The sequence below is a fragment of the Idiotropiscis lumnitzeri genome, unplaced genomic scaffold (genome assembly GCF_059441095.1).
Source record: "Idiotropiscis lumnitzeri isolate Australia: NSW breed Sydney's pygmy pipehorse unplaced genomic scaffold, RoL_Ilum_1.0 HiC_scaffold_48, whole genome shotgun sequence".
In the NCBI taxonomy this organism is placed as follows: domain Eukaryota; kingdom Metazoa; phylum Chordata; class Actinopteri; order Syngnathiformes; family Syngnathidae; genus Idiotropiscis; species Idiotropiscis lumnitzeri.
In genome coordinates, this window is record NW_028283586.1 from 1,487,605 (window position 1) to 1,559,693 (window position 72,089).

A 72,089-nucleotide genomic window follows, 5' to 3' on the forward strand; every position below is an offset into this window, starting at 1 on the left:
GCAAGCTAGCGTGTCCATTTTATTGGGGAGGGATCTAACATTCCCCATAATAACGAACAGGAGGACGGGGTGGTATCGTCTCCTCCTTGCCTGCCGTTTAGCCCCCGCACGACATCCCTGTCTCTTCCTCCTCAGAATGTCCTTTTGTGTATACACTTCCTTCAGTTTGACAAACTCCTTGCCATCCAAGCTGCTGATTTCTAGACCAGTCACAAGGTGGGTGTTCACAATTGAGTCATTCCCCATTGTTCGTAATGCAATACTTACATTCCGTCCACTCATGTTCAGTTGGTTGATCAATGACTCTCGCAAAAGTAGCTGAGCTTCTTGGATTAAAAAATGCATAAAAGTGTAAGATGGGCTGAGGATAGGTAATCAGTTCGTGTATTCATAATCATGTTTGTATACACTCATTAATGTTTAACACACACATAGACACTTACTTGTTATTTTAACACACACACACACACACACACGCACACACACACAGACACCGTATCCAGAAGATGTGTTTAGTTAAGCTGACCTTTACACCGTGAGTTATGATTTTCTGCCTGCTGGAGTCCCTGGTGATTAGTCATTGATGCTTTAGTTAAACTGACCTTTATACCGTGAGTTATTGACGTTTTCTGTCTCCTGGTGATTAGTTGTTGATGCTTTTCTGTCTTCTGGTGATTAGTTATTGATGAGTTAGTTTCAATAAAAAGGCAGAACGGAGGGTGAGAGTCAGAGGGTGTGCGGGATTGAACTGGCAAGACGCCCGTTTCGCCTCCTGGCTCCCTCGCCCATTCTGAACGGCACAAAACGAAAACTTTGCCTGGTTTATTTTGGCTTTCAGTCATATTTAATAAGTTATTTCAGTCTAAAAAAGGCGTCAGGGCATTTTTAAACCTGATATTTATTTGGTGCCGATCCCGGGAGCCACACCCGGACCGACACTCGTCGCTGGATATTTTGGGGGCCACCGAATCTGACGTCAGCGCTTCACCATTTGAGAAAGCGGGCCTCCGAGCTCCTGTTGCGACCGTCTGCCCGGATGTCGGTTCCCAATCGTACAAGGCTGATCCGGAGGAAACCAGGTTTTGTTTTTCAAGTTATTTTGTACCACCATTTTAACATTTTAAAATGTTAAAACAATTGGAAGGGGAGTGAAAGAGGTGAGTGAGACAGCGCGCGCGGAGATCGGGTCTCCACCGTTTTGCAGTAGTTCGGTTGAAGAAACTGGATCGTGCTAGTCCAAGGAGTTATAGAAATAGCGAATTAGGCCATAACTCATTGAGCTGAAGGGAAGCTGGACTTCTCAGGAGGCTGGATCTCCCCTACGGATAGCACAGTAGTGTCAATTAACGGTTCTGCGGTCCGTCTCGAAACCGAATCGCGTTATTCAAGGAGTTACAAATAGTATTAGGCCGTAACTCGTTTAGAAACAGGGTTAAACATCTCAACTCATCATTACGGATAACGCGGTAGTGTAAAAGAACGTCTTGCAGTACGTCTAAACCAGATCGTGTTATTTAGGGAGTTATGAAAAAAAAAAGAAATTAGGTCGTAATTCGTTCAAACCGATAACACGGTAGTGTCTATTAAGTGTTCCTCGATGTCGACAATGGAAGTGGTCGGCAGCCTCGAGAAGGTCTACTCACAATTTCACATTCAATTTAGGGAATCATAAGGCATTATTTTCTGTGGTTTTTATTATTTTTATTTTGAATTTATTTGGTAACTCGTTTGACTGAGATCTGTGTGTGTACGTGTGTGCGTGAATGGCGCTGCGCAGCTATGCGTGTGTGTGAGGGAAAAGAAAAGAAAGGCTGAGGTTGAGTGTGGAAGATTGGTTGTGTGGGAGTAAAGATAGCGGACTTCAGACAACAATGGAAAATGGGTCGAAACGTGGCCAAAGAGTTGAAAGCAGATTCAGATGTGAAGTTTATGAACGGGTATGACCCGGATTGTTGCCAATTTTTGGAGAAGTGGGTGAAAAAATATGACTTTTAGCCACGCCTGAAAGATCCGGCGAATTTCGAAGCAGTGAGAAGTGCGTTGATGGAAAAAAGAAAGCTGAAGATAAGAAAGGGAAAGAAAACGCAACATCAGTGGAAGTGCAATGTACATTTTGCTTGTGAATGTTTGTGAAAAACTGTATGCAAAGTGAGTGAATGGTGTGATTGGGGATTACAAATACCATTTGGTATTTTATCCCATGTAATGCAGTAGGGTTATAAACAGCAGACTGCTGTGGAAGCAAAAGGCAAGAATTCTCCACCTGAAAAGGTTGAAGTGAGAATTACCACAACAGGAAATTTGAGTTGCTGTCCTACTGATGAGAAACCAGTTTTTAGAACATCCTAGGTGTTGACAAACTCGACCAAAATTTGTAAAATGGGGAGATTAGGTAGTAAAATGAAACCCAGAAATATGCTGCAGTGTAAGGATTGGACGCATGTGAAGAATAAAAACCCCCAAAAAAACAGGATCTTAATAAAATAAATTAAAGATTTAGGTTAAATGGAAAATTAAATTAATTTTATATTAATTCGGAGGTTAGTTAAACACTCACAAAAGTACTAATAGTACCGCCAAAATTAATAACCATAGACAAGACAAAGAAGAACTCTAAAGAGATAGAGAAATTTACGCATATATAAATTTAGGAGATATTCAATTGAATAAATAGTGGATATAGGATCCATTGGCATGAATAAAAGGTCAATAGAGAGATAGTAGTTGAATTGAAGGACTTAATATTGGCCAAAGACAAGAATAGATTGTGTTGCTGTTATTACTAAAATGTTCTTCTTGTTTGTAATTGTTCAGTGTTGAGAACTGTGTGTGTCGTTTTGGGGGCCCGTGTGTACGTTTGTCTGTCTGTCTGTCTAAATGTCAGAAAGAGTGATAAAAGTGGTTAGAATTGTGCTAAAAGGAATGATGAAGTAGAGATAAAATGGAATCAATAATTAGTAACCAACAAAAGGCAACTGATGAGTGATGAGATTTTATTGAGGAAAATAATTAAAAAATTTACAAAAAGAAATCAATAAAGGGGAAAAGACATATTCCAATTTGAAAATAAAATAAAATAACTTTTACGATGGGATAGGCTCAAAGAAAAGAGATAGAAAAATAGCCTAATGTGCGTTTTATGAAAAGATTGAACCCAGACGCCTAGGCTGGTTTAGAAAGATGAGTGAAGATATGGAAAGACAAAGACCCCAAAAAAGATAAAAGAAAAATGGGAAGAGCGAAACAAAATTATGACACTTTTGAGCAATACAAAGTCAGAATGGCAGCTGTGTTTAAAAATCACAGCGGGCTACAAGAAAATGGTAATGTAAATGGGCCATTTCAACAGCAGTTGAAGAATGCTTTACATGCAGATTCAAGAGAGAGAACAGACGACAGAGAGGAGGAAGAAGAGGAGCACACAGGCGAAAAACATTAAGCTGTTGGCGTCGTGGTAAAGAAGGCCATATAGCAAGAGATTGCCATGAGAGTTTCTAGATGTAGAGGTCCTCCTAAATTTACAAGAGATATTGGCCTTTGATGAAATAACTGAGCTGAAATAACTGTATTCGTAATAGGTCACCGATTACCCTTTTTTATGTGACACTGGTGCATGAAGGATTGCTTATAATAAATCAATTCCAAATGATAGGGCAAGTGAGAAAGGTGCCATAGTCAGATTTTCAAGTGTAAAACTGTAGAAAGTAACAGAATTCGAACCTGTGTGGTTGAAGTACCCAGAAGGACACTGAGTTGGTTGCATAAATTGAACTTAGTTTTATTTTTACAGAACAATGAGCCCAAGTTGTGGGGATGTGATTAATTTACAGAAAAAGATTAGTGATGACACAATTTATACTTACTTACCAGGATGGCCGAGTGGTCTAAGGCGCCGCGTTCAGGACCCAGTCTCCCCAGGAGGCCTGGGTTCGAATCTCGAATTTCCCCATTGTGGGACTAATAAAGGGAATATTATCATTATTATTATTATTACATGATCCAACTGACAAGGTATATCATTTTGATGATGGTTTTTACTTAATTGTATACTTTTGTCTCCTTCAGAAAGGGAGAAGTAGGTGTTATGAAAACTTAATTGAATGAAGCTTTTGAAAGTGAGCATGAGAAACCTTTGCAAGAGCATAGGTGTTTCCTGATTTTGTCATTTTTGATTCAACACATTGATAGTTTTGAGTAGTTTTGGCAAGGCTACAGTGAATTCGGAAATCAGGAAAAGAGAAAACTTTGACAGGAGGCAAAGAGGAGGTGTGGTCGAAAATCATGAGTGTGTTGAAGAAACAGCAGGTCCCAAGTGAGGAGAAGGAAGTCAGAGAGAGAGTTTAGTGATTAAAGAAGGTGTCATTTGAAGAAATGAATGAGGATAGGAATTAGATTCTGCTTTTTGGTGAATTGAAGAAATATTTTATATTTCATATTTCAGTTGATTATGTTTGTATTAAGATAGACCAGAAATGGAATCAAATGCAGAGATAGAAATGACACAGGGAAAAATTTGGCTAGAAGGGCTAGAATTTTCATTAAAATAGAAAAGAAATTAGAGACTACAAATAACATTAATGTGTACCTATTCACTTTGAGGTAGAACTGGTTGAAGTAAAATGAGTCACAGAGTTAGAAATATAGGAAATGAAATAGAATTAACATGTTTACTTTTATGATAAGAAATTTGTGATTAGGTGAAGAGAAAAGAAATTACAGGCTTTTCAAATAAAATAACACAATTTAAATTGGCTGACTTGTCAAATGGAGGAGAAAATCCTAAATTATGCACAAAAGTATGAACGTGTTGAGCAGAAAGAGAGAGAAAAATAAAGAACCAGAAAGTCCTGTTATAAACATTACTTTTTCAGGACCAGTCGTGATAGCAACTGAGGATCACGTGATGTAAAAAACAAAGATAAAAAAAGTAAGTGTAGAAGCAGTTCTACATCAACGTGCGTTTTACTTATTAGGCCGTGATGCACTGACACAATTGGACCTTAATTTCAGAGTCAATAAGCAAGGGCGAATTCAAACAAACGTCAAAACTTTAAAAGCGCGCATTATCAGTGATAAGCAAAAAGAAAAAACATTACCAGAGCCTTAAAACCAATAACAGAGAAGTAAATGATGTTTTTATAGAGGTGTAATTATTGTCGGCATGAATTGCAAATTACTCAGAAATCACACGGCCATTGCTGGACATCATTTATGACCAGCCAATGACATTTGCGGAAGAGAAAAATTGTTTGAACACTTGAGGCTGACAAAGCTTTTTGAACTTGTCAAGCATTAACTCATTGATTATGATGTGTTAGCACTACCAACTTGATATTTAACCGCTAAATTGAGTCATGGAAATTCCCATGTCTCAACAGGGGGGATTGATATCCAAAGTACAGCTAGGACAACAAACCTTTTTAAAATTTTTGTAGGTCATGTCTAGTGTGTAGTAAACATAATGTTCAAGGGAACATGAGACCAAAAAGGAGCATCTTAACGCACTACCAAATTACTATGAGCATTGAGCAAACAGTGACTGCAAAAAATGGCTTCATGGACTTGTGTTGCTGCAGGAACACAGGAAAGTGAATCCATTTGCATATTAGTCACAATAATTGGATCCCGTGGTGAGAGCCACGTCAGAGTGTGTTCAAGCAGTCTTCACTGCTGCTTAAGGAATCAAAAAATGACATTCTTGTCCACCACATTCACATTGCACGGCGACCTAATTGTCACAGGGACACATTACACTGATAAGGTGCGGTGCGTTTCAGCCCAGCGTCACTTTTTCCCGCACCAGTAGAAGGCGCCACACGACTGTGGAAGCCGCTCCAAATTATCACCAAACCGCGACTTGACCTTATGGACACCTTTTTTTTCCCGACTGGAGAGACATTTTTTTTTAGGACATTTTTCTCCCGACTGGAGGAACATTTTTTGTTTTGGGGATTGCAAATAGAAATTTCGTTTCAAGGGATACTAGGTTGTGTATGTTCAGGACAAGCAGCATGATGTTTTGCACAGATTCAGGCGTGTAAGACACAAAAACCAGGTGCACATTCCAGACTGATAAGAAAGAAATGAGGTGCACATTCCGGACTGATGAGGAGTAGAAGCGTTTGAGAACCAAGGTCACAAAACAGATAATTTGTAAGAGAGAAATTGTGAGAAAAAGCAGGAAGAGCGTAGGCGGGTGTGAGCTAGTCAAAATTTGGGGTTTCCCATCTTGTATGGGTTGTATGGTTACAATGTGAACTGACGGTCAAAATAAATGTTCATGTGTTCTGTCGACATTGGGCAAACAAGGGCTTTAAAACCACAACAGAAAAATTAAAGTTGTGCATAAAACGTGTCTAAATAATTATTTGAAAAAGCAAAACTTACTTAATAAAAATGACCCAATTATAATTGGAAACTGCCTCGCTGACAATGCAGCGAAGTCGGCAGCCCAAGGCATGACCACAAAGTTGGCACTGCAATACTATAAGGGAAAATGAACACACACACACACCCCTACTTGCTTTTGTGACATTGTTGGGCCACCTGAGCAAAACTCACATTGTGGGAACCACCCTTTCTGGTGGTTGTACAGCTCTGGAAAAAATAAAATCAGGCAGTGTCCAGGAATTTAGTTAAACACAAAAACCACTTCAAATTACCAATTAAACAAAGTACAGGGTCCTTCACCTGACTACAGACGATCTTCTGGGGACTTTATTTGGTTTTAATCACTTTTGGGGTCTGCATCTATGCACACTCCCTGGTTTTGCTACCTTCCCGGGTACCACATACACACTGCTTGGTTTCTCTGCCTTCGTGGGTACCACATACACATTGCTTGGTTTCTCTGCCTTCCTGGGTACTACATACACACTGCCTGGTTTCGCTACCTTCCTGGGTACTAGTCACACAAACGTCAGACGACTCAGCACATACCGACTGTCTCAGCACTACACACTTTCACTCCAAGGCAGTACTGTGAACCAACTTACTGACAAGAGGTAGTATTTAGAATTTTAAAAAGTGCTTGAAAGGTTTTGTTCATGTCAAACCAACAGATGACATTATTATTATTATTTAAATCAGTATTAAACAGCATCAGCATAGGTTCAAGATATTATACAGACTATATACGATAAAAAAATACTAAACCACCCTTGCTTTTCCGTCATTTCTTGTATAAGTTAACACATATATAGTTGCATAACATTTGTTTATACAAATGTAACGATTAAAAAGTAGCTGATTAGAGTTTTAATTCGAGAAAATAACGAGAATCTAGCCATTGTCCTTTTTATTTACTATAGTAACAAAAATCACTTAAGTTGCATCAATAGCGATGGCATTGTAGAATTAGAATTAGAAATCCCTTTATTGTCATTGTACTCAAGAGTGCAACGAGATTAGAGAGCTCCCCTCTCCAGTGCAATACAACAATAATACAGACAAATATATAAATTAGATAAATAAGAGAGTGCAATGGAAAATAATACTGAAGGGTATATAAAAACACATCACGATGCTGTTCTGCAAGGTAAGGGTGGTCTCGTGTGTGTGTGAGAGTTCAGAATAGAGATGGCTCTCGGAAAGAAACTGTTTCTCAGTCTATTGGTCCTCGATTTGATGCATCTGTAGCGCCTGCCAGAGGGCATCAGGTCAAACAGGTGGGAGTTTGGGTGGGTATTGTCTTTGACAATGTACTGTCTCAAACAGTTTCCCCCCCCCCCTTTTTTTAAATTTTGTATTCATTAATCTGTAATAAAAATGGACATTATATTTTGGTTAATAAAATTAACAAGAAATAAAAGTAAAGGGTGGTCTAATACTTTTTTCAAGATTGTCCTAACATACATTTAATGCTTACAGTATATGTCTTCGGAAGAAGCGCAGCATTAGATTTTTTTGGTTCTCTCTCTTTGACTTCTGAATTTGAATTTCTGTCACAGATGTGCTTGAATTCTATTTTGGATGATTTGTGTTAAACTGCACAAATATTTGAAGAGCCATAGAATTCAAGAATCACACCAGTGCTGCTACTCCTCCGAACGGGTGAACGCCCTCGATTAACAACCTGCGTTGAGGTGGCTTTTGAGATTCGTGGTGAGGGAGAAAAATCTTTGAAGGCATTCTTAGACTTCAAGAGAGGGTCCACAATTTCCAAAGATTCACTTCCGTCTGAATCAGAGGCCTCACTTGTATCCGGAATATATTCATCTCCACTGTCATCTGAGTTGGAGTAATAATGCTTATCCATTCCAAAGTCAGCCTGTTTTTTTAATCTAAAAAACAACAACAACAGCGAAATATAAAGGATAGAAGGCAGGAGACCAATAAAATATATGCAATTTGCTTGTAAGATTCCCTGAAATCTATATGGGTTGTTTACCTGTATACTTTTGGTCGTCCTGAGCCTTGGGATAGTAATATGGTCTGGGTCTGAGGCGCAAAGTTCAGGGGCAGGATTTGACAATGATTCGTCAGAATCTGTGTCGTTATTCCAAGGAAGATTCAGCCCATATTTTTTGTCCAAGGGAGGAGACTGGGTTACATCAGAGTCCTAGAGAAAATTGAGAACCCATTAAATACTTAATTCCCAGAGGAATCTGCACAGAAAAAGGTCTTAATTCTATTTGGAAAAAAAACAAACTAAAATATTGATGAATGATATGACAAAATAATGTAATAACAAAATTAGAATGATTTTAGGAAATTATTTGCAAAACCAAAACATTGTGGTACGATAATAATGCATATAATTATTCTACGCAGCTATATTTAACAAAAACACTTAATTGACCGTAACAAAAAGCTCCCGGGAGGAAAACTACATTAAATGTTTTTTTACAGGGCAGTGAAAATATTGGAAAATAAAAAAAATAATAAATAAATAAAATAATATAAAAAAAGAATTCAATGTGTATCGATGGACCCATATGAAATACTTATATCGCTATGTACTTATCAGCCATATCGCCCAGCCCAATATGAAACTGCAACTTCAAAACCTCGGGCCATAACAGGATTGTAACATGGGATGCATATCTTCATTCCTAAATTTGTAGATCCCGAGGAGGCTGCTCAATGGTCCTGGTAATCTAAACCTCAACCAATTCGGTCACAGCCAATGTTCTCCATCCTTGTTAAGAAGTTTTGAAATGATTTAATAGATATACTATTGCAAACTATACCAGAATTTTAGACAATTTAAACTTTTGATCACAATTTTACCTATTTTCTAAAAATCTGAAGAATTCACTTAGAATCCACATGCCAAATCACCTGCTGTGGACACATAGGTTCTGTTCTGACAGATAATTCAGTTACAGGTTGTGTACTTAAAGCCAATAAGAGGGCAATGCAGCAGTCGACAGCCTGACGAAAGCTTAAATCTCCCAATGAGAGAACTGTGGTGGCTGGTAGGTTCTTAGATTGTAACATAGTAAAGACATATACTACGCATAACTGTATATCATATGATGATGAGGGAAAATATTATTAGCTACGATTTATGTCCAGATATATTAGAAAACTTGTCCAACCAGCACAGGTCTATCTAACTGTAATTTTAACATCTCAAGACACGACAGGATGACCACATGATACGCATACCTCCTTTTCAGAGTCTGTCAAACCTTGAGAAGGCTGCTTCGATGTTCTGGTGGCATCAACCTCAGCCGATTCAGTCATTGTCGATTGTCCTCCATCCTAATGAACAAGTTGAATATTAATTTAATGAATTAAAAAAAGAAAATGGATCAGAATTTTACACATTTTTAGGCTTTGGCCACCCAAAACAAAAACTAACAAGTTCACGAATGAAACAAAAGCAATTACTTTAGCGCATGACAATTAATCTTCAGTAGAGATATGTTGTGACTGATATTTCAGTCACAGGTTGTCTTTTGAATGCCACCAGGGACGCAATGGAGCACAGGACAGCCAAAAGTCTTCTTGTCGGACAGCTGTAGTGGCTGGTAGGTTCTAAGATTATAACATAGTAAAGGCACATACAACTCCTAACTGTATTTCATATGATAATGAAGGAAAAGATGATTAGCTATGATTTATGTCAACAATAAAAATGGCTCTACGGGGTCCCCACAAACACAAACCTGACAGTTGGGTGTCAGATGGCCAACATACCTACTCGCAATTCAACTCAACTGGACCCCACAACACAAGAAAAAGCTGAGTGAGCCTCAAACCAGACATACACATTCACTGACAAATATCCTGTGACACCAGATATATTAGAAGTCTTGTCTAATCAGCACACGTCTATCTAACTGCAATTTTAACATCTCAAGACACGACAGGATGAGCACACGATACGCATACCTCCATTTCTGAGTCTGTAAAGCCTGGAGGAGGCTGCTTTGATGTTTTAGTAGCATCATAAATTTATTGAATTAATTATATTTGAGGTTGGATTAGATTTTTACACATTTTAAGCCTTAGCCACCCAAAACAAAACATAAGCTCATGAATGAAATAAAACTAATTAATTTCGCCCATGCCAATTAATCTTCTGTAGACACGTGTTGTGACCAGTGTTGTTTTTGGCAGGCATTTTAGATTTTGTCCAAGTCATTTGGACAAAGTGCTGATTTGTTTACATCACATTTAGTCATCCCAATTCGTTATAGTTTTAGTCCAGTTTTAGTCAACGAAAACTAAAAAAAGGGTTTTAGTCCAGTTTTAGTCGACGGAAACGCAAAAAAAGTTTTACCCTAGTTTTCGTCAATTTATTCACAAAGGTTTTAGTCCAAGCGGCACGGTGGCCCAACTGGTTAGCATGATGGCCTCACAATATTGAGGTCGTAGGTACGATTCTGGCTCCGGCCTTCCTGAGTGGAGTTTGCATGTTCTCCCTGTGTCTGCGTGGGTTTCCTCTGGGTAATACGGTTTCTTCCCATATTCTTAAAACATGCATGGCAAGTTGCTTGGACACTCTAATTGCCCCTAGGCATGAGTGTGAGCGTGGATGGTTGTTCATCTATGTATGCCCTGCGATTGGCTGGACACCAATTCAGGGTGTACCTCGCCTACTGCCGAAGACAGCTGGGATAGGCTCCAACACCCCCCGCGACCCTAGTGAGGAGAAGCGGTACAGATAACGGATGGATGGATGGATGGATGGGTTTAAGTCCATTTGAGTTAAAACAAGGCATTCAAGGTTTCCACCCAATAACAAAGACTTTTGGATGGACTACTAAGGATTCTTCATTACAAACAGAAAAAAGTGGCAACAGTGGAATCAATGCTCACTGCTCCAAAATAAGCCGAGAAGCAAAACATTTTGTTGGGCAACTGTTGTGGCTTTATTTCACTAAAAGCAACATAAAATAATTTATGAACCACATGCTAACAATTTTGTCTCGTCAACGAAAAAAATTCATGTACATCACGTCATGTTTTCGTCATAAAAGAACCTCGTTTAGCTTGTCATCGTCATTAAAAAAGGGGCGTTAACGAAGTATTTTCGTCATAGTCATCAGTGACGAAAACAACACTGGTTGTGACTGATATTTCAGTCCCAGGTTGTCTCCTGAACACCACCAATTGGGCAAGGGAGCGCAGGAAAGCCTGGGGTCTTCTATTTTGACAGTATAGAAAGGCTAAATATCAAATTGAAACAGTGTTTTATATCATGAATATAAAGGGTTGGTGCTGGTTCTGGTAGGGAAACCACAACATAAAGATGTCCTTTATTAGTCCCACAATGGGGATATTTGCAATATGGCATATGATGGCCTAACAGGGCCACCGCCCAGAAAGGAGTAATGCAGAACTTTGTAATACTGTCACTCCCTGACCAGTTCGTTGTTCCTGCAGAGCCAAACTTTGACTCAGACCCACAAATTTGAATTACAGATAGTGGACAATGGAGAACTCCCCCAGTCAGTCAGCATGTTCAACTTCCATAGAAACCTCACATACATTTATTAGATTGCCAAACTAATTGGAAACTACATCACCAGAACACCACAAGTGGGCTCTGTTATTGTACTTAAAGATGCATCTTACAAACCTGTGTTCTCCAAGGCCAGTCAGCTGGTCCATAGTCTTAAGTTATTTCTTCGCCAACATCAATGTCTCGGAGCGCAAACAGACAGAGGTGTGGTCAGTCCTCTGTTGTCATCTTCTTCATTTTACAGTTGGGGTGCATGTGGTCATCATTAACCAGTCTTCCCAGACTGCCATCTTCTTGAGCTGCATCAACACTTAAAATAGATTTAAAAAAAAAAAAAAAAAAATTATTCAATCAATGTCAGAAATTAATCTTTGAGACAATCTTGTGTACACAAAACATAAAAATAGGAAATCCACAATTTTTAAATCTTCTAAATCAAATCATACAAGAAATTACTATTGGAATCAGACCCTATTAACAGCTTGTCTTTGAGACTTCAGGTCTATATTTTCATTTGTAAAGATTCAACGCATGAATAAAAGTAATTATACATTTTTGCTTAGAGAATGATTTTTCCCCTAACACTTATGGGATGAGTATGTGTTTATTTTTTTAAATAAAAACAAAAATAAGATAACATCTCAATCTTAGCCTCACCTCCAAGTTTTTTCTTGCCGGCGGAAGTCAAACAAAAAGACAGTGCCTCTTCCATCCATCTTCCTGCGTTGAGATTCATCAGAATCTATCAATTTTCCTCTGTACTCCATAATAAAGAATAAAGTCGTCTTTCCTGAAAGGGGCCTTGGTAAATACTCCTCGACCTAGTTAACAGGGAAATCAAGTTAGCTTCGTAATATTTTTAAGCACACAAATAAGGAGTCATCGTATTCATTTGGGCCACTATACTAATGTAGGGTGGTTTGAAACATTGCTTCTTGTGAGGGATAGAGCAGAGCCCTTCTTTATGATTTTAAAGGAACAGACCAGCCAAAAATCATTTTCCAGCATTGCATTAGCCAGTATGTATTAGGACTGAAAGTACAAATGTCAATGGCACCTGGTTACGTAAAAAAAAAAACTTTAAGTTTATTTAGTTTCAAAACAATGACATCCACTGTACACAGTCATATTGGATCGCGTCACGTGATGTCTGTGACGTATTACGTGCTTTACACTAGACTATCAAAATCAGACTTGTTAACCGGTCTATTGTGGTATAAAAATGCCGGAGGGCGTCATCAAGTACAGCCTTAATTTAGATAGAACTCCTACCATCAGGTTTCACGCTCACTGAAATAACTTGAAACTGACAAAAGTGGCAAATTGTGGCAAAAGAAAAGGTCAAGACACTCTTAATGTAAAATAACCACTTAAAAAACGATGTCAGCTTGGTTATCAGAAAACAATAATATATCTTAGCAAAAGCGTTAACATCATACCTTTAAATGAGTTTATATACTTCGCTTCTAACTCTGCAGTCTTGTCCAGACCCTTGACTGCATGTTCAATAGTATCCTGCTTTGGGGACTTCCTGCATCTCAGGGAAGGCATTGTTTATTCTATAAAGAAAAAAGACAGTTTTGTGTTGATAATTATTCATACTATAGGCTAAATGGAGTTTTAACAATATCAGCGTAAGAAAAATAAATTATAAATTAAAAAAAATATCAATCCCTCCATCCCAATTAACGATTTCAACCATAATAGTTTATATTGAAGTTTAAACAACAGACACAGACAGATTTATGCAGTGTGACTACAAAAATCTTACCAAAATTGCATTCACAGTAACCTTTGCTTTAAGAATCATGTAATTAACCAGTGAACATCGTGTCTTACACAAAAATTAATGACAGAAATTATCATGGTACTTGCATTCTGTTGTTCTATAACAAAAGTGCAAGCTGTTAGCTCCGCAAAGCTAACGCAACAAGCTAGCGTCCCTCGTGCTCACATTCAATGCAAACCTGACCACCGGATGACAATACGCGTCGGTTTAGTTCTTTAAATGAGTAAAAGCACCATGACGTTTTATAATTATTCAATGCTTAACTGGAGCTCGTCAATTATGTCGATGTAGGAGCACATGTTTGCTAGGCCAGTGTTGTAGGCCCACATCCATGGTGCTACTTTGTATAGTGTTTTCCACACAACTATCTCTAACCATAAACAAATGCACTCGAGGCATGTTTTGAATAAAAACAAACGAAAAACACTTACCCATCCGTTTCAACAGCAGTTTGAACTTCGAAGTGGTGATATTCTCCAGCGTTAAGCACCTGCTCGAACTGCGAATAGGTCAAATTCAACAGCGTCTTTTTTCTGTCCTAATATTGCAACACTCGGCGCGACAGGACGTCACTTTCGGCGCGACATCTTTTCCTCCGCTTTTATCCACCGGGCGAGTAAACGCAACTATGGTTTCGTGCACCACCACATGCAACACTTGCACCATTCTCATGGAAAGACTCTCCCTGCTAGAGGGACGTGTCCGCCAGCTAGAGCAGAGTAATGTGGTAAGCGTAAACGTGGCGGACACGACTGTTAGCACGGGTTGTAGCCAACCTGCTAGTCTGGTTCGCATTGGCCGAAAACGGCTTGCTAATCGCGGTGAGCCTGTTAAGACACATAGCAGTTCCATTCCACCTCGGTCTCATGGCTCCCGCACCTTAGTGATAGGTGACTCCATTACCCGCAACATTAAGCTTGAAAATCCAGCCACAGTAATGTGTATTCTAATTTTTTTTCTTTTCCGGTTCCGGCGCCGCGCGAGTGGCTGCCTGTTTACAGCAGCGTGGCTCACTATTGAGCCTTTTTCATGTGTTTTTTCCCTTATATATACACTCGGTGTTGTCATGATCCGTCCTGTCATGCCTTGTCTTGTTGTTATTGTTTTCCCAGCTGAATGGGCGTTTCCCTCCAGCCTTACCTCCTCGATCCGTGCCGCCCTTGCGGAACAGACGTGCCCACCGGTTGCGCACCAGGCTCTGATCAACACCATGATTACTACGCTACTTAAGCCAAGGGAACGGACTCCTCAGCGTCGGAATATTGCTCATCGCTCACGACTCATGATCCCACGTCTCGATCTCGTACCTCTCGATCTCGCTCCTTGTTCTCGCTCCTTGTTCTCGCTCCTTGTTCTCGCTCCTTGTTCTCGCTCTGCATTTGCAGTAGACGCTTTTTGTTCCCTCGTTTATATCCAGCTAAGGCTACTCTCCTTTGTTTTCTCGTTTGTTCGTTTGGCTCCCTCTTGCCCTTCAGCGGTAAGCAATTTAAGTTCTATGTTCCTTGCCTTTTGCAAGCGATTTCTGTTTTGCCGTCAGTTCCTTTTTTCCTGGCGTGACCTTTCCGCCAGCGCGTTTAGTTCTCTAGTTGTCGGCACCCTGATTGTATTGATTATATTGATTGGAAAATATATACCATTTGTAGCAATAAATACCTTTGTAAACTCGCATCTTGCTGTGTCTGCAATTTTGGGGTCCACTCCGCGACTCCCAGTGTTCGCTGGGAGGCGCGCACAACAGGTGTTATATTTGACGCAACTATGTCATTTCAAATGCACATTAAAAATATTACTCGAACTGCGTTTTTTTCATCTGCGTAACATTGCTAAAATTCGCCCAATTCTATCAACGTGTGACGCGGAAATCTTAATCCATGCGTTTGTTACGTCTCGCCTCGACTATTGTAACGCTTTGCTCTCGGGTCTCCCCATGTCGAGTATTAAAAGTCTGCAGTTAGTTCAAAATGCAGCAGCTAGACTCTTAACTAAGACGAGAAAATTTGATCATATTAGCCAATTTGCATTGGCTTCCGGTCCACTTGAGATGTGATTTTAAAGTTCTGCTACTTACTTTTAAAATATTGCACGGCTTAGCACCTTATCTCGTTGACCTCGTGGTACCATATGTTCCGTCCCGAAACCTTCGCTCACAAAATGCTGGTCTTTTAGTGATCCCGCGAGCCAAAAAGAAGTCCGCAGGTCCTAGAGCGTTCTCTATTCGGGCACCAATGCTTTGGAATGCACTACCCTCAGATATTAGAGGCGCCACTTCAGTAGAAATGTTCAAAACACTATTAAAGACTCATTTATGCTCTTGTGCATTTAGCTGAAATATTTGTTGGCCTGTTTACTGCCGCTTTTTTTTTCTTTTGTTTTCTTTTGTGCCCCCTTTTCCCCCGGCTGGGGGATTAGGTGACGGTGACCCACTAGGAAGTTTAAGGCATTGACCAACTGGGCATGCACCTGTTCCAGTGATGTCGTCTTCCTGCAGCGCGACATTTGATCAATTTATTTATATACTTTAGCATCTAATTTAATTATTTGTTGGCCTGTTTACTGCCGGTTCTTCTCTTTTCTGCCCCCTCCTTCCCCTGCTTGGGAATTAGGTGATGGGGACATGCTTTGAAGATTACGGCACTGACGAACCGGGAAGGGACCTGCTCTGCCGAAGTCGTCTTCATGCAGCGCCTTTTCTGATTTCCTTATATTTCAGCACTTCATTGAACTACTTGTTGGCCTGTTTGCTATTTCTGTTCTTTCTTTTCTGTTCCCAATTCCCCGAATTAGGTGATGGCGATTCACTTGGAAGTGGCTGTACTGAATTTACACCAACTGACTGGTACAAGATCGAAGGCTCATCTTCGGATATGCTGCCATGGATATTACGGCCCTGGATGAGGACCCACTCCACTGAAGTCATCTTCCTGCAGCACTTCATTCAATTGACTCTTATATTATCTCATCTATTATTGCATAGCATCATTGTATGTGTCAAATATTGCCCAGTTGGCATCCATTGCAGCCTGGTCCTCCTGGAAGGGGGATTCCCCCATCTTTGGTCCCTTCTCAAGGTTTCTCACTTTTCCCCTAATGAGGTTTTGTGAGTTTTTCCTTGCCCTCCTGGGGGTTAAGATTGGGGATGTCGATTGTGGCTATGTAAAGCCCTTTGAGACTGTCTGTGATTAAGGGCTATACAAATAAAATTGACTTGACTTGACTTAATAAGGACGCGACGAGAGGAGGAGCGCTTGCTTTTTCGTCAGCACGCCCCGCACGGGTGGTGCTGCTTTATCACTCTCTATCTGTGCCCGCCCGCCGGCATGTCGATAGAAAAATAATATTCCTTCAAACATTACTTTCATCTTAACGTTTTGTAGTGAATTTAACAGGTTCACCACTTTTTTCAAATACACCAATGGAAAACGGGTCTTAATTGAGGAAACATACAAAGAGCATCTCACAAACACCTTATGATGAGCAATGTAATTTGATCATGTTTTTTGTCACTGCCTGGACGTCGGGTTCACTGGCCTGGTGGCAGTGGCTTGTAAACACTGTCACTGAGTGGGAACGGATCTCAAGGTGGGTCAAACTAACCCAAGCAGTGGATCGGTCAGTTTTTTAAATTTATTAATTTTTTAATTTTATTTATTTATTTAATACAAGGGCTTCGGCTCACTACCAGTGGGCGGGACCAAAGAATTTGGGTTTCCTTTGAGCTAGGAGGCAGTCAAAGGCAGTCCAATCCCCTGCAACATAAAGCGCCTAGCTCTGGGGACATGGAATGTCATTTCTCTGGTAGGGAATGAACCCGAGCTGGTGTGTGACTAGACCAGTGGTTCTCAATTATTTCCTGTCATGCCCCCCCTACCAAGAAGAAAACAATTCGCACCCCCCCCCCACCACAATTTTTTTTACATTTCGTACTAATGTACATGTTCTTTGCATTTTAATGTTAGATTGTCAATAAAATATCTTACCTTGACAAAGCTAAATTGATAAAAAAAAATATATCATTTTGAGAACGACTATTGTGAGGATCTCGAAACTCAGTACTCTGTGGTGCTAATATTGATGAGATGATAAATATTTACTATACGTTTTTGTTTTTTAACTTTAAGAAATCAAACAGTTATTAATACGTACATAATATAGAAAAGACAAAAAGAGCAAGGGGGATTTTAAACAAAAATTCTTCATAAAGCAACAGTTTTAATAATATACGTTTTTTTTTGTTTACAATACGTTTGACGTCGAACCTCTTTGTCGTGATGACGTCAGCCACTTCCGTGGTCCAGCCTGAGAGCATCTACTAAATTGCTCACGTAGACGTCGTCTTATTTTGTTTCGATAACTAATGGTTGCAATGCAACATTTCTGTTCATAGCTGCTGGCTCTCCGCCCAAACGCGGTTCGAGTCAGACTTCTGTTAAAAGTCGAGCGTCCATCGAAGCACTTCATTTTAGCGATTAGCGCGCTTAGCGCCTCCTTGCTTGGCTCCTCATTTAGAACGCTACTTGTTTGCAGTGTTGTTTATTTGCCATCACGTTGCTTGTTGCTGCTGCTGTGCGCGGACTTACATATAGTTCCAATGAAGTCCGTTGTGCTGCGGCGCAAGATAGCTTGGCGCGGGGCATTTAAGGAGCGGCGAAAGAAATCACTTCACTTTTTTTTTAATCAGTGCTGCGTGACAGCGCGACCCTTTTTTTTTTAATCAGTACTGCGTGACAGGGCGACACTTTTTTAAAACCAGTACTGCGTGAACTAGGGGCACAAACAGCTTTGACGAGCTCAAACTGGCGTTGTCTGAGATCGCCTTTTTCTGTCCCAAAACCATGCAAAAAAACATGTCCCCCAGGGTCCCACACGCCCCCCCTCAGCATCGCACCGCGCCCCCCCACTATTTGAGAATCAGACAGAGTCGGACTCGGCTCCAGACACAGTGTGTGCTCTGGTATCAGTCCTCTCAAGGGGTTTTGGACTCTGTTCCACTCTGGAGTTCCCCAATGTGATATTTCCAGGGCAGGTGTGGGCTTATTCCCCCTGGGTTGGTGCTTGTAAATTGGCGTTCATCCCAGTGGACGAGAGTGAAGCCTCCCTCCGCCTTCAGTTCGGGGGCGGGTCCTGAATGTTGTTTGTGCTGATCCACAAAATTTTTAATCATTGGACTTCTGTGATTGTCATGTCATGTTCAATGATCAATTTTGTGGTTATCGTATTTGCGACTGCATGTTTTGGACACTCGGGTGAAGAGAGGGACGGATCTTTCAACTGATCAACACCTGGTGGTGCGTTGACGATTGTGGGAGACGTCAGTCCAACCTGGCAAACCCGAATCTATTGTGAGGGTTTGCTGGGAACTTCTGACAGAATCCCCTGTCAGAAAGAGCTTCAACTCCCACCTACAGCAGAACTTTGAACATGTCCTGGAGGAATCGGGGGACATTGAGTCAGAGTGGACCATGATTCATGGGTCAATTGTTGAAGCATCCAATCTGAGCTGTGGTCGTGGTAGATGTCATTTCAGCAATTCCCAAACCCGCTGTTGGACCTCAGTGGAGCGGGATGCCGACAAGCTGGAGAAGGTGTCTTTCTGAGTGTATCCTGTGGGTGTCTGTAGACAGCTGACGGGTACCAGCTGGCCAAGCGAAATGCACCTGTGGCAGTCGCCGTAGCAAAAATTCAGGCTTGGGAGAAGTTTGCCGAACTCAAACAAAATGCTTCCAGGAATTCTGGTCCTTGTCGATAGACCGGTCGATCTATAATCTTACCCTCAGCTATGGTCACCAGATGTGGGTCGTGATCGAAAGAATGTGATCCTGGATATAAGCGGCCAAAATAAGTTTCCTCCACATATCCCTTTTAGATAGGGTGAGAAGCTTGGTCATCCAGGAGGGACTCAGAGACGATCTGCTCCTCCTCTAACTTGAGAGGCGCCAGATGAGGAGCCTCGGGCAGTTGTTTAGGATTTCTCCGGGACGCCTCCTTGGTGAGGCATCCCGTACTTGTCTCACTGGCAGGGGGCCCGAGGAATTTCTCTGCTAACACCTTTGAATCCCCCGAAAGAGTTTGAAGAAGTAGCTGGGAAGAGGGAAGTCTGGGCTTCCCCGTTAAAGATGTTGCCACCATGAACCATCCCAGGATAAGTGGTAGAAAATGGATGAATGGATGGATTAATAGTTTAAACCACAAACATTATTGACTGAAATTTTCCATTTTATTGGATTTTTTTTATCTACCCAGTAATGTAACATTGACATTAAAAACTTATTTTTCTATGGAGTCCAGAACAAGCGGTAAGGAAAGGCAGCTTAATTTATGAAGCACATTTCATTCGCAAGGCACAATGTGCTTCACACAAGCAAAGACACATCACAAACGCATTTACAAACACCACAGTGAATGAATTCAGATTGAAGACAGCTGTACTGTAGGGATGATTCTTATTTTCATATTTATTTCTACTGCATAGTATTTCTGTTTTTTGTGTTAACATGAGTTTCTTGATGCAAAAGGTTTGGATGCCCCTGCTGTACTATTTTGTATGGTGGGGTAGGCATAAGCTTGTTCTTCAGCTTTCATTACCATGTAGTGAATATTGTATGTAAATGTCAATGTAATCTTTTTTAAAAAACCAACATCCTTTGGTACCTGCATACTTCTTTTGAGTTATTCCTTGCCCTCCAGGGGGTTAAGATCAGGGGATGTGGATTGTGGGCATGTGAAGCCCTTTGAGACTTTGTGAGCTTAAGGGCTATACAAATGAATTTGACTTGATTTGACATACTAATCACATTGTGCAGTTTATCACTTTCAGCAGGAACATGTTTCGTAAGGCTCCTTTTACTTTGTTGGTAGCATTGTACTCCATGTTGACAGCTCTTAGACCATCATCTAGATGAGCTCAAGGTTCACATTTCAATCACATCTTCAACCATGACTTTGCCATCTTGAGTTAGGTAGATCGCTTCCTGTTGCAGCCATTTTGCTCAAGGTGAACCCACAATGCATGAAAACCTAAATTATTGTGTGTGCTGTAGCCATCTTGCGCAAGGTGTCCCCGCATTGTATTAAGAACTGATTTTTTTGTGTGTGTAAGCGTGTGTTTTGTGTGTGGGTGCAGTACCATTTTCGGCCACTAGGAGCAGCATAGAGCAAACACAGTTATACACAAAAATGTTGGTTTTTGTGCATCTTGGGGCTACCTTTGAAAATTTGACAGGACACTTCTTAGGTCATTTTATGACTAAATCAATGGTTAAATTCGTGGGGACCAGGTTTTGGCTCCCCACGCTATGATTGTGCTGTCAGATACTGGTCCTCACAATAGTGCAAAGACAAACACCCACACACACACGCACCCCCCCCCCCCCACACACACACCCCTTCTTGCATTTGTTACCTTCTTAAGACCACCCATAAAATGCCTACTTTCCAGGACCACCCTTTCTAGACATCACAGGAACAAATGAAAGGCATCCTTGAACTTGGAAAAAAATCTATTTTAATTGTATCACAATATAACATTAGATTTTGCCTTTTTAAGACTACCCATAAAATGCCTACCTTTTTAAGACCACCCCAAAAAAAATGCCTACCTTTTTAAGACCACCCCCCCAAAAAATGCCTACCTTTTTAAGACCACCTTTTTTAGACATCATAGGAACAAATGAGACATCCCCGAATTAATATATATATAGATAGATAGATAAATAGATATATATTTATTAACAGTGTCACAATATTACCTAAGAATATAACCTTTAAAACCCCCAAATAAATACCTACCTTTTTTGGACAACACTTCCTTGGCATCACCAGAATTAAATACATCTCTCAACTTGGGTGTGGACAATGTATTTTAACAGTACCACATTTGGCAAATGTTAAATAAACCCTGACATGAACAAGCATTTTGCTTCCTTCAACAGCAAAAGCAAACGTTTGCTGCTCAAGTTGCAAATGTTAGCCGCGCAGTGAGGGGCTTAAAGCTCAATTCTCTTTAAAGTAAGCCATATGTTGGATCTAAATTAAACTAAATTAACTATCCTATTGATGTCGACGGTATGATGACACTTACACCTGTTTTTTTAAAATAAGTTACAAAAGAGCAACCACTAAATAAAAGAATAATATAATATGAATAATAAAAATAATAAATGAAGTAAATAGATCAAATTTGAGACAAGTCTGCAGTTTCTCCTACCGACTTATTATGTCATCAAAGGATGTCATTTATTATACGTAATAAATATATACATTATACAGTGTGTGCAGCACATTATACAGCGAGAAAGTAGTGGTGACCTGTGTCTATAGCCTCTGATCAGAAACAATCCTGTTGTGGACATAGAATTTAACGGCCTTCCAGTCCCTCTCAGCAAGGGCTCCCGGGGAAGCTGCGATGCATCTCTCGCAGTCTGCTTTTCCCGGGGTCTTACCCGTGCGTATAAAGTCCATCAAAGAGTGTTCAACAGCCTTAACCTCTTCAGTTGACCACTTTCGTTTGGGTCGATTCGTACCTTGAAAAGAGAGTAAAAACACTTAAGGCACAGATACTTTGGAAATTAAAGACATTCTTGACTTTCCTCCCTGCCCAATAGGTGTAGTCTCTGTGCCTATTGTTTTCCAAGAACTTGGGTTGACCTGAATAGGTTGTCAGTGAATATAATCGGGGCTGCGACGATATTACAAAAAATATATATTTTATAATATATAAAATAAATACATCACAATACATTTATCCTTATTGATAGCTTCTTTTTGTTCTCAAACAAATCACAGCCGACACATTTGTTGTTGATGCTACCAGCAAAAGAGGATTCTGAATTAATCATTAAAAAAACAGACAAGGCATTCCATTTGGAAGGTGAGGAAAGGAAAGGAAAATTCACTTCATGTTAATTAGGTGTTGAACTGTTCACTTGTGCAGTACGATTTCATTTACATTTTTTGTTGTTGTCTTTTCCTACCACACCAGCTTTAGGCTATCATCTTATTTTTCTTCTTAAGTTCTTTTACTCAGATTAACTAGGTAACTACAAGAGGAGTTTACGTCAACTCAGGGTGATCTGCAGGTCATTGCCTGTGAATATTCTCATTCATGCAGGTCATTTTATTCTGAAGGCATTGAATCAATTGCAACTGGACTGTTCTGTTTGACTAGGTTCACATTGAAGAGAAATGCAACCCGGATTGGATGTTTTTTTTTTGCCCATATATGACCTGCATCTTGTTTTTTGTGATAGTCTGATTAAGATTTTTTTCAAATCCAACCTGGGTTGCTTTTATATGTGGTCCTATTGGATTTTTTGCAAAGCAACCACAATCTGAACAGCCGGCTCACATATGTACATCCTTGATTTTACTGATTCGCTTCACGCAGGCATAGACAACTGTTTGATTGTCCGTGAATCTGCAAAGTTGTAATGAGTCACGGTATTGGCTTTATATTTATCTTTAATTTAATTCCACTTGAAACAAAGCAAAAAGTGCACATTTGTCATAACTGTAGTCACCACATAAACGGCAATGACGTAACATTATCTTTAGGGGTGTCTCCATGAAACATCAGGAGGTTATTTTCACATCTTAACACTATTTGTAAGGCAAAGGCAATGCAATGAGTAACTATCCCTGCCGAGCAGAAGAGACTGGACGTAGTAACTTGTGTCTGGCATGAAAAGGGTAAATGAGCATTTTGTTTCCCTCTTGCTATTCAGTTACAGTGTCTAGAAACTTCTACAACAATAATTTAATTTACATGTACAAGGCACAGGAGACCTAAAAATGATAGGACATTCTTACCTCGTGATCCTCGCTTCTGTCCAAGTTGTCCACCTTTCTTATCCTGAGGTGGAGGTTCCTCTCCTGGAAAATATTCATGGGAAATAAAATCATTTACAATGCATCACTAGCCTATTGTCATATCATTACGTGGTGAAAACAAGGCATGAGTTAATATTTTCATTCTGGTACAATTTATCCACCCATTGGGCAACACTACTTGAGTAACATTGCCCTAGCTCGTTGCAAGAGGGCTCTTTTTTGCGAGTCGCTTTTTTTTTTTTTTTAATTTTCAAGTCAAAATTCTCAATTTTCAGCTCAATATATTCATTGTTTGGTGAGCCAGTGACATAAATGTAAAAGTCAAAGCCATGTTTCACACACCTGAATGCTGTTCTTCTCCAGGTTGTTGTTTTTGTCGAAGAACTGAAGCTCCGCCTGGAAAACATTCATAGAAAATGACCTCGGAGAAAGAATGAGCCTCTGCAACTTTTGTAATTGTATGCCCATCCAGCGTCACTGTACAGAAACATTCATAAAACAAAGCAATAAAATTCATGTCGAAACACAGGACACATAAAACAAAATTCTAGCCACCAGAGCCTTGATTCTGTCCAAGCTGTTGCTTTGAAGCACCTTTTCCAGGATCCTCCCCTGGAAAATAGTAATCAGGAGCAAAATGATGTAGATAGCTTGTCTAGCCTACTGACACCTCATAGGCAGAGAAAACATGGCAGAAATTCTCAAGATATATTGGTTCCGTTTATCAGCCCATTGGGCATCACTAGATCAGGAACATTCACCACCTATCTGTTGGTGAAAGTTATACAGCAACATTACTGTTAATAGAGCTGACGGACATATTTGACTGACATATTAGTTAGCGACCATCAGGACACGTAATCAACATGCAAAATTCTTACCTGCTGAGCCTTGCTTCTGTGCAAGCCGCCTCTGTTTTGAAGCACATTTCTTCTTCTGATTAACCTGTTCCCCTCCTGGCAAACATTCAATTTGGCACTGATGTTATTTTTACATGCAAACCGACCGTCAATGAAACATAACTTTAATTTACAAAAAAAATTTCTTGTCTGGTACACAAATCAGAAGAATACCTGACATATCTGCTGCAGCACCAAGATCATCATCTTGAGATGAAGAGCTTTCTTGCATTATGTCAGTTTGGTCTTTATGGTGACAAACAAAGGCAGATTAAGTCAAATACCAGTGAATTTAAATTATAGAGGTGGAAAGGCATCTTATCCTTAGAATAATTTTCTTACCATTGGGGCAAATCACGATTTGATCCAGGCTTTTTCCCTTAAATTCTCCTAGTCTGCCCTGTTCACAGGCCATCAAGACCTTGCTTATCTTTGCCAATTGCAAAGTTCCTTCGGGGAGGCGATAAAATTTTCTGTGCACCCTGATGTCATGTCCTAGAAAGTCTGCCAAAAGATCTTGTTCAGTGTCATTGAGATTGAGTACTCTTGAAAGAGTGGCCACTTGTTTTCTCAGTTTAGTGGAAGACAGAGTTGCAGGACTTTGGGCCCCACAGTTTTTAGCCAACTCCCGGATACAGTCAGACCCACGAAGTCTTGTTCCAAACCCTGGTCTAGCAAACAAATACATATTTTCACCAACACCACATGAGCTTCGCTCCTCAACAAGTAGCTCGAGAGACTGCACCATAGCAGGAGTTAAGATAATAGGCACCTTCCTGCCGCGCTTCCCACGAATTTCTACACGCTCAAAATGTTGGCAAAGCTTTTTTTCCAGTCCAGTCAGGGCGTCTCCAACATCCTCATTAAATGTTGACTTATCCCGTGTGATAAATACTTCTAAGCTCATCTTCGAGACTTCACCTTCGCGCCTTCTGTTGAAAAAGATTATCTGTGCTAATATAACTTTAACAAGATTGCTCCAATTCCTTGAGTTTTTTTCGTACAATAATTGCTGGTGATATTGTTTTTGCTTGTCCGCCATGTGCATGTGCATTTTTTTGACATCCTCTGCTAATGGTATGAGCTTCGGTTTGTTCCACTTCTTCTCCTCCAGTGTGCGGTACGCAGCAGAAGAAATCATTTCGTTCCAGGTTAGACTGTACATACGCCTAAACTCTTCGACCACCTGCCTCTTTTCGTTGTTTTGTGTTGAGAGGGCTACAGCCTCCATAATGTCTGCAACCCTCTGGATGCTTTGCCCTAGCTTTGTAGCTAGTGTGGGTTTCTCAAATGTATTGATCTGATCATCAAAGCCAGCTACTAATTTCACAGCTCGAATTACATGTTCAAAGTGTTGTGGATTAATATAATCCTCCAGTGTTTTTAGAGGGGTCACTGTCCTTCCGAAAATCACAAGTCTCCCCAGTCCTCGCATAATTTGGCGGATGTTGTCGTGCTGGGAAGCAGTTTCACGGTGCTTGTTGTACATTTTTTCTCCGACTTTCATGATGTATTTATCACCTTTAATAGCAAGGGTTATTTCATCTTGAGTCATCTTATTCACTAGGGCCCATACTTTCGTGCTCACATCTTTAGGTGCTGGTTGAGCAGAAGCACACAGTGATTGTATTCTTGTTTTCCCCGGTAATGTTCTGCGAACACTTTGTGCAAGCACGCACCGTTTCGCATGCTTCCACATAGACTTGCGCTTGAAGTACCCAAAGCATGCAAAACAATGCTGATAGTCCTTTGGATTGCTCTTGCCTTCACTTTGTTGTCTACAAGCTACCAGTGTCCCTTCTCCTTTCGTGAGTGCATCAATGTTTTGTGCTCGATTTCCCTGCTTGCGAAGGAGATCCAGCAGATTTCTCCTTTCCTTCGACTTTTTGGGATATATCACTGCATTGGCAACTTCACTTTTATCCTTATGTTTCCGTTCCAAGTGTCGTGCAATTTTTGATTGTGGTTCCCTGCAGTAAAGGCAGTAGTTTTTCTTCTGGTGGTATTTTTTAGATCCATCTACTTTTGTAACATTAGCTACAACAGGAGAATCACACTTTTTATCAGACCGTGCCTTATGATAGGATGTTTTAAATCTAGTGTAAGTCTTTTTCTTTCTTCTTTCAAACATAGAGTCATCTGTGTCGTCTTCTACTCGAGAAATTTTGATTCTCTTGTCACTCTTTTTCTGTCTTTTTTTGGTCTTCAGTCTTGATTCACCTGAATTGTCTTCTTCACTCACACTTAAGCAACTCTTATCACGCTTTTGGGGTCTTATTTTGGTCTTCACTCTTAGACTTGAATATCTCTTGTCACTCTTGCGCCTTTTTTTTGTCTTCAGTCTTCCATCATTAGAATCTTCATCTTCACTCAAACTTGAGCATCTCTTGTCGCTCTTTTTGTGTCTTTTCTTAATTTTCAATCTTGATACCCCTAAATCCTCTTTGTTGCTAGAAAACAACGTCAGATTGTCGTGCGTCCCTGTTTTTAGCTGGGGTTCATAAGAGTCTTCTTCCCTGGAATGTATTTTTTCATCTCTGCTTTGTTCTGATGATTCGTCAGAATTGGCCTCTGATGATGCTGGTACATACTCATCCCCACTGCTGTCATTGGAAAGTGACACTTCAGAGTTGTCCTCCAGCATTCCTTTGGTCAACTACAACAGGACAGAGACATAAGAATCAAAACAGATGCAACTTCACATCACAAGTCTTCCCTAAAATAGAATAATTTATTAAGCTGACAATACAAAAAGGACAATACAAAACAAAATTTGACTCCTGTGACTTCCATTTAAATCTGACAATTACAAATACAAGCATGTTCTGAAGAACATAGGAGCTATACTTACAAATACACTCTCTTCTCGTGTTAAGGGCGGAACCACTATTTCATCCTGCAACTGCCAAAATTGTAAAGGGAATTATTAGAATTTTAGTTCAAGCATTTTGAAAGTATAACAGACAATACACCAGATGTTATTATATATACATAACAGGCTATGTTACAGCTTGCGCTGTTGTGAAACTATATAAAGTTGTATTGTATAATTTAACATTATAGTATTACTATTTAAAATTAATAATAATTAAATATAAATATGTAAAAACCTTTTGGGGCTCGTTAACTTGTGGAAGAGAAGATAAACCGCAATCAATGGGGAAAAAAAATGGATGGATGGGGAGATAAAGGGCTGAACGATTTATCGTTTTGGGACCGAAATCTCAGACAACGCAATATCGAGATCGTCAAAGCTGCGGTTTGCGTCACACATTCACGAAGCAGATCACAAAAAAAAAAAAAGAAAAAAAAAAAAAAGAAACAAAAGCCTTGTGCTGTTGTCCGAAGCCCCGAAAGTTATTTCTTTCCCCCCTGCTTGAGTGCGCAGCGCCAAGCTATCTTGCGCCGCTGGACTATGGACTTTATTTGTACTATAAGAAAGTCCGTGCACAGCAGCAGCATCAAGCTGTATAATGACAAATAAACGACCGCTCTAACACGTAGCGTTTTCTCAGAGGCGGCAAACAAAAAGCAAAGTATAGCGTTAGTTGTACAGTCGACTTTTCACAGAAGTCTGGTTAGAAACGCGTTAGGGTGGAAAGCCGGCAGCAATTAACAGAAATGTTATCTTGCAATCAGTACGTATCTAGGCATAGACACAATAAGATGACGGCTATAATAGCAATATAGCAGACGCTCTGCGACCGGAACACGTAAACGGATGACTTAATCATGACGAAGAGGTCCGATGTCAAACGTATAGTAAATATTTATAATCTCATCAATAATATTTGCACCATAGAGTATTGGGTTTTGAGATCTACACAATAATAGGTCTCAAATGTATATATTTTAAGCAATTTTGCTTTGCTAAAGGGACAATGATTTCATTGACATAATCTGACATTTATGTACAAAGAAAATGTACATTAGTACAAAATGTAAAACAATTTGGGCTTTAAAAAATACATTTCAAATACACAATTACACATAAATACAAAAATACAAATTTATAAAACTATTTTTTAAAAACTTGGAAAAAACGGCCCTGCTCACGAAATCTCTGAAGTGTCTTTGCATTATTACAGTAATAGCTTTTATTGTTTTTACTGGTATAATGGCATGCTCTGTAATGTCTGTAAATGTCACTGTACATTATGCAGAAAATCGCAATCGTAATATCTGTCAGAAAAATGACAAGTTTTTCCTAAAATCATTCAGCCCCAGACAGAGAGAGAGAGAGAGAGAGAGAGAGATGTAAATTAATGTTACACTTGTCCATAAACAATCAGTATAAAGAGATTATTATGCAAGTTAGCAAAGAAAAAGGCTCGCTGAATATTAAGGAATGTGAGTGTGTTGCTCAGCTGGACAAATGTAAGGTTTTCCCCATGTGTTGAAATTAAATTAGATTACATTACAAAAATAAGGTTGAAAGCCAATTGAGAGCCAAAGGCAAAGTAAGTAAGTCTGTCTTTTTCTCTGTTAAAACAAAAATTAAACCAAAACAGAATAACATGAAAAAAATGTTGCCGGGGAGACCTCATTAAAAAATTTTCATGTTTTAATTTCCACTTTCCATTTTAAGATCTCAAATATAACATATCCTACCTTTACGTTCTGTTCAACATGACAGCTATCCATTACATCAGCAACTGCAACGAAATCACATGAGAGAAGAGCATTAACCAGGTTCCTAATGAGCTAACAGCAGCCATGTGCCTTTATTATAAACTTTCACCTCACCATGAAAATTATTAGAGTTAGCGCATCCGAGACAATAAAAATACATAAAGCCATGATCAGCCATGCTAAGTACACGAAACATCTTTCACTGAAGATGCACAACTACTTGGAACAAAGGTCACTCAGTAAAAGGATAAGTTTGGCTCAATTCCATCTGTTACATTATTTTATTTGTTGTAGTTTTCTGTCAGATTCTCAAGGAATATGGTTGAGGTAATTCAAACATTGGAGAAAGCCCTTGCGCGATGAAGATAAGATAAGATGTCCTTTATTAGTCCCACAATGGGGAAATTTGAGGTGTTACAGCAGCAAAGATATAGATCACACAGAGTCGGCGGCGTAATGTAGCCGTTAATGTATAACATTAGCAGCAGACATTCAGAAAAAGCATGCAAATATACACAGTATAAACGTATCTAAGTGTAAGGAAACACTCCTAATGTTTGTCCATTATACGGAGGGGGAAACGCTGTAATGATAAAAACTACTGAATGAAGAACCCACTTGTGGTAAAAGCCATCAATAACAAGCTTCCTGAATTTGTGAAGAAAGCAAAGCTTGTCTTTATGGTCAATCGAAAAAATAGTGTCACGTAAGTCAATCATTTTGATTATTATCTTGCATTTCTGAATGAGCAATAGGATAACCTCAAGAGACTTGAGCATCTCAAAAGCACATAAAAGCTCTGACAAGATGGATAACAAACTAACACACACAAAAAATGCTGCGACTAAATCCATAAATGATTGTGTTGTTTGTGGAGATGAGAATCACAAACACCATGACAAGATCCTACTGAAAATGTTTAAGGTCTGAAGACATGCCCAAAAAGAAGGTATTGCGAAACGGAATGATGTATGTGCCTTGAGAGGCACGTCCATGGTGGTGGGTGTAAAGACCAGTACATGTGCAAGAATAAAGACTGTATGAAAATGGGCTCTTCAGATCGCCACTACCTCCTTGGCTCCAAAAGTGAAGCTAAGAAATATGAACGAGGGAAAAGCACCGCAGGGAAAAGACAGCGGAAATAAAAGTCAAACAGAGAAACAAGAAAGATTCTGAAGTGAACGTTTTCCAGCTATAGCAGAAAGATGCAAAAAGGCTGTAAAAAGGCCTGGAATAAGGAATTCCACAATGTCAAACTTGGTGGTTCTCAAAGAAAGTGGACTGCAAGAGAGTCCAGTCCTGATGATGTTGTTGAAAGTCCTGACTAATGCAGGACAAAATAAAGTTCCTCTTACGTGCGGGTAATTGTGACACAAATCTAACACCATACTGTAGATCAGGCATAACCAAATGGCGGACCTCGGTCCGGATGCGGACTGACTGATGGTTCGGACTGGACCCATGACCAATTTATGATAAATGTACACGAACAGAATTTTTTTTCAGGCTACATTCGCAAATGTGGTCGCTTCTATTACGGTAAATGCGTCACTGATTTGAGCCAATCAAATCTTTTGTTTCTGATCCACTGCCAAATGTGCAGCAGACATGAAGAGAGTGCTTGCTCAAAAGTTAGCAAGGTCGATGCGTGTTGTTTTAAAAATGAATGGACGGAGAAATTGATGTTCATTCTGGCTTCAGCCGGTTTAAAACCAGTGTGCGTCATTTGCTCCGAAACCGTCGCACCAACACGAAGTGCCACTACGAAACAAGGCACTGCTCTTTTGCTCAAAGTTGTCTGCTGAAGTCTGAGGAGAGAGCACGCAAAAACATCGAACTTTGAGTGCAGTCTTGCGGATTTTTACATTTTCCATTTTCGTTTACAGCCAGCGGCATGCAAACGAATGTTCACTAAAAGTATCATTCATGGATTTTGGGCAAACATTAAAAAAAAAAAAAAGTTCAGTCAGGGCAGTTGTGAAGGAGTGCTAAAATGCGGCTAACAAAAATTATTTAAAGGAAAACACAAAGACCAGGTATGTGAAATAATCAACCAAATTCTAAGCCTTCCCTTTTTTTAGGCGGACAACTCTTTGATTTCAGGAAAAAAACGGGAAAAGACATTAACTCAATGCTCAGCAGTTGATTTATTTCTGCAGGAGATATTTTCCTTTTTTTTATCTGCAAGTGTCGCCCTTAAATCCTTTAACCTGGAGCCGCTTACATTTTCTTGAATGTGAAATAAACCCCTTATATTTATTTGACTGGGAAATGTGTTTAATGGTAACATTGTTAAATATTTAGTATATAAGTGTGCTCTATTTAAAATTACTCTAAATATTAAAACTATATAAAAATGTGAACATAGGCTAGACCAGTGATTCTCAAATTGTGGGGCGCGCCCATGCTGAGGGGGGCACGTGGGACCCTGAGGATGCTTTTTTTCCGCCGTGGTATGGCTGAATGATGCATTGTTTTAGGACCGAAAAAGGCGATCTCAAACAACACGAGTTTGAGCCCTTTGACTCTAATTTTTGTCTTTTCTATATTATGTACATTTTAATAACTGTGTTTGGTTTGGTAAAAAAAAAAAAAAAAAAAAAACTAAATATTTATCATCTCATCAATATTTGCACAACAGAGTACTGTATTTTGAACTCCTCACAATAATAGTCCTAAAATTTATATTTCTTATCAATTTAGCTTTGTTAAGGGATATTTTATTGACAATCTAACATCAACATACAAAGAACATGCACATTAGTACAAAATGTAAAAAAAAATTGGTGGGGGGGCGCGAATTGTTTTCTTCTTGGTAGGAGGGGCGTGACAGGATATAATTGAGAAGCACTGGGCTAGACAATAAGGGAAGTAGGACTTTGATTCGAACCTTTTGATTGGAAGAAATTTTAGTAGTGGGCCTCTGTGACTTTTAATTGAATACCCCTGCTGTAGATTCTGCCTACAGCACGGAGAATGCAGGGATCTGTGATTTATTCCTGATTTTGATTAATTGAACAGTTTATCAAACGCATTTTGTAGTGATATTGATTACTGGCCTATCCTGACACAAATTAGATTTACCCCACCACTAAGCCCCCACCACCCCTTCGTCCCCCAACTCACCTGCGCCGTCAAAAGTGTCACCACTGGAAAAGAAATCTGTGCCTTCCTCCTGTAAACAGTGACACAATCAAAGATCATCAGATCACAGAACTACTTTCACTTTACAGCCTCAGACATTTTAAGTGTTGCTTACCAGGAGTGTTAAACTCACTACACTTCACATATAGCATAATTTGTAGTAATATTTACTTGAAAAAAAACTTGTCAAGTTTTTCAAGTAAATATCACTCCCCAATATTTGCAGTGTATAGTTTTAACCCCTGGCTTACACAACCATTGGGCTATCATATTAATCAGTTTGGTCATTCAGTTTTAACAGACTAAAAATCAAATAATTTATTGTGTCATAATGTGGCTTTTACCAAAATATACCGTATCTCAATGAACAATATCTAGAGCACCTACGCGAAACAGGCCTATACTAAAAAAGTACAATGACGCATGTAAAAAAAAAAAAGTAAACCGCATGACAATGGAAGGAGGATGAACTAATCATCATCATCCATCATCATCCTGTCCTCTGCTTCTTTCTCTTTCGCACTCATCGTGCATTCTACTTTACACAGACTTTAGAAGCTTCATTATAACGTGTATTTCACAAAAACAATAAACCAAATTAATGGATTCAACTGTTTTACTCGACGCTGGCGCGTGTACAGGCCGCTTATTAACAAATAACTTAGCATTAAATATGCGGCAACCATCCTGGAGAAGTTCCACCACACTGACACAAAGTTAGCTCATTTTACATTGCTCGAACTCCCGTGTGAAAATTGAAGGCAAGTAAAAAGGGAATACAAAAATAAAACACTTACCATTTCTCTTGAATGCCCGGCAGCTTGAGCCCAATGTCCTGTACTCTCGATGCTTGTGGTTAGTCGAGCGAATTTGCCGATAAGCAGGTGAGCGGTCGAAAAGGGAGTGCTTGTTTTTAACACAGCACACACCACCGTAACAGCGAACGTAGTTATCAAGAGCAAAAAAGAGAAACTGGTTAAGATTTTTCAATCCATTATGCGGCCAAGAACTCATGATAACTTATATCTCGTCATGATATGTTTTTTCTTGAAACGACAAGTGATCGGTGAATGGGGAGGAGGGGGCAATTGTTCGACTTCGCACCAGTAACGGGAGAAAGATAGTACGTTTGGGGACCTCTCTGTTCCACACAAGCATACAAGTAAAAGAGACACACAAGCGGCTGTCCAGTTAAATCGCAGCCGCAACACGGCCACCAAATTAGTTATTAGTTATTTTTTGTACTACTACCTGAGCTTGCTTAGTTGTTTTACTTACTTTCTATTTGGTCTGTTTTAGACATCAGAAATGTAATTATGGTAAACACATACTTCAAATCAATTACCCCCCACGCCCATTTATTTTTCAATGCAAGTTACAGTACAGTAAAAGAATTTCTCAAACAGTTGAGGGAGTTCAAGAAGGAGTGAAAGTGCCAAAATTAATTAAACAAATACACCATGAAATGTTTAATTAAAATTATCAATAACAAATTCGATGTTTAATTTATTAATTAAATGTAGAATAAAATAAATAAATGTGTAAACCCGGTTAGTAAAATATGGGTGAATCAACGTTGCAATATGATTTATATATATATATAGAGAGATATATATAGATAGATAGATAGATAGATATATAGAAAGATAGATATAAATATATATATATAAATATATATATAAAAATATATATATAAATATATATCAGATCCAAGAGGAGCAGTGCAGTTTTCGTCCTGGCCTTGGAACAGTGGACCATCTCTACACTCTCTGCAGGGTGCATGGGAGTTCGCCCAACCAGTCTACATGTGTTTTGTGGACTTGGAGAAGGCGTTCGACCGTGTCCCACGGGGAGTTCTGTGGAGCGTGCTTCGGGAGTACGGGGTACAGAGCCCCTTGATACGGGCAGTTGGTTTCCTGTACCACCGATGTCAGAGTTTGGTCCGCATTGCCGGCAGTCAGTCGGATTCGTTTCCAGTGAGGGTTGGACTCTGCCAAGGCTGCCCTTTGTCACAGATTCTGTTCATAACTTTTATGGACAGAATTTCTAGGCGCAGTCGAGGCGATGAGGGGATCCGGTTTGGTGACCTGAGTATTTCATCGCTGCTTTTCGCAGATGATGTGGTACTGTTGGCTTCCTCAGGCCGTGATCTCCAACTCTCACTGGAGCGGTTCGCAGCCGAGTGTGAAGCAGTTGGGATGAAGATCAGCACCTCAAAATCTGAGACCATGGTTCTCAGCCGGAAAAGGGTGGAGTGTCCTCTCCAGGTCGGGGAGGAGATCCTGCCCCAAGTGGAGGAGTTTAAGTATCTTGGGGTCTTGTTCACGAGTGGGGGGAGGATGGAGCGGGAGATTGACAGGCGGATCGGTGCAGCCTCCGCTGTGATGCGGACGCTGTATCGGTCTGTCGTGGTGAAGAGGGAGCTGAGCCAAAAGGCGTGGCTCTCAATTTACCGGTCGATCTACGTTCCTACCCTCACCTATGGTCACGAGCTGTGGGTCGCGACCGAAAGAACAAGATCTCGGGAACAAGCGGCCGAAAAGAGTTTCCTCCGCAGGGTGTCTGGGTTCTCCCTTAGAGATAGGGTGAGAAGCTCGGCCATCCGGGAGGGACTCAGTGTCGAGCCGCTGCTCCTCCACGTAGAGAGGAGCCAGATGAGGTGGATCGGGCATCTGTTTAAGATGCCTCCTGGACGCCTCCCTGGTGAGGTGTTCCGGGCATGTCCCACTGGCAGGAGGCCCAGAGGACGACCCAAGACACGCTGGAGAGACTACGTCTCCCGGCTGGCCTGGGAACGCCTGGGCATCCCTCCGGCAGAGCTGGAAGATGTGGCTGGGGAGCGGGAAGTCTGGGCTTCCCTGCTGAAGCTGCTGCCCCCGCGACCCGACCCCGGGTATATAGAGATATAGATCCGTTGGCACACCATTATGATGAAAATATGTTTGTTTTTAACTTGAAAAAGACAAGTCATTGGTGTAGGTGGGGGAGGGGCATAGTCCTTGTGAGGACCACTCTGAGTTTCACACACATGTAGAGGCCTGATTGAGGCACAAAAAGCTGCTGCCCAGTTACATTGTAGCTACTACACGGCCACCATTTTGTTCATGTTGTACGACTACCTGAACTTGCTCAGTTTACTTATTTTCTAATGTTTTGTTTTGTTATGATCAGTAATATAGTTACAATACTCCATACAGGTTCAAATGTACCCCCCCCCCCAATGTATTTTTTTCCATGCAAGTTAAAGTGGAGTAAAACAACTGTTCAACAATTGTTGTCTTATGTATTCCAAAGCTAATTATGCATTAGGGCCCAGAGAGAAAAGAAATGTCTCAAACACAGCAAGCGAAGTGGCTGAGTAACATCTCGCAGAACTCTATGGCCACAAGCTAGCTAGCAGAGGAGTCGGTTAACATCCTAAGGCAAACCCTGATTGGTGATATTCATGGAAGCGAATAATAAATTGTTTGCTGCTGTAATTGGGAATGGAATAATGCCCGAGTTGAATAAGCTATTTGCTTGATAAAGGCATATTGAGAGTCGGAGGACGACTAAATAGGCTAGCAATGCCAGAAGGCCTGAAGCACCCAATCCTTCTCCCAAAGGGACACCACGTGTCAAGACTCCTGATGGAACATACTCACAGGCAAGTGGGGCATAGTGGGAGGAATCACACGCTATCAGTATTAAGACAGAAATATTGGATCCCCTGTGCCAACACTCTTTGCCGAAAGGTCATCCACGACTGTGCAGTATGCAGGAGGCTAAGAGGCAGTACTGGTGAGCAGAAGATGGCAGACTTACCAACAGACAGGATCACTCCGGATCTGCCACCATTTACTAATGTTGGAGTTGATTATTTCGGCCCCATTGAAATCAAGCGTGGGAGGAGCATAATGAAACGGTATGGAGTCCTCTTCACATGTTTGGCCAGCCGTGCAATACACCTTGAAGTGGCCCATTCGCTTGATACAGATTCTTGCATAAACGCTCTCAGACGCTTTATTTGTCGACGAGGTCAAGTGAATGAACTACGATCCGACAACGGGACTAATTTTGTCTCTGCAGAAAGAGAATTGAAGGAAGCGATTGGGGAATGGAATCAGGATCAGATCACCCAAGCCATGCAGCAGAAGGGCGTAAGGTGGACCTTCAATCCCCCTGCCGCTGCCCACCATGGAGGCGTGTGGGAAAGATTAATCAGGATATTGAAAAGGACTTTGCTTTCCATTACAAGGCAGCAAATTCTGGACGATGAGAGCCTTGTCACTGTCATCTGTGAGGTGGAAGCCATCCTTAATAGCCGTCCATTGACCACCCTGTCCGATGATCCTAACGATTTGCAACCGCTGACCCCAAATCACCTCCTGCTATTAAAGGCAAAGCCTTTGCTGCCACCTGGACTCTTCAAGCAAACCGATTCATATGCCAGACGACGCTGGCGACAAGTACAGTATATAGCAGATTTGTTCTGGTCCAGATGGGTAAAGGAATACCTTCCACTTATGCAAGAACGCCATAAATGGAGCAGAAGCAGAAGAAACTTTGTTAAAGGAGATGTTGTGCTGATTGCTGATGCCAACTCCCCAAGAGGATCTTGGGTTATTGCCAGAGTGGTAGATACAAACCCTGATCAAAGAGGAACTGTAAGAAGTGTGAAACTTCAGACGCCGACCAGTATTATAGGGAGACCGATAACCAAGATCTGTCTGCTGGTTCCAGCTAGTCAATGACGCACCTTATCGAAAGTGCGATTGGCCAAATTGGTATTTATTTATATTGTACGATGCTCCAAATTTTGAGTATTATTATTTCGCTTTGCCCATAATAATAGGGGCCGGTATGTTGGAGCAGTTTTCTTTTGAGTAATGCAGTATGGCAACACCACCACTAGGGCAATTGATGACGTCAGCACTGGTTGCGTTCATCCATAAATAACGAATGCAGGACAGGTGGGGGAACGCTGGTCGGATACTGTTTTTCAACCGCACTTACAAAGACGCATTATTTATGTACAAACTGGAAGATAGAAGATAGTATATTGTATTGATTACCGCATATGCGCGTATGTTTTTGATTTGAAGTTTGGAAGACCGTAGCCATTGATATATTTATTTGATTTACTTGACTTCACGGCATGACATCTGGACTGAAATGACTACGATTAAGACTAACCCTTGACTGTTTGACGTAACATACATAACTACACATCAACATCAAGACCAGTGAAGCCGAGCGAACGTCATCGCAACTTCAACTCATGGTGAGTGAGTGCGCGTTAAAACTTTCTTTAGCCAGCGTATCATTGAAACGGCAGTAACACTAGTGTCATTGGAGCCGACGTGTATCACTATATCTGAATAGCTAGCGTTGTTTGCACTGCGCTGGTGTCTAGGTCTCTTGCGTGCTAGCTCCATAAGATTAGCTTCAATGTCGGGTGCTCTGGCCCCAGCAATACACATTCTGTGGTTGGATTTTCAAGCTTAATGTATCGAGTAATTGAGTCACCTTTCACTAAAGTGCGGGAGCCAGGAGACCGAGGTGGAATGGAACTGCTCTGTGTCTTAACAGGCTCAACGCGATTAGCAAGCCATTTACGGCCAATGCTAACCGGTGCTGTCCGCCACATTTACGCTTACCACATTACTCTGCTCTAGCTGGCGGACACGTCCCTCTAGCAGGGAGAGTCTTTCCATGAGAATGGTGCAAGTGTTGCATGTGGTGGTGCACGAAACCATAGTTGCGTTTACTCGCCCGGTGGATGAAAGCAGACGAACAGATGTCGCGCCGAAAGTGACGTCACGGGTTGCGTCTCCTCAGAGTTCGTTCGTGCCTCAGCTTGGTTGATACATTACCAACACATACCTGTCAGGGCACAATAGTGACATTGAGAAAACGTTCTCGGTGCACAGCCTCTCTTGCGTCATCGCTAACTGACTGTTCTTCCACGGTCGTTCACCATCTCCATATGAGACTGTCAAGTTTGGTGAGTTTTCGTGTATGTTTAGGGGGTCAAAAATGCGATCGAACGATCGGAAAATAGAAAAAAAAATAATAACTAGCGCTGCAAGCAGCGATAAAGGGCCCTCGCAGCCCTGGCAACGTTGGGGTACCGGCACGTTGGAAATGTGAAATATTTACGAGAAAAAACGTGAGGAATCCTCACAAGGAATTTTTGTGGAGTTAAAGTTCAAGCAGTTTTTGTTGTCAAAGCCTCGTCCATGTTTTAAGTAAATTCAAAATGGCCGACTTCCTGTCAATTTAGAATGTGGCTCCCAGACACTTCTTATTATGTCTTGGCTTTATACATGCATCATCAAATTTTCAAAAAGTTTGAAGAAACACAGATCCAGGGCTGTTTTTTTTCAAATGTTCAAGGCGGCGATAGCGAGCCATTTAAAAAAAATTAAACAACAAACTAATAAAATATTGATGAATTTGCCAGGCCTGATTTTTCATGAGTTTTCATTTAAATTTCGAACCTCAAAATAAGCAAACTTGTTAACCTACTCTGAGAAAAATATCAACAAAAATAACTTGTATTTGCTTTAACCAGTAAGTGGCACTACCACTACGATGAAAAATAAGTTGGTAGATGTCTTCAGGATTGGACTATCCTTAAATTTGAAAATATTATAGAAGTTAGGATCATCTGATTCATGTTACGGTAGCTTTTGTTGCCACAGAGATTAATAAATTTCTGCAGCACCGTAATGGCTACGCCCTTTGCTGAAAAGTCACAAAATTCAGCATAGACTAAGATCAACGTCTTGAGGCTGTTCTGACAAATGTTCAGTCAGCTTCCTGAAAAGGGATCCGTGCAGCATATTAAAATGTAAAAAAAATCTATTGTTTTGAAACCATGAGGTGGACCTGTGTGTATAATAGTATAATAATATATAGATGTCTTCAGGTCGGGACGTTTTATGTACAGGGTAAGTTTGGGATTTTTTTAGAGCATGAGCAGGGGAGTTTTTAAGCATTTAGTCCATTGTGGTGAACCGCCCCCATTTAAGTAAATTCAAAATGGCCGACTTCCTGTAAAACCTAGCGCATGGCTCCAAGAGACATTTTTGTAGGTCTTGGCCTTATACATACTCCATCGAATTTACAAAAAGTAGGTGAATCACTCAACCACGGCTGATGTTTTTGAATATTTCTAGAGGGCCATGGCAAGCCATTTTAAAAAAGCTGCACATTCCATTCCGCAGGATTGCTATGGTCATTGTGGGTCCTTTGACAAAAAGCAGTGGTGTAGTGTGTGACAACGCCACACGTTTCCCAGAGGCATTTCCATTGCGCACAATCACTGCTCCGGCAGTACTTTGTGCCTTGGTGCAACTCCTTTCCAGAGTTGGCATACCAGATGAGATTCTAACAGACCAGGGAACCAATTTCACTTCAAGGTTAATGCAACTGTTCAACAAACAACTGGGCATCTCCGCCATCAAAACCACTCCATACCACCCACAGACTGATGGACTAGTGGAAAGGTTCAATCAGACCTTAAAGAAGATGCTCCAGAAATTTTTGGATGATACTGGAAAAGACTGGGACCGGTGGCTGCCCTTTTTGCTGTTTGCCTATCGCGAAGTTCCTCAGGCGTCAACAGGTTTCTCTCCCTTTGAACTCTTGCATGCTTGGGAGGTTCAGGGGCCATTGGACTTGCTCCGAAAGGCCTAGGAGGCACCTTCCACCACGTCAAGTGATCGGGGGGTGGTGAAATTTGTGCTGGAAATGAGGGATAGACTGGCCAGGTACCAGTAGGAGGCAGAGGTCAACCTGCGGGAGGCCCAGAAAAGCCAGAAGACCTGGTATGACCAGCAAGCTCGCCACCGGGAGTTTAAACCCGGCCAAAAAGTATTGCGGCTTCTCCCCACATGCAACAACAAGCTTTTAGTAAAGTGGCAGGGGCCATATGAGGTCACCCGGAAGATGGGTCCAGTGACCTATGAGATTTTCCATCCGGAGAAGAAAAAAAATAAACATACTTATCATGTGAACCTCCTCAAAGAGTGGAAGGAGCGTTCAAACCAGGCTCCAAAGGAGGTCATACTCGCGCGGAAGGTGGAGGAGGACGACGACGACGACGAGGACGACGACGACAATGATGATGATGATGATGACGAGGCAGAGCTGGAGTCCTCGACGACGACAGATGCGCCTGCACTGGCACATCTGAAACCCAAGCAAGTCACAGAGATGTGCTTAATTTTCAAGACGGTGCCTTCTCTTTTTTCCGCCAGCCCAGGGAAGACGACGGTGGTAGAACACGTCATTCGTCTCAAAGAAGGATTACCAATTCGTCAGCGCCCCTACTGTAACAATATTATTGTTAGTTATGTTATGTTGCTTAGGGGCCGATTACAGTGACGGACGAGAGAAAGAGGAAGTGACGTTTTCCCTATGTCAACAGACTGAAGTAACGTACTGTACTGCACAAGTTAAGAAGTTAATAAAAGTGAAGTAAGCAAGTCAATGCTTTAATCGTCCACTCTGTATGAGAAACAGGACAGAGTGAAACATGGTGGCAGCGCGTGAGTCATAACTGGCGACGGGAAGAGAGTGTTGAAAGGATCGCTAGCTCGTTAGCACGGAAGCTAACTACGGACAGTCGCTACGATGGAAGGACTGCGACCGCCGCCGATTCTGGCTTTGGATTCAAGCAATTTGACGAAGACGTGGAAAGCGTGGAAAGAGGAATTCACTTTGTATGTGGACCTGACAATGCCGGACTCGGAGGAATCCACGAAATGCAAGCTGTTTCATTACCTCATCGGCGAAGAAGGTAGAGAACTGTTGAACACGTTGTTGATGGATGATGTGTCGGCAAGAACTACCGTGAGGGAGATGATGAGAAAATTCGACGAACATTGTAACCCTAAGTTAAACGAGACTGTGGAGAGATACAGATTCTTCATGAGAGATCAAACACCGGGCGAAAATGTGGACAAGTACGTTACTGAATTGAGAGTTTTGGCCAGCACCTGCAATTTTGAGCAGTTGAGAGACTCATTGATAAAAGATAGAATAGTGTGTGGCACAAACGACAATGGGCTGAGGGAAAGACTGCTGAGAGAAGACAATCTGACATTAGAAAAATGCATGAAGATTTGTCGAGCAACAGAGTTGTCACGAGAAAATTGTAAAACACTGCAAGGGCAGTCAGAGGAGGAAGTGCATCTACTCAAACAAGAAAAAGCAAGCAGAGGTGATGTTTGCTGTAAGTTTTGTGGCAAGAAGCATGAGTGGAATAAGAAGAAGTGCCCTGCTTTTGGAAAAAAGTGTAAAAAATGTGGGAAGGATAATCATTTTGCTGCTATGTGTCAGACAAAAAATGCACATGGTAAAAATGATAGAGCTGTGAATGCAATTCAAGAGCAAGATAAAGAAGAATATGAAGATATTATGATGATAACCCACATCGTTGAGACAAAAGAGAACGTGAACCAAATTGGAGACAGACATACTCCAGAAAAACAACTCTTTGCTGGTATGCTAATTGACACTACACAAGTTAAATTTCAAATAGACTGTGGAGCGAGCTGTAATGTCATTCCTGTGCATCACCTAAACCCAGATGTAAAGCTGGAACATTCTGACAAGGTACTGGTAATGTACAATAAAACAAAAATGAGTCCATTGGGCCAGTGTCGAGTCAAAATAAGGAACCCGAGGAATAACAAACTCTACCGAGTGCTGTTTCAAGTTGTGAACATGGAAAGAGGTGTTCCAATTTTGGGCAGAAAGGCAAGTGAAGACATGAAGCTGATAAAGGTTCAATATGAGAACATCATGACAGTGGACAGCATAGTAACAAAAGAAGTGATGACTGTCGCAAAAGATGAACTTTGCAACAAAATATTGACGATGGAAATGATAGAAACAGAATTTTCTACTGTTTTTACTGGTGATGGCTGTATGGAAGGAGAATACAAGATTGAAATAGATAATAGTATACCACCAGTAAAATTGCCAAAGCGCAGAGTGCCAGTTTCAATGATGGTACCGCTCAAGGAGGAACTAAAGGAACTGGTAAAAAGAGAAATCATTGCACCCGTGGAACGAAGTACAGACTGGATTAGTAGCATGGTGTCATTGAGAAAACCGAGTGGGAAGTTGAGGATCTGCATTGACCCCAAACCGTTGAATCGAGCACTTAAACTGAGCCATTTTCCACTCCCAACAATAGATGACATCTTGCCAGAACTTGCAAATGCAAAAATATTCACCGTTTGTGATGTAAAACATGGATTTTGGCACATTAAACTTGAGGAGGAGTCAAGTTATCTCACAACCTTCTCAACCCCAGTTGGACGCTTTAGGTGGCTCAGGATGCCAATGGGCATAAGCCCAGCGCCAGAGATCTTTCAAAGGAAACTCACACATGCACTGGAAAACCTACCTGGAACGTACATCATTGCTGATGATATATTAATTACAGGAGAAGGGACAACCCAGGAGGAAGCTATCCGAGACCATGATGTGAAACTGAGACGCTTCTTACTGAGGTGCACAGAGAAAAACATAAAACTAAACAAGGACAAATTCAAGCTGCGACAAACAAAAGTACCTTATATAGGACACCTACTGACAGCTGAGGGACTGTGTGTAGACCCTGAGAAAGTGCGAGCCATCAGGGAGATGCCGAGACCGTCTGATGTGAAAGGAGTACAGCGACTAGTGGGTATGGTAAATTACCTATCAAAATTCTATGAACACTTGTCAGATGACTGTGAAGTTTTGAGACAACTGACACATAAAGAAAACATGTGGGAATGGACAGAAGTCCAGGAAGGGGCATTTGAGCGACTGAAAGAAAAGATAGCCAACGCTCCAGTCCTGAAATACTACGACCAGCGAGAAGCTCTGACGCTGCAGTGTGATGCTTCCGAGACAGGACTGGGAGCTGCCCTCATGCAGGATGGGAAGCCAGTGGCATATGGTAGCAGAGCCATGACACCAACAGAGAGGGGCTACGCTCAAATAGAGAAAGAATGCCTCGCAATTGTATTTGGAATGGAGAAATTTCACCAGTACACCTATGGAAGAGAGGTGGCCGTCCAAAGTGATCACAAGCCCTTGGAAAAAATCCACAAAAAACCTTTGCTCAGTGCACCAAAGAGGCTTCAACGAATGTTGCTCAGGCTACAGAAGTACAATATACATGTGACTTATAAACCAGGCCGGGACATGTTGGTAGCCGATACTTTGAGCAGAGCATATTTACCGGACTGTCAGGAAGTGGACATGGAGTCTGGGGTGGAAACTGTTAATATGATTGAGCATCTGCCCATCTCGACTGAAAGACTCACCTCAATTCGATTAGCAACAAAAGAAGATAAAAAATTACAACAGCTGATAAATCTGATCCAAAAAGGGTGGCCAAAGAACAAACAAGACATCCCAGCGGATCTCCAACATTTCTACTCATTTCAGGATGAGTTAAGTCATCAGGATGGAATTGTTTTCAAAGGAGAGAGAGCAGTGATTCCTGATGCACTCTGGAGGGATATGACTTGTCGCATCCACTCTTCTCATCTCGGGATTGAAGGATGTCTCAGACGTGCGAGAGACTGTGTATACTGGCCGGGAATGAATCAACAAATAAAGAACTTTATATTAAAATGTGATGTATGCAGGTCAGTGGACTCCAGACAGCAGAAGGAGATGCTACACTCGCATGAGATGGAATACAGGCCCTGGGCAAAAGTAGGAACGGACTTGTTCTCATTCCATGGCAAGGACTACTTAATAACTGTGGATTATTATTCCAACTTCTGGGAAGTAGATTATCTTCCAGACACTACAAGCGCCACCGTTATACGAAAACTCAAAGCACATTTCGCACGACAAGGGATTCCGGATATTGTGGTATCAGATAATGGCCCACAATATACCTCCCAAGAGTTTAGACGGTTTAGCCAGGCATGGGAATTCACACACAGAACATCATCACCTGGTTACGCCCAGAGCAATGGAAAGGCAGAGTCTGCAGTAAAAACAGCCAAATGTCTCATGAAGAAAGCTGCAATGGCTAGACGGGACCCTTATCTGGCAATATTGGACCATCGCAACACACCGAGCCAAGGTCTTGCAACTAGCCCTGCGCAGAGACTGCTAAACAGGAGGACGAGGACACTGCTCCCTACAAGAGATACTCTGCTAGAACCGGAGCTGCATAACAATGTGCAAGGAATTAGACACAACCAACACCGTCAAGGAAAATATTACGACCGCACCGCTAAAAATTTGGATGCCCTGAAAAATGGAGACAAGGTGAGGGTCCAGCCTTTCGATCTTCGTGGCGTCTGGAGACCTGCACGAGTAGTAGGACCGGTGGATCACAGATCTTATGAGGTGAAGCTGGACTCTGGAGGAGTTGTGAGGAGGAATCGACGACATCTTAGACGAGACCATGATACAGGATCTGTCACGTCAACGAGGAGTGGGACTCAGGGGACGTCAGACTGTGTGGATGCAACCCAGCAGTGTGGCACCAGGGACCAAACCAAAGTTGTCACCAGATCAGGTCGTCAGGTGTTTAAGCCTAGATATTTGGAGGACTACACGCAGTGAAGACAGAATATTTGGGATATTTATGTTGGAAAAAAAAAAAAAAAAAAAAACTGTAAATGTCAATGTATAATTTGTTTGCTGGTTGGGGGGTTGGATAATACTGACAAGATGTTTTACATAATGTTTTGGAGCCAACATAATAGAAAGAAGATGTTATATTTATTTGAAGGATTGGAATTTGTTAATATATTTTGGGTTAATTTACAAATAATGCACTGAAAGTGACGCTTTATGTTGACAAAGTTATGTTAGGCATAATTTTCTAGTATGAATACATAATCTGCATGAAAATGTGTGTGCAACGTTTACATCGCAAGGAAGTGCTTCAAATTGAAAAAAGAAAAGATGTAACAATATTATTGTTAGTTATGTTATGTTGCTTAGGGGCCGATTACAGTGACGGACGAGAGAAAGAGGAAGTGACGTTTTCCCTATGTCAACAGACTGAAGTAACGTACTGTACTGCACAAGTTAAGAAGTTAATAAAAGTGAAGTAAGCAAGTCAATGCTTTAATCGTCCACTCTGTATGAGAAACAGGACAGAGTGAAACACCTACCGAGTTCCGCAACACTTGGTGGAGAGACTGGCCAAGGAGCTCCAGGAAATGCTGAAGCTTGGAGTCATTGAGCCTTCCAAGTCGGAGTGGTGCAGTCCGGTGGTTATCATCTCCAAGAAAGATGTGTGCTGATTTAGAAAGAGAGTGAAAGACGTTTAAGAGAAGAAGCAGAAAGTACTTAATATGGAGATAAAGAAAGACGAAGAAACAGGAGCGAGAAAAAAAGGAGGAAATGCACCAGCCGAGGATCAAAGAGACAGTGACAGTGAAAAAGGAAGTCAGGGTGAGAGAGCTGAGGAGGCGGGCCAGCGAGAAAAGGAGCCGGGATTGCCTCAACAAGTGGACAACAGCGCCCTGGGAAGCCTGCCACAAGAGATGAATGCAAAGCGGCCTGCCAAACAATCACACCAATCCAAGATAATATGCGTAAATGGGCTGCGGGCCTCACGACCACCCCGTCAGCACCGATCTTCTACCAAGGACGTGGAAGAGGAAGAGGACACCTGCCAACAAAAGACGACGTCTGCTACAACTGTAGGAAACATGGCCATTTAGCTCGAAACTGCCGTCAACCACCCAGGAAAACCAATTACAATTTACACAGACAGAATCAAGTTTGATAAGAAATTTGTGATTTGTCAGGACCAGTCGTGAAAGCAACGCAGGATCACGTGACGTAAAAAACAAACATAAAAAGCAAGTGGAGAAGCAGTTCTACATCAACGTGCGTTTTACTTATTAGGCCGTGATACACTGACACAATTGGACCTTAATATCAGAGTCAATAAGCAAGGGCGAATTCAAACAAACGTCAAAACTTTAAAAGGGCACATTATTATCGGTTGCTACATTTGGAAGAACAAAATAGGACGTCAATAAATTATTAGAAGTAGCTCACAATAGAGTCTGTTTGGGCGATGACGTGCAACACATGGTTAGTCTGCAAGGGACTATCAGATACAATGTATCAAAAGTAAGTGACTTACTGAGGCCTCATTTCGATTAAAAAAGGGCGCATTGTCAGTGATAAGCAAAAAGAAAAAACTGTGCCAAAGCCTTAAAACCAATAAAAGAGAAGTAAATGATGTCTTTGAAAGAAGTGTGCAATTATTGTCGGGCATGGATTTCAAATTACTCAGAATACAAGATGGCGGCGTGCATAGACGCAGCGGCTAACGGCTCTCCCTCCCGCACTAACTATTCTCTTATTTATCGAATTTATATATTTATCTGAATTATTGTTGTATTGCACTGGAGAGGGGAACTCTCTAATATCGTTGCACACTTGAGTACAATGACAAAGGGATTTCTGATTTCTGAAATTACACGACCATTGCTGGACATCATTTATGACAAGCCAATGACAAAAAATAGTTTGAACACTTGCGGCTGACAAAGCTTTTGAACTTGTCACGCATGAAATCATTGATTACAATGTATTAGCATTACCAACTTGATATTTAATTGATAAATTGAGTCATGGGAACTCCCATGTCTCAACAGGGGGGGGATGATGATTGATATCCATAGTATGATGATTGATATAATTGATATCCATAGTATGATGATTGATAGCCATAGTACAGGACATTTGCTGTACCACTAGTTCTACAAATAAAATAAAAAATAAAAATAAAAAAATTGTAGGTCATGTCTAGTGTGTAGTAAACATAATGTTCAAGGGAAGATGAGACCAAAAAGAAGATTGACAAAGCATCTTAACGCACTACCAAATTACTATGAGCCATTTGAGCAAACAGTGACTGCAAAAAATGACTTCACTAGCCTGGGTTACTGAAGGAACCAGGGCAAAGTGAATCCATTTGTATATTAGTCACAACAATTGGATCCCGTGGCGAGAGCCACGTCAGAGTGTGATCAAGCAGTCCTGACCGCTGCTTTAAGGAATCCAAAAATGACATCCTTGTCCACCACATTCACATTGCACGGCGACCTAATTGTCACAGGGACACATTACACTGATAAGGTGGGGTGCGCTCTGCGTCATTTTTTCCCGCACCAGTAGAACATGCCTCACGACTGTGGAGGCCGCATCCAAATTGCCACCAAGCCGCGACCTGACCTTTTGGACACTTTTCTCCCGACTGGAGAGACATTTTTTTTAGGATTGCAAATTGAAATTTAGTTTCAAGGGATATTAAAATCTGTATGTTCAGGACAAGCAGCAGAATGTTTTGCACTGATTCAGGCTTGTAAGACACAAAACCAGGTGCACATTCCAGACTGATAAGAAGTAGAAGCGTTTGAGAACCAAGGTCACAAAACAGATAACTTGTTAGAGAGAAATTGTTAGAATAAGCAGGAAGAGCGTAGGCGGGTGTGAGAAAGTCAAAGTTTGAACAGCAAACTTGACAATTTGATCTCACACCAGGAAAAATGCACCACTATTTGAACGCACACATTGGGATAACAAAGGTGCAAACATTGCTGAGGACAGGTTCCGCAAATTGGTAGATGGCAAATCCTGGCTGCCTAATTCATTGGTTTAAAGGAGTAACAAGAGTGACACATGAGCGTAGCTTGGTTCCTCTCTGGCCTTGGCCATTTCAATAAGCTCGCCCAAAAGGAGTCAGGACATTTAAACCTGACAGTGGCACTACCACTACGATCAAAAATAAGTTGCTAGAGGTCTCAATGGCTGGAATATCTTCAAATGTGAAAAATTTCAAGAAGATGGGATCATCTGAGTCATGTTGCCGGAGCTTTTGTTTCCACGGTGAATAATCAGACTTTGCAACACCGTTAAAGCCACGCTCTTTGACAAAAAGTCACAAAATTTGGTATGGGGTAAGATCAATTTCTTGAGTCTGTTCTGACCAATTTTAAGCCGAATTTGTTTAAAGGGCTCCGTGCAGTACGTTAAATTGTAAAAAAAAACAACATTTTTTGTCACCACTAGGTGGCGCAAGGTGTATAACTGAATACAAACATGTAGATGTCTTCGGCTACCGACTCTTTATGTACCTGTGATGTTTTGGATTTTTAGCAGCTTGTGCAGGGGAGTTATCAAGCATTTTGTCCATTGCGGCGAAGGAAATATTCAACGAAAACTTTGAAGCCCCGCCCCCGTCATATAGTATTTCGGAAACTAAAGATTTTTGTCCCAGTGTTTGTCCCAGGTCTTAAAATGGTACAGCCGGAATTGTAAGGCAATCGGATGAACCCTGTAGCATCAGGGTGCAAAAGAATGACCTCTGTAAACGTGCAAAAATGGGCGAAAGTTGGACTTTCAAAAATTCATAACTCACTTTCTGTTCATTATAGACTATTGTCGTCAAAGAAAGTATTTGTAAATCTCGGGGTACTACACGTGCCTGGCAATTTTCGGAGGCCTACGTCAAACGGGCCAGTTTTTCCTTTGATGTTTCCCACTCTAGTTGGAGCTAGAGAGCCAATTTGTTTGCGTCGTTTACGACGACGCAAAAATATCAAATTTTTCGCCATGCCTGATGAGACTGCCAAGTTTGGCGAGTTTTGTTGTTAATGTTAAATATTTATGAGAAATAACGTGAGGAACCTTCAAGAGAAATTTTTGCGTTGTTAAATTTAGAGCAGCTTTTGTTGTCAAAGCGTCATCGATGTTTGAAGTAAATTCAAAATGGCCAACTTCCTGTGCAATTTAGCTCCTGGCTCCAAGAGAATATTTTGTAGGTCTTGGCCTTATAAATACTCCACAAAATTTTCAAAAACCTAGGTAGCACACTCAACCAACTGCTTTTTTGAAAATTTCTAGAGGGCGATAGAGAGCCATTTTTTAAAAGCTGCATGAGAAACTAATAAAATATTGATGGTTTTGCCAGGCCTGATGTGTATGCAAAGTTTCATGAGTTTTCATGCATATTTAGAACCTCAAAATAAGCCTAAGTTTATTAGCGAACTATGCAAAGCCACACCCACAGCTTTTCACGAAAAATGATACATTTCGTATTGCGACATCCGGAAGGGCTAAACATTCATCCAAGCAAATATGAGTTAGACCTTATTAACCTGCTCGGAGAAAAACATCAACAAAAATAACCTGCATTTGATTTAAACAGTTGGTGGCGCTACCACTACGATTAAGAATTAGTTTGTCGATGTCTTCAGGGTTGGGCTCTCCTCAAATGTGAAAAAATTTGAGATGATAGCATGATCTGAGTGATGTTACAGGAACTTGTGTTGCCAAAGAGAAAAATCAGACTTTGCGGCACCGTCGTGGCCACGCCCTTTGCTGAAAAGTCGCAAAATTCGGCATTGACTAAGATCAATGTCTTGAGGCTGTTCTGACAGATTTTTAGTCAGATGTGTTAAACGGGCTCCGTGCAGTACGCACCATAACGGCCATGCCCATCGCCAAAAAGTTACAAAATTCGGCAGAGAGTTCAATGTCTAGAGGTGCTTGTGTCAAAAAATTTTGTCAGATTCGTCAAAAGGGCTCCGTGTAAAAAAATAAAATAAAATTGTTTACACTAGGTGGCGCTATGTATATAACAGAATAAGAACATATAGATGTCTTCAGGTCCGCGTTTGACGTACAGGTGAAGTTTTGGATTTTTTGGAGCATGTGCAGGGGAGTTATTAAGCATTTTGTCCATTGTGGTGACACGCCCCCTTTGAAGTTAATTAAAAATGGCCGACTTCCTGTGCTATTTCGCTCATGGCTCCAAGAGACTTTTTTGAAGGTCTTGGCCTTATACAATCAACATAAATTTTTCAAAAAGCTAGGTGAAACACACAACCGGAGCTGCTCTTTTGAAAATTTCTAGAGGGCGATAGAGAGCCATTTTTAAAAAAAACTGCACGAGAAACTAATGAAATATTCATGATTTTGTCAGGCCTGATGTGTGTGCAAAGTTCCATGAGTTTTCGTTCATATTTAGAACCTCAAAATACGTGTTGTTTTATTGGTGATATGTGCGATGCCACGCCCACAGCTTTCACAAAAAATGAAGAATTTCGTATTGTGACATCCTGAAGGACGAAACACTCAGCCGAGCAAATATGAGGGCGATCTTGTTAACCTGCTCAGAGAAAAACATCAACGAAAATAATTTGTATTTGCTTTGACCAGTTGGTGGCGCTACTACTACAATCAAAAATAAGTTGGTAGATGACTTCAGGGCTGCAATATCCTTAAATGTGAAAATTTTCAAGAAGATAGGATCATCTGAGTCATCTTGCCGGAACTTTTGTTTCCACGGTGAATAATCAGACTTTGCGGCACCGTAATAGCCACGCCCTTCGAAGCAAAGTCACAAAAATAGGGATAGAGTAAGATCAATGTCTAAAGTCTTTTTTGGCCAATTTTCAATCAGATTCGTTAAAAGGGCACCGTGCAGTACGTCAAAATGTAAAAAATTATAATTTTTGTCACCACTGGGTGGTGCAAGGTGTATAACTGAATATAAACATATAGATGTCTTCAGGTACCGACTCTTTATGTACATGTGAAGTTTTGGATTTTTAGCAGCATGTGCAGGAGAGTTATTAAGCATTTTGTCCATTGCGGCGAAGGAAATCTTAAGTGAAAACTTTGAAGCCCCGCCCCCGTCATATAGTATTTCGGAAACAAAAAATTTTAGCCCCAGTGTTTGTCCCAGGTCTTAAGATGCTAAAGACAGAATTTTAAGGCAATCAGATGAAGCCTTTAGGATCAGGGTGCAAAAGAATGACCCCTGTAAACATGCAAAAAAGGGCAAAAGTCGGACTTTCAAAAATTCATAACTCACTTCCTGTTCATATTAGACGTTAAAATATCAAATTTTTCGCCATGCCCGATGAGACTGCCAAGTTTGGTGAGTTTTTGTGCATGTTTCGGTGGTCAAAAATGCGATCGAACAATCTGAAAAATAATAATAATAATAATTTCTAGAAAAACAATAGGGACCTCGCAGCGGTCACTGGTCGGGCCCTAATAATAATAATAAAAATAATAATGATTTCCACAAAAACAATGGGGACCTCGTTGCGGTCGCTGCTCGGGCCCAAATAATAATTTCTACAAAAACAATAGGGACCTCGCCGCGGTCGCTGCTCGGGCCCCAATAATAATTTCAACACAAAGTCCATTGTGGTGACCCGCCCCCTTTTAAGTAAATTCAAAATGGCCGACTTCCTGTAAAACCTAGCTCATTGCTCCAAGAGACTTTTTTGTAGGTCTTGGTCTTATACATACAGTGAACTCTCGCTACTTCGCGGTTCACCTTTCGTGGCTTCAGTGCTTTGCGGGTCTAAAAAATATTCGGGGGCATTGTAGTTTCGCCGAGCGGCACGACGGGGCGCTGGAGCGGTTCGACGGCCGGCGTGCGCCGAAGAAGAGCGTGGGCGAAGAGGAGAGTGGACGAAGAAGAGCACGTTCCCCCGGACACAATCGGTGGCGACGTTTCGCGCGGTTCGGACCGTACCAGAGCTCCGGCCGGCGTGCGTGGCAGTTAAGCCGTAGAGGAGCACCGGGCGGTGCAGAGCGGCCCCTAAGTTTAACCGAATGGAAGCTCCGGAGGAGGAGGGCATGCTCGCGTCACAGTAAGCCGAAGAGGAGCACCGTCCCCCGGGCACGGGCGGTTCCAAGCGGCCCCTAAGTTTAACCGAATGGAAGCTCCGGAGGTGGGCGGGCGTGTGTCACAGTTAAGCCGAATTGGAGCACCTCCTCCGCCCGGGCACGAGCGGAGCGCGAGGCTGTCAGTTATGAATGAATAAATGAATAAATAAATAAAGAATGCCACCTTTCATTTCACAGGGCACACCGGACGGCGTACCAGCAGGTAAAAGTCGGAGTAATTAAATAAATACAAAAAGAATGGCTGGGGAATAAAAAAATAATACATTTTAATAATAATTTGTTTTTTTTGTTATAACATGAATTTCACTCTCTCTCTCTCTCTCCCCGTGTATGTATATATATATATATATATATATATATATTGTATATTTTTTTAAGCATTTTTGAAGGTGCGCCGCTACTTCGCGGATTTTCAGTTTTCACGGGTGGGCTCGGTCCCCATTAACCGCGATAACCGAGGGTTCACTGTACTCCATAAAATTTACAAAAAGCGAGGTGAAACACTCAACCAGGGCTGCTTTTTTGAACATTTCTCGAGGGCCATGGCGAGCCATTTAAAAAAAGCTGCACAACTAACGTATAAAATATTGATAAATTTGCTCGGCCTGATGTGTGTGTAAAGTTTCACGAGTTGTCGTTCATATTTAGAACCTCATAATCAGCGTTGTTTTATTGCCGAACAGTGCAATGCCACTCCCACAACTTTTCACGAAAAAGGACGAATTTCGTATTGTGACACCCTCATGGCCGAAACAGTCATCCGAGCATGTATGAGGGCGACCTTGTTGAGTTGCACGGAGAAAAACATCCAAGAAAATAACTTGTATTAGCTTTTACCAGTTGGTGGCGCTACTACTACGATGAAAAATAAGTTGGTAGATGTCTTCAGGGCTGAAGTATCCTCAAATGTGTACAACTTCGAGAAGATAGGATCATCTGAGTCATGTTGCCGGAGCTTTTGTTGCCACAGAGTACAATCGGACTTTTCAGCACCGTAATAGCCACGCCTTTTGCCAAAACGTCACAAAATTCGGCAGAGAGTAAGATCATTGTCTTGAGTCTTTTCTGACTAATTTTCAGTCGGATTCGTCAAAAGGGCACCGTGCAGTACGTGAAAATTAAAATAAAAACAAATTTTTGATTCCACTTGGCGGCACTGTGTGTATAACAAAATAATAACATTAAGATGTCTTCAGGTCGGGACGTTTTATTTACAGGTGAAGGTTTGGATTTTTAGGAGCATGTGCAGGGGAGTTATTAAGCATTCATTTATTTGTATTAGGTTCATTTTGTCTTCTTATTATTGATATTTGACTGATTCATTAAAAGCAGACAATTATGTTTTAGGTTTTAATTTTTTACCTGACATGTTCGGCGAGTCTTTCCCCTTCTTCAGAGTGTCGCATGATGGTGTCTTGAGCTGATGTTCCATGAGGGTGTGACTTACCTGTAAAAAAAAATTAAAAAATCAGAGCAGTAAAAGAACAAGCACAACATGAACATTACAAATCAGCAATCACTGACCACTGCAAAAGGGAAAACCACATCATGGACTGGGAGAAGGGCAGGGTCATCCGCACCGAAGAGAACAAACAACAGCGCTGGATCAGAGAGGCCATTGAGATCTGCAAGCGAGGCATAAAAACCATGAACAGAGACAAGGGAGCCTTCATCCTCTCTACCACCTGGAGCAGCATCTTGGCGGAGTGAACGGACAGCGGGGGGCGTGACTTGCCTTCATTCTTGTGACAGGTAAGGCACGCCTTCATGGAACATCAGCTGATAAAGACAGGTCACAAGACACCATCACAGGGTTCGAAGTTAACTTTAAAAACTGCTTGCCCATAGGGCAAGTGCCACTAAAATTTGCCTTGCCCGAGTGGCCAAATTACTTGCCCAACTTGGGCAAGAATGGAAGCTCCGGAGGAGGAGGGCATGCTCGCGTCACAGTGAAGCCGAAGAGAAGCACCTTCCGCGGGCACGGGCGGTGCCAAGCGGCCCTTAAGTTTAACCGAATGGAAGCTCCGGGGGAGGAGGGCGGGCGTGTGTCACAGTTAAGCCGAATAGGAGCACCTTCCCCGGGCACGGGCGGGGTGAAATGAAACCGAGTTCAACCGAACGGAGACACGCTTCGGGGGAGCAGGTCCGGCGTGCATGACAATTAAGCCGAAGAGGAGCACCTCTTCCGCCCGAGCACGAGCGGAGCGCGAGGCTGTCAGTTATGAATGAATAAATGAATAAAAAAAATAAATGAAGAATGCCACCTTTCATTTCACAGGGCACACCGGACGGCGTACCAGCAGGTAAAGGTCGAAGTAATTAAATAAATACAAAAAGAAGTAATTGAATAAATACAAAAATAATGGCTGGGGAAATAAAAAAATAATAAGTTTTAATAATAATTTTTTTTTTTTTGTTATAGCATGAATTTCACTCTCTCTCTCTCTACCCGTGTATATATATATATATATATATATATATATATATATATATATATATATATATATATTTATTTATTTATTTTGTAAGCATTTTTGAAGGTGCGCCGCTACTTCGCACTTTTTTTTTTTTAAGCATTTTTGAAGGTGCGCCGCTACTTCGCGGATTTTCAGTTTTCGCGGGTGGTCTCGGTCCCCATTAACCGCGATAACCGAGGGTTCACTGTATTTTTTTCATTATCGAAATTTTTTTTTTTCTATTCTAGTTTTTAGTTCATTTTCGTTTACTAAAATAACCTTGGGCTGCAACTACTATCACAGCAACGGCTCATTAGATTTTGGCTGCTAAATATGCCAATTTGTCAGAGAGAAGACCGTGACAAAGAATGGCCCAATCGCAATAAACACTCTACACCATACGTTCCTCGTTGACGTGTACATGGGGTGTTGCAGAGCACAGGTTCCAAGCGTACCGATATTGCAGAATTAGGACAATGCGTGTGACGACACCAACTTCCGCCTCCTATGTCATCGAGCTTGGCGGCACGTTATCATTATTTATTTATTTGTAACAATTTTGACGTTTAGAGTGATATTAAAACTTAAGTAATGTGGTAGTTAAGAAAAAACCCTAGCTTGGGACCCACCGGAACAAGCTATAGCTTCATTTGTACTATTTGAGGCGCTCTCACAATCTGCGGCGCATGCACACAAGGTCGCTAAGTACGCTAGCTGCACTAGGACAAAACACATAGGTGACTTTAAAAGAGTGACCGAAATTGCACACATGCAACTGTTTATCATAATGTCATAATTCGATATGTACATTTGAAGAGAATTTTTTTCAGCATGGGCACAAGAATTCCACCGAACATCGCCAGTTCAATGGGATTTTGGTTAAGTCCGCAAATAATTGTGGACAATATACTTTGGCTGCGCGCTCGAATAATTTTACTCGTATATACTTCAATGAGGGTGTAGTGTGGGTATCGGGATCTTTAACACGCCCTAACACGAGGCTGACTCTCCAACCGCCACAGCCTTTTAATGACGAAATTATAAAATAAACAAAAACACTGTTAAACAACATAAAATAAAATAAAAAATCACATCATACTGACATTTATAAACTTTAATCCTCAAGAACATTATTCTCAGGTTGACCGAAAGACGAGGACACGGGAGCGCCTCGGGCATGTTCTTCTTCCTTGTGTAGGCGAATGACGTTTTAAGGTGCTTGTCCGCCACCTGCTGTGCTGAACTATGTATTAAATAAGAAAAGCAAATTGTTGAATGTTTTTTCCCCAATGAAGACTGAATTGTAAAATACCCGGAAATGGCTTTTCTGTTTTATTGTGCATTTTTAAAAAATTCAGATTGTCCTTTTTTGTTGAGATAATTGTTGAATATTGAAATTGCACATGTAACTGGTAATTTAGTTTTAGATATTATTTGAACCAGTGGAGGGCCATGCATTTCACACCTGGGCCTTCAATGAAGTCCTACTTCGTCCAACTTGAATAAATCCCCCTCATAATACCATAATTTATGACACCACGGGTGGACAAACAATATACAGAAAAGCACTTAGACAGCACTGAGCGAGTGTTGGACGATATAGCTTCTCTTGAAAGGTCCGTGTTGAAAATGGCCTCGCAAGTGAATCTTCAATTTATAAAGATAAAGATGTCTTTTAATAGTCCCATAACGGGGACATTTGCAGTGTTACAGCAGCAAAGATATAGATCACACAGTGGCACCAACGTAATGTAGCCGTTAATGTATAACATTGGCAGCAGGCATTCATAAAAAGCATGCAAATATACACAGTATATACGTATATACACAGATCCCCATGTATATACACACTTACAGCCCACAACATATACAAGTGTAAGGAAACACTCCTAATGCCTGTCTATGGTTCAGAGGGGAAATAAATAAAAACGCTGCAATGATAAAAAAAAATACTGAATGATTGAAAATACTGCAATGATAAAAATACTGCAATGATAAAAGTACTGTACCCAGCCAACATGTCCAACTGGGCCCCAAATGGGGCAAATGCGGGATTCCTGGGTACCAAGTGGGAATGGGCTAGAAGTGGGCAATGGTACAGGGTTCCATGTGGGCGCCATCTGGGATTGGTGGGCATGGGCTTAAACTGGGCAATGTCATGATCCGCGTCGGACATGACCGGGGTTTTGTTATTGTTTTCATGTTCATGCGGTTTTGTTATTGTTTTCTTCACCTCCCGGCCATGTGCACTTGTTATTGTTTTGATCTGCTGAGTAGGGGCGTTTCCCCTCAGCACCTCGCCCTCACCAGCCACGCACCTGTTCCCCGTCAGCTCACACACCTGATGCCCATCCGCACTCCTAATGACTGGACTATATAAACACCTCATCCCAACAACTCATGGTCGGAACATTACTCCTGCTACTCCGTTTGGACTGTCACGACCGCTCCCTGATCTCCTTCACGGCCATGTTCTTGCTCTCGCTCCATCTCATGTCCCTGGTTTTTGTCACTGTCTTGTTCTTCGGCTTTTGTTCTGTTTAGTCACGTTTAGTTCGTCTTAGTCATTTTGCACCCTGCCACGTTTGTTTGTCCACGCCATGTTGTTTGTTCATTTGATTAATTTAATAAATTCCCTTTAGTTTACCCTTTTCCCTGCTTCCTCGCACCTCTGGGTCCACCTCCTCCTCGCCTACCGGCGAACCTGACAGAATGTTCCGACCAACCACGGACCCAGCGGGAAGCTCTCGGCGACATCGTCGTCGCTGCTCGGACTACCCCCCTCAGCCTGCCGACCAATCCCGCGTCCTTCACGTAGGTTCTATTTTTCGTTCCCCACCGGTTTTCTCCCCTGCGTTTCATGATAATGTTAAGGATTACCCACCTGTCATACCTCCCCATTTTATTATAGATTCAGATTACCAAGAAGATTTTGAGCGCAATGCCATTACACCACCTCACATTTTAGTAGACTCAGATCACGAGGATGACTTTGAATACATTTATGACCAGTTGTATGCCCAGCATGACACAGATTCCGTTAGGATCCGTCACTTTCCTCCCCTCGAACAATTTCCGTCACCTTTTCCTTTTGACCATTTTGAGACCACCTCCCACGTCACCTCGCGTCGTTCACCTCGTCCCAAATCACGTAGATCACGGCCACGTCGTTCACCACGTCCACAGTCTGTTTCTGCTCCTAGTCACGTTCCCCTCGCGTTTCATAGCTCACGTTCACCAGCACCAGTAGTCACGGTCCCTCATGTTTCCCGTTCCCCTGACTCCCTATGGCGGCAGGCTGATAGGGATCAGTTCCCCCGTTTCGGCTGCGCCCGGCCCGGCTGCTGCGCCCGGCCCGCTGCAGCCTCCACGTCAGCTGCGCAACCCACGCCGCCTCCACGTCAGCTGCAGCCTCCAGCGCCGCCCCCTCGCCAGCTGCAGCATCCAGTGCCGGCCCCTCGTCAGCTGCAGCCCCCAGTGCCGGCTCCTCGTCAGCGGCAGCCCCCAGTGCCGGCTCCTCGTCAGCGGCAGCCTCCTGTGCCGGCTCCCCGTCGGCTGCAGCCTCCAGTGCCGGCTCCCCGTCGGCTGCAGCCTCCAGTGCCGGCTCCTCGTCGGCTGCAGTCCCGTCCCGGCTCCTCGCCAGCTGCTGAGCCCAGTCCCGGCTCCTCGCCAGCTGCTGAGCCCAGTCCCGGCTCCTCGCCAGCTGCTGAGCCCAGTCCCGGCTCCTCGCCAGCTGCTGAGCCCAGTCCCGGCTCCTCGCCAGCTGCTGAGCCCAGTCCCGGCTCCTCGCCAGCTGCTGAGCCCAGTCCCGGCTCCTCGCCAGCTGCTGAGCCCAGTCCCGGCTCCTCGCCAGCTGCTGAGCCCAGTCCCGGCTCCTCGCCAGCTGCTGAGCCCAGTCCCGGCTCCTCGCCAGCTGCTGAGCCCAGTCCCGGCTCCTCGCCAGCTGCTGAGCCCAGTCCCGGCTCCTCGCCAGCTGCTGAGCCCAGTCCCTGCTCCTCGCCAGCTGCTGAGCCCAGTCCCGGCTCCTCGCCAGCTGCTGAGCCCCGTCCCGGCTCCTCGCCAGCTGCTGAGCCCCGTCCCGGCTCCTCGCCAGCTGCTGAGCCCCGTCCCGGCTCCTCGCCAGCTGCTGAGCCCCGTCCCGGCTCCTCGCCAGCTGCTGAGCCCCGTTCCGGCGCCCTGCCAGCGCCGCTAGTTCACGTTCAGGCGGAGCACGTTGTGCGTCCGTCCCAAGCTCACGTTTCGGCGGAGCCCGTCCGGCGTCCGTCCGAAGTCTATGTTCCGGCGGAGCCCGTCCGGCGTCTGTCCCAAGTCTATGTTCCGGCGGTGCACGTCGTGCGTCCGCCCCAAGTCTATGTTCCGGCGGTGCACGTCGTGCGTCCGCCCCAAGTCCAGGTCCCGGCGGTGCACGTCCTGCGCCCGCCCCAAGTCCATGTTGCGGCGGAGCACGTTCCGCGTCCGCCCCAAGTTTATGTTCCGGCGGTGCACGTCGTGCGTTCGCCCCAAGTTTATGTTCCGGCGGTGCGCGTCGTGCGTTCGCCCCAAGTCCATGTTGCAGCGGAGCACGTTCCGCGTCTGCCCCAAGTCCATGTCCCGGCGGAGCACGTTGTGCGTCCGTCCCAGGTTCACGTTCAGGCGGAGCACGTTGTGCGTCCGTCCCAGGTTCACGTTCAGGCGGAGCACGTTGTGCGTCCGTCCCAGGTTCACGTTCAGGCGGAGCACGTTGTGCGTCCGCCCCAGGTTCACGTTCAGGCGGAGCACGTTGTGCGTCCGCCCCAAGCTCACGTTCCGGCGGAGCCTGTCCCGCGTCCGATTCCGGTCAAGGATCCGACGGCGCCTGTCCTGCGCCCGTCGCAAGGGCCTGCCCCGGCAGCGCTCGACGACCCACGGTCGATCCTGGCTCCTGCCTCGGCGGTGGACGACGACACGCCGCCGCCTCTCGACTCTGCCTCGGCGGCCTTCGACGATGCGCCGTCGCTTCTCGTCACGGCCTCGGCGGCGTCCGACGATGCGCCGTCGCTTCTCGTCACGGCCTCGGCGGCGTCCGACGGTCCACCGCCGCTCCACGTTCCTGTCTCGGCGGGGCTCGAGGACCAGCCGCCGCTCCACGTTCCTGTCTCGGCGGGGCTCGAGGACCAGCCGCCGCTCCACGTTCCTGTCTCGGCGGGGCTCGAGGACCAGCCGCCGATCCGCCTTCCTGCCTCGGCGGGGGTCGACGACCAGGCGCCGCTCCACGTTCCTGCCTCGGCGGGATTCGACGACCCGCCACCGCTCCACGTTCCTGTCTCGGCGGGGCTCGACGACCAGCCGCCGCTCCACGTTCCTGTCTCGGGTGCGCCCGGACGTCCACCTGAATGGCCACGGGTGGACTTATTGATCGGGCCTCCCGGACGTCCGCCCGAATGGCCCCGTCGGGACTCGCTGGTCTGGCCCCCTGGACATCCGCCAGACCGGTCTCGTTCGCGGACCTTGGTCCCACCTCCCGACCCCTTCCGCCCACCCTCGTTCTTGGACAATTTTGGGGTTCCTTTTTTGTGTTTTTTTTTTCTCCGTGTTTGTTTTTTTGGGACGTCTGGAATCCGTCCCTTGGGGGGGGGGTACTGTCATGATCCGCGTCGGACATGACCGGGGTTTTGTTATTGTTTTCATGTTCATGCGGTTTTGTTATTGTTTTCTTCACCTCCCGGCCATGTGCACTTGTTATTGTTTTGATCTGCTGAGTAGGGGCGTTTCCCCTCAGCACCTCGCCCTCACCAGCCACGCACCTGTTCCCCGTCAGCTCACACACCTGATGCCCATCCGCACTCCTAATGACTGGACTATATAAACACCTCATCCCAACAACTCATGGTCGGAACATTACTCCTGCTACTCCGTTTGGACTGTCACGACCGCTCCCTGATCTCCTTCACGGCCATGTTCTTGCTCTCGCTCCATCTCATGTCCCTGGTTTTTGTCACTGTCTTGTTCATCGGCTTTTGTTCTGTTTAGTCACGTTTAGTTCGTCTTAGTCATTTTGCACCCTGCCACGTTTGTTTGTCCACGCCATGTTGTTTGTTCATTTGATTAATTTAATAAATTCCCTTTAGTTTACCCTTTTCCCTGCTTCCTCGCACCTCTGGGTCCACCTCCTCCTCGCCTACCGGCGAACCTGACAGGCAAATGTTGTGAGTGCAATACGGGTTGTGTATGGGCTAAGTGGGCATGGGTTAGAACTGGTAAAGATAAAGATAAAGATAAAGATGCCCTTTATTAGTCCCACAATGGGGAAATTTGAGGTGTTACAGCAGCAAAGATATAGCTCACACAGAGTCGGCGGCGTAATGTAGCCGTTAATGTATAACATTAGCAGCAGACATTCATAAAAAGCATGCAAATATACACAGTATAAACGTATCTAAGTGTAAGGAAACACTCCTAATGCCTGTCCATTATACAGAGGGGAAAACGCTGTAATGATAAAAACTACTGAATCTACTACTGAAATCATTTATAGGTCCTATTTGGGTTATGTGTGGGCTAAGTGGGCATGGGTTAGAACTGGTCAACCATGTGAGGGTCTCATATGGGCTGTATATGGGCCAAGTGGGCATGGGTTAGAGCTGGTCAACCATGTCTGGGTCCTATTTGGGTTATGTGTGGGCTAAGTGGACATGGGTTAGAAGTGGTCACCATTTATCGGTCCTGTTTGGGTTATGTGTGGGATAAGTGGGCATAGGTTAGAGCAGGTCAACCATGTCTGGGTCCTGTATGGGTTATAGATGAGCTAAGCGGGCATGGGTTTGAAAATTTGTTCTGTAGCCTTTTTTATATTTAATGCATGCTATGCTAATAGTAACCACCCGAAGACTATTCTCAGTAGAACTATTCAATGGATGCCAAAACGATAGAGACATGGCCATGGAGCCTATGCTGCGAGATTGTGAAAGGACTAAAATAAGTGTAGGAATTTTGAGGACCAGAAGTCAGCTTTTATTAGGTTTGACATTGATTTAACTTATGGAACAATGCAAATTATGGTCGTGTTGTTGTTGGACTTTTTCAGCTTTTGACTCAGGGACGGGTGTTTTTATTTTCTGGGACTCTTTAGAACAAGCGGCACGGTGGCGGACTGGTTAGCAGGTCCGCATCACAGTACAGAAGTGCAATGTTCTCCCTGTGCCTGCTAGGGTTTTCGCCGGTTTCCTCCCACTTTCCAAAAACATCCATGATAGGTTGATTGGTCACTGGTCCAAGGTCTGAGTGTGAGAGCGGATGGTTGCTTGTCTCTGTGTGCCCTGCGATTGGCTGGCAACCAGTTCAGGGTGTACCCTGTCGACTGCCCGAAGACAGCTGGGATAGGCTCCAGCACGCCCGGGGACCCTTGTGAGGACAAGAAGCAGTACAGAGGATTGATTGATTTATTAAAATTAAAATTAAATTCATGTATTTATCTATGCTAAATTTAACAAGGCTGGATGTTATATTTTGTGAATTTACATGTACCCCCAACTGTGACTTAATAACCCTTAAGGGACAAGATAACATTTTATAATATACCAGACAGCTAAGATTGTCATCTATGAACTATTTGACAAGGCAGGTCCAGCATTGTCAGCCACATCCAACAGGAAAGCACACAGCGACACATCACCTAGCTCAAATCACCTATCTAATTAAGAAGCCGAAACTAAATGGTCATTCTTGGTGATACGGGTGTAAACGTAAAGTGGCCAACTCATACTACACATGGCCCAACTTTGCTAAACATATTTGGGGCAGTTTTGTCTTAAAATATGGCCAAGCTAACGGGTGATGCGGATATGAGCCAAAAGTGGCCGAAGTAGTTCAAGAAACTAAAGCACCCTAATTTACCGTTTTTCCTCAAATATAAAACCCAATTTTGTGAGCCAATAATGCATTCAACATTTTAAGATGAATACTATAAATGGCTTTATGCTTTTTCCCTACCTAAACTGATTACATTTCAGACATTTTAAATGGCTTACAGGTTTGTGAAACATTTTCTTTACTCTCAGAGTGGTATTTGATGTTGTTTTGAAAACAATTCTGATACTGCTTATGATCAATTACAGCATCAATAAGAGTGACTAGTAGCGAGACTGATACCCAATCGTCAGGCTACAATGGGTTAAGCTGTCTGTTATGTCCAATCAGACAAGCGTGAGCCCTTGAGTAGACACTGCTTACAATCAATTACAGTATCAAATAATATAATAGTCACAACTCATGATCAATTGCTATGACTTATTATTAACTTCAGGATCGCGGATCGTCGGCGACTTACATGGACAACAAACACTTCACTGCGTTAAACAAGCGGCACATTTTATTTAACCCACAGTATAAAGTGTACAAGCAAGCAAGCAAGCAACAATTGTATTTCAGCTCATAGATTACATGCAAGACATAAATCTCATTACCGTGTGCTGGAAGGACGGAGAGCCCCGGCGTCCTCAGTAATGCGAGCAAAAAATACGATGCTGGGCGTCCGCGCGTAAAACCCTCAGCCGACTCTACTTTCGTTTTGCCTTCGTCACATTCTTATAGCCAATATTTCATCCCAACCCCTCCCGTTCGAGTGCGCTTTGATGGTTCGCATGGCCCTTCGCACAACTTTGGCCTCTGCCAATCCTCACTCCCTTTTCGTTATCGACTGTACCTTTTCACATGAGTCAGACATTCCTGGTGCTTAGGCCCTGTACGAATTCTTTCCAATTATTCCCGTTCTCATAACACGTAGATACAACCTGTGCAAATTCTCATAACACATAGATGTAGCCTGTGCAAATTCTCATAACACATAGATGCAGCCTGTGCAAATTCTCACAACACATAAACACAGACATCTACTAACGCGTGTATATAGGTATAAAATGGTTATTATGCAGCATTTATGTGGTAAAACAACATTAATAAACCATATTTCACTTCAGATGTCAAATTTACATATTTATGTCTAATAGCATAATTTATGGTATTAGTAATTTATCCCAATAACAAGAGCACCATAATCTTCAAATTTAGAATTACATTTGAAAAATTAACTAAGTACTTTAAAAGTATATCATTAGTTAGTTATTCATGTCAAAGTCATAGAGAGCTAAAACAGATGAATGAGAGTCGTTGGTTCCACAAACAACACAGTCCCGTTACCTACATGCAAAAATCAAAACGAGAATAACGTGTGTGTAAAGGAAGTCTAATGAGTAAAATGCATGCTCTCACTTATGTATGGGAAAATGATTTGGATTAAACACAGCCTTTTTCACACAATGTTTAGAACGCTTGAACATAGAGTGTAATGTTCACTTCTATATATCTGTCTCAAGTCAACACAGTTACTTTTTTTAATAAACAAAGTCAACATTATTAATTAATGTTATTTTATTAATTCTTTATGTTGTGAAAGATCTTTATTCAAAGTATATTTGAAGTTATTTCTACCTTATTGCTTGATTTTTGTAGATTCAAGTTGGAGTTGTCAAAATTACAGATTCTTTTGAAGGCAGCATATTCAAACTGTGAGAAAAGGAGCGAATGCAAGCTACGCGGTCTTTGAGGTGCGGCAGAAGAGCTGAAAACACGGTGAGTCCCGAACGATAATTGAATTAATTAATTAATCTCGGGTAAATGTCTGGCTCTCATTTTTTAGACTTACTTTACAATGTGTTTTGTAATTTTTCAAGGTTGCCTATGTTGGAAAACTGCTTGGTGCGTTAGCTAAAACACAGCATGCTAAAATGATAAGTGACGAGAACACAGAGGGTATATTAACAACGTACATACTCGAATTTTTTTGGGGAAAACTTAAGTACATTATAATCACCCTTTTAATAATACTGATAAGCGTTGTGTGTTTTATTTATTTTTATGAGGACCTTTACAACGAGCTACATATTGTTAGCATTGGGCCTACGACGCTAAACACAGTGTCCCTCGATCTCTCTCCAAAATTCTCCAAAAGACTTCAGCTTTCACTCAAATTAATACAATCTACTCCACTAGCTCATTTAAGGCTTTTTTTGTGATGTGTTTGATTTGGGTAAGTAAAGCAAAACACATTAACTGTTGAATGTTGCCTGTTATTTAAATAATAGAAATTCAAGATGAAAGTTGAACAGATGTTGAAATGCTAGATTGGCTCATTCAGAATCATGCCACAATGTGCTTTGTATGTTTTGTGTGTAGGTTTATCAAGCTCTAATTCAATGCAGTGTCAAAAACGAGCGCGCATAATTGTTGGATGAATGTTGGTTAATAGAGTCAGATAATAGTTAAAATTCCAACAGTTGAACAGATGTTGAAATGCTAGATTGGCTCATTCAGAATCATGCCACAATGTACTTTGTATGTTTTGTGTGTAGGCTTATCAAGCTCTAATTCAATGCAGTGTTGAGCTGCATTTGAGAGGAACTACGTAAGTAACTAATGTGGAAAAATTGTGACTTCTTTGTGTACTTTTATTTTGAATATTCAAATTTTGTGGGTAAAGGTTAGAGAAAATAAATAAAAAATGAGAGCTGTACAGGTATTTAAGTTTTTGGTTTGTAAAATAACCGAATGTGGGTTTCAGCAGGTGAGGCAATGATTGGACAGAGCAAAAGCTATGCTCCAAAATAGAAGTGATTACACCTTCACTAGACTAACCTGCAGCTAATTACATAATTATAAAATTAACACTTTAACCTGGCTTCCCCATCACAGATGTATTCTTTTAAATGCAAAGCTTTTTGTTCTAGCTTTTGTTGTTAAATGACATTCATGCCCAAGTGTCCATGCATCCATTGCAGGGATGTTTTCTCAAGTGACGAGTCTGAAGCCTGTGATGACGAAGTACCATCTACACCTCCCCATGGATTATCACAGAGAAAAAGCTTCCTAACCAAGAGAGGAGCTGCAGAAGGTCCTTGAGTACGTCCAACGTGTTGAGTCTGTGAGTCTACTGCAGGATCTAATGCAGGTATGAAAATGATGGTATTTTAATGTATTATCTTCAAAATTATAAATGATTATTTAATTTCTTGAAATATAAAATTAGGTACCCTAATTCCAAGTAGGAACCCCAGTCCCATTACATTCCTGATTCTGGAGCGACAGAGATCAAACCATCTTACTGTATCCCTAAATAGCCCCACCTCTAAAACCCTGATTCGGAAGGCCGAGTTGAAAGACTTCAGAGTTCAAGATGGCCAACTGCAACTATGATAAGCCGAATGTGTTCACCCCAAGTCGGAAACTGAGAAAAAGACTCAATTTTCATATGATTTCAGTCCCTTCTATATTTAAAAGAATGTATTGGGGCTCTAGAAATGTGAAATATTTTTACAAGTATTTCTTTTACTACTCATAGGCAGTTTCATAATAATAGTACAATTTGGCATCGTGTATTGTTTTTTGGTTCCATTCAAAATGCACAAAACATATAGACATATTTTGTTTGTGGATCGCTGCAGCATCACACGAGCGCACAGAGACAAACGTGGCAGCAACTTAAAACAATTAAAATAAAATATCGAATCGAAATCGGGAACTGAAAAGCAAAAATCGAATCGGGGCTTGAGTGAATCGTTACCTCCCTAATCATAATCATTTTGGTAGAATGTTGGGCTCTTGCCCTTTGAGTGTATATGGCGTTACCGAAGCTGTTCACTTAATCGACAATTTCTTTCCTGTGACGTTTATCATACCCAGTTTAACTGCCAAAATATTTTTAAGTGTGTGATGATTATCTGGATCGAGTGACACCCATGTTATAATGGGTGAGGAAAAGTACACCATTAGAATGCTTCAGTTGAGGTATCATACAGTGGAAAGACAGAATTTCATCATACTTAGTTCCCTCAACTTTCAAAATGATAAAAAATGTGAATTAATAAAGAAATAGATGCATTAAAGCAAATGTAAAATATTAAATGAAAAAGAATCTCAAAGGTCAAACCATTTTTCCGCTCGCTAGGTCAAAACTTTAAAGTTCAAACCACGGCCAAAGGAGAACGCATACTGCTCTGATTGGTCTGTGATGTTATCCATAGCTTTATGCCGTCATCAACCAGAATGGGGAATTTTATCACACAAAAGAATTTGAAGTGAACATCATTGCACCTGAATGACAGTAAAGAAATTAAAGATGTTACCTTAAACATTGCCAATTGCACTGACAATGGTTTGATCCTGGAGCAGATCATTTTTATTTCCATTTATTATGGAAAATGTGGTGGATCTGTGTGGTGGATATATATATATATATATATATATATATATATATATATATATATATATATATATATATATATATATATATATATATATATATATATATATATATTAGTGCTGTCAAGTGATTAATTTGTTTTAACGAATTAATCACAAAAAATTATATGATTATCATGATTAATCACATTTTTAACTAAAATTTTTTTGCGAAGCTTATAACAGATATTTACTTGAATAATATCTTGGAATTGTTAAATCACCAAATATGAAGTATATTTAATTCAAAGATTGTTCTTGAACACGATCTAAATGGAGACATCTTTGCAGACATTTATTTTCGAAACATTTCTCAAAACGGCCCACAAGCGCCACACTCCAGCAGTGTTGGTTTGCAAGGCCCAGGGGTAAATTAGACACAGTGTTGTGTTCTGAGACGTGCTAAAGACAGCTAATATGGCACAATATTTGCAAAGTATGCACATTTTTTTAAGTAAATCAAACTGAGTTAAAATATTTAACTGAGTTAAAACTTTTGGGATTAATCACCTGAGTTACTGCTTTAATTTTGATAGCCCTTATATATATATATATATATATATATATATATATATATATATATATATATATATATATATATATATATATATATACAGCGAAACCCCGGTTATCGCGGTTAATGGGGACCGAGACCACCCGCGAAAACTGAAAATCCGCGAAGTAGCGGCGCCCCTTCAAAAATGCTTAAAAAAACCTATACAGGTACACAGTATACCCCCCTGTATACAGTACACCATATAGAATACGGGTAGAGAGAGAGAGAGTGAAATTCATGTTATAACAAAAAAAAACAAATTATTATTAAAACGTATTATTTTTTTATTCCCCAGCCATTATTTTTGGATTTATTCAATTACTTATTTTTGTACTTAGACTTTTACCTGCTGGTACGCCGTCCCGTGTGCCCTGTGAAATGAAAGGTGGCAGTCTTCATTTATTCATTTATTCATTCATAACTGACAGCCTCGCGCTCCGCTCGTGCCCGGGCGGAAGAGGTGCTCCTCTTCGGCTTAATTGTCACACACGCCGGACCTGCTCCCCCGAAGCGTGTCTCCGTTCGGTTGAACTCGGTTTCATTTCGCCCCGCTCGTACCCCGGGCGGAAGGTGCTCCTCTTCGGCGTAATTGCCACGCACGCCGGCCGACCTCCTCCGGAGCTCTCGTACGGTCCCGAACGGAGCGTAATGTCGCCCCGCTCGTGCCTGCCGCAAAGGTGCTCCTCTTCGGCGTAACTGCCACGGACGCCGGCCGGCCGCCTCCGGAGCTCTCGTACGGTCCCGAACGGAGCGAAATGTCGCCCCGCTCGTGCCTGTTAGCCTGAATGAAAACTCCCAAAGTGTTGACAACTTGTAACCGCACTTTATTCGCCACTTTTCCCCATAACACCACCGCATACATACGCACTTCCTCTTTACCCAACCCCAAGTAACACTGCCCCCTAGCTGTGTGGCATGTCAATGTTATTAAACAAAAATAAGACAACAATCTCAGTCTCTTAAAAAATAAATAAATAAATAAATAAATAAATAAACAAATACACAATTGCTCAATTTAACAGCAAAACATTAAACATTACATTCAATTACAATATAACGTGAATGTGTATTTTTCTTTTAAACTAACGGTGTAAACAGTATGTTGGCTAGGTTATTTAATTCTCCAATGCCCTTCATGGAGAGCCTTGAGCAACAAGGCTGGAGACGCTCCCCTTTTAGTTAGACAGTCTGCCAGTTGATCTTTAGTGTCTAACCACAGCACCTGTTTAAGCATTTTGGCTTGGATCAGCTCCTTAATAGAACTGATTTCCAAACGTAATCTTTTTTCAGCAACAAGCTTAGTAGATTTCAAAGCATCCATAAGTGAGTGATTATCGGTAACACAGATTATTGGCACATGTTGATCAGGACTACCAGCATACAGTTCAGAAAATAAAGTTGACAGAAAAATGGCATTGTCAATTCCCTCAGACATAGCTAGTGTCTCACCTGCTAGTGTACTTCTGACAATTCTCTTAATTTTCTTTGACTGCCAGCAAATGGGAGAAAACTGTCCATTTTCACCCATCAAAACAACAAAGTGCCCACCTTGAGTACCCCCATCAGATAGATTTGCGAAAGATGCATCAGTGAATGCAAGAAACTGTAGGCTATCATCTTTCCCAAGGGGTTGAAATTTCAACTCAACTGACTTGGTCTTGAGTTTGGATACGACTTTGTTTGCTTTGATAATTGTCTGTATGGTAGCACATTTGAGATTTGAAGCCAGATTACTGGCATCAAACATGGCATCAGGTCTGCTCTGTCTTGCAACCCACAAAAGTTGCCCTATTTTTTATCTTAACTGATCTCTTTCCTCTTCAGTGACAGGTGAAGTATGCTCAGCTGCACGCGATGGAGTGAGATGTATTGGCTGTAAATGGTCAATATATGTGGCCTGGTGTATTTTTATCCCTTTTTCTGAAGTAACAAAATCTACACCCACATACGAAAAATTATCATGAGCTTCACGACCAACACTAAACTTGACTTTGAGATGTGCCATGACAGTCATTTCAAACATTTGAGAACCACCCCAAATGAAATCATCAACGTGACATGCAAGCACACCCGTGACGTTTTTCTCATTGTCCAGCCAGTAGAAAACTGCTGGGTCAACTTTGGATACTGTACCTCCTGCACCAATCATTATGTCTTTCACTCTGTTATACCAATACAGAGAGGCATCTGCTAAACCATACACACACTTTTTCAATTTCCAAAGCGCCCCTCCGCAGTTGGCTTCAGGAGGAGGTTTAACAAAAATGACGCGAGACAGTTCCATGCCTTGTAGAAAGGCTGACTTTATGTCCATCGAATGAAGTGTCCACTGTCTTTGACAAATCACAGCTACAAGAAGCCTCAGCGACTCTGAGGCACAGGTTGGTGAGTCTTTTTGCAACTCAGCAACTTGCAGCTCCTCAAAACCTCTTGCAACAAGCCTTGCTTTTGGTACTAATCCAGTCACTGTCTCTTTCAGAGTGCATACCCATCGTGTGGATATGTACTTTTGTCCCTTGTCCTCAACTTCCTCAAACACATCATTTTTTCTCCAATTTGGTGACTCTTGTCCAAATTCCGACTTCATTTTTCCAGCTTTCGTAGGGTTTTCCTTCTTCAAACGGTGGCGGAACTCTGTAGTTGATAACCATCCTCTGCTACCAATGTTAGCCTGAATGAAAACTCCCAAAGTGTTGACAGTGCCCGGGCGGAAGGTGCTCCTCTTTGGCTTAACTGCCACACACATATATATACAGTGAACCCCCGCTACTTCGCGGTTCACCTTTCGCGGGTTCAGTGCTTCGTGGGTCTAAAAAATATTCGGGAGCATTGTAGTTTCGGCGAGCGGCACAAGGGGGCGCTGAAGCGGTTAGACGGCGGGCGTGCGCCGAAGAGGAGAGTGGACGAAGAAGAGAGTGGACGAAGAAGAACAGGTTCCCCCGGACACGATTGGTGGCGACGGACACGATCGGGGGCGACATTTTGCTTCGTTCGGGACCGTGCGTGAGCTCCGAAGGAGACCGGCCGGCGTGTGTGGCTGTCAAGCCGAAGAGAAACAACTTCCGCCCGGGCACCGGCGAAGCGCGAGGCTGTCAGTTATGAATGAATAAATGAAGAATGCCACCTTTCATTTCACTGTCATGATCCGTGCCTGTCATGCCGCGTGTGTTTTTGTTTTTTCAGCTGTGTGGGCGTTCCTCCAGCGATCGTCTCGCGCCATGTCGTCAGCTGCTGCGAGACGCGCTGATTACACTGACTATATTGTGATAATAAATATCTTTGTATCACCACCTTTTTTCCCGGGTCTGCGTTTGGAGAGTCCTGTTCAATCCTCCAGTTCTGCTGGAGGATCATAACATTCACAGGGCACACCGGACGGCGTACCAGCAGGTAAAAGTCGAAGTAATTAAATAAATACAAAAAGAAGTAATTGAATAAATACAAAAATAATGGCTGGGGAATAAAAAAATAATAAGTTTTAATAATAATTTGTTTTTTTGTTATAACATGAATTTCTCTCTCTCTCTCTCTACCAGTATATATATATATATATATATATATATATATATATATATATATATTTGTATTTTTTTTAAGCATTTTTGAAGGTGTGCCGCTACTTTGCACCTATATATATTTATATATATATATATATTCAGTGAACCCCCGGTTATCGCGGTTAATGGGGACCGAGACCACCCGCGAAATCTGAAAATCCGCGAAGTAGCGTCGCACCTTAAAAAAAAAACAAAAAAAAACACCGTGTATATATATACTTCGCACCTATATATATATATATATATATATATATATACCGTATTTTTACGGCCATAAGATGCGCTCCCTCAAAGGGCGCAACACCAGTTGAGGGTGCTATTTCCGTATTTAATGCATATACTAGGCGCGCCGCACTACAAGGCGTTAGCTCAGCCGCTCGCGCTAGTTCAGCGCTAGTTCAGGCGAGACTAGCCGCTCTCGCGCTAGCTCAGCCGCTCGCTCTATCCAGCCGCTCGCTCGCGCTAGCTCAGCCACTCGCGCGCGCTAGCTCAGCCGCTCGCACCTGAGTCGCGCTAGCTCAGCCGCTCGCACCTGAGTCGCGCTAGCTGATGTCAGCTCACCAAGACTCAATCCCCCAAGTGATCGTTTCCAGAGGTATCACCCCATTTCAATGACAGATGCTATGAATCTATTGGGAGTCACTGCCAATAACAATGACTATAACCAACAAAAGGTGTCTTGGCATTAGTCTACTAAACAACGTCAGGGGAGGGACTTCACTGGTCACCACACTCCTTAGACTCACGGTTTCAAACCAAAAAAAACCTCAGCTTACAAGCAAACAATGAAACAAAGAAATAAGATTAACACAAAACATGTGTCTCTCATGCCATCTATATACCCAAAATAAATAAAAATAACACAAAAGATTACAGCAATGGCTTCTTGGGAGCCACTCAGCCTTAGCCAATTACAGCAATGGCTTCTTGGGAGCCACTCAGACTCAACCAATCACATGGCTGTTTAGAGAGATGGGCTGTTGTGCTTTGGGCTTTTTGCAGTCTGTTGTCTAAACCTGGGACGTTTCTTGCTTGCAATAACATAAATGATAAGACTGACTACAACATTGTGGACAGCTGCCCTTTTGTCCAGCTTTCTCCTACACCATCACCCAAACACCATAGTCACATAATGTATAATTCACGGTCAATTAGAAGCATAGATGACTCAGACTTTGTCCAGCAGGGTGTGCTAACATGCACTGAACAGCCCAATGAGTAAAAGGGTTGATGGTCGCGAGAGTGATGCTTAGTCCATATAATGGGCGCGTCGCTTTACAAGGCGCTTTGACTGTTTTGGGGAAGATTAGGGACTTTAAAGAGCGCCCTATGGCCCGGAAAATACGGTATAAAAGAGGAAAGATTGCAGC

At 42.1% G+C, this 72,089-nt stretch overlaps 1 protein-coding gene across 5 annotated transcripts; it reads right to left on the bottom strand.

Moving 5' to 3' along the window:
• Nucleotides 1-21,980: 21,980 nt before the first annotated feature.
• On the bottom strand, nt 21,981-33,204 carry LOC148315733 (uncharacterized). 5 transcript variants are annotated; one of them, XM_088287381.1, is made up of 8 exons: nt 33,004-33,204; nt 32,189-32,237; nt 24,605-24,676; nt 24,413-24,487; nt 24,087-24,143; nt 23,874-24,008; nt 23,511-23,573; nt 21,981-22,225 (listed from the first exon to the last, which is right to left on the bottom strand). In XM_088287381.1, exons 1-8 carry the CDS (start codon nt 33,004-33,006, stop codon nt 22,017-22,019), a joined length of 663 nt encoding a protein of 220 aa, XP_088143507.1. In that variant the 5' UTR covers nt 33,007-33,204; the 3' UTR covers nt 21,981-22,016. The 5 variants fall into 5 exon arrangements, with proteins under 5 accessions (XP_088143507.1, XP_088143506.1, XP_088143509.1 ...); XM_088287383.1 differs by having other exon boundaries at nt 22,055-22,225; nt 23,874-23,927; nt 24,126-24,143; nt 33,004-33,040; XM_088287380.1 differs by lacking the exons at nt 32,189-32,237; nt 33,004-33,204 and adding an exon at nt 24,773-26,771.
• Nucleotides 33,205-72,089: the final 38,885 nt, after the last annotated feature.

Coding starts and splice junctions, on each gene's coding strand:
- LOC148315733 (XM_088287380.1), bottom strand. CDS start 26,561: ATGTTTGAAAGAAGAAAGAAAAAGACTTACACTAGATTTAAAACATCC. Junction 24,144..24,412: donor ACAGAAGCAAGGCTCAGCAG/GTAAGAATTTTG, acceptor ACTATTTTCCAG/GGGAGGATCCTGGAAAAGGT. Junction 23,574..23,873: donor TGGAGAAGAACAGCATTCAG/GTGTGTGAAACA, acceptor AATATTTTCCAG/GAGAGGAACCTCCACCTCAG.